The 50,804-nt window shown below is 40.9% G+C and overlaps 3 protein-coding genes and 1 long non-coding RNA gene across 9 annotated transcripts; 3 read left to right on the forward strand and 1 right to left on the reverse strand.

The window, feature by feature from the left end:
• The first annotated feature begins 10,879 nt into the window (after positions 1-10,879).
• Positions 10,880-18,994, forward strand: LOC113023447 (sialoadhesin-like). The gene is made up of 4 exons (XM_026169441.1): positions 10,880-10,899; positions 11,002-11,334; positions 11,659-11,836; positions 18,823-18,994. Exons 2-4 carry the CDS (start codon positions 11,109-11,111, stop codon positions 18,992-18,994), a joined length of 576 nt encoding a protein of 191 aa, XP_026025226.1. The 5' UTR covers positions 10,880-10,899; positions 11,002-11,108.
• LOC113023336 (uncharacterized) lies at positions 11,843-12,498 on the forward strand. The gene is made up of 3 exons (XR_003272548.1): positions 11,843-11,977; positions 12,072-12,129; positions 12,291-12,498. It is a non-coding gene; the product is annotated as an uncharacterized LOC113023336 (long non-coding RNA).
• Positions 18,995-30,158: 11,164 nt separating the features above from the next.
• LOC113024578 (leucine-rich repeat-containing protein 31-like) lies at positions 30,159-34,474 on the reverse strand. Of its 5 annotated transcripts, none has more exons than XR_003272674.1 (7): positions 34,339-34,474; positions 34,154-34,220; positions 33,922-34,006; positions 32,797-32,980; positions 31,566-31,668; positions 31,076-31,235; positions 30,818-30,947 (listed from the first exon to the last, which is right to left on the reverse strand). XR_003272674.1 is itself a non-coding variant. In XM_026171763.1 (4 exons), exons 1-4 carry the CDS (start codon positions 32,447-32,449, stop codon positions 30,161-30,163), a joined length of 588 nt encoding a protein of 195 aa, XP_026027548.1. In that variant the 5' UTR covers positions 32,450-32,457; the 3' UTR covers positions 30,159-30,160. The 5 variants fall into 5 exon arrangements, 2 of the variants coding, with proteins under 2 accessions (XP_026027548.1, XP_026027549.1); XR_003272673.1 differs by having other exon boundaries at positions 31,076-31,240; XM_026171763.1 differs by lacking the exons at positions 30,818-30,947; positions 32,797-32,980; positions 33,922-34,006; positions 34,154-34,220; positions 34,339-34,474 and adding exons at positions 30,159-30,518; positions 32,432-32,457 and having other exon boundaries at positions 31,076-31,184.
• Positions 34,475-43,215: 8,741 nt separating this feature from the next.
• On the forward strand, positions 43,216-48,669 carry LOC113024580 (interferon alpha-inducible protein 27-like protein 2). 2 transcript variants are annotated; one of them, XM_026171769.1, is made up of 4 exons: positions 43,216-43,417; positions 48,054-48,077; positions 48,152-48,319; positions 48,428-48,669. In XM_026171769.1, the coding sequence occupies exons 1-4, from the start codon at positions 43,402-43,404 to the stop codon at positions 48,535-48,537; spliced, it is 318 nt and encodes a 105-aa protein (XP_026027554.1). In that variant the 5' UTR covers positions 43,216-43,401; the 3' UTR covers positions 48,538-48,669. The 2 variants fall into 2 exon arrangements, with proteins under 2 accessions (XP_026027554.1, XP_026027553.1); XM_026171768.1 differs by lacking the exon at positions 43,216-43,417 and adding an exon at positions 47,893-47,939.
• Positions 48,670-50,804: the final 2,135 nt, after the last annotated feature.

Consider the following 50,804-nt stretch of genomic DNA (forward strand, 5'->3'; position numbering starts at 1 on the left):
CCCGTTTGGATCTTTAGCCATCAGAATTGTTGTCTTAAGGCCAAGAAAGATGCCAAGCGGATTTATTTTACCAAGTGGATCATCATGGCCTTGCCATATTGGTCCATTTGATTGACCTTTATTATAATTATGAATTTATTTTATTTTCAGTTGCTACAAACGGGACAGACATGACTGGGGGATAGGACAGGGAGAAAGAATGAAAGAAAGAGAGGGAGAGAAACAAAACCAGAGGGGAGAAGAGACGGTGAGAAGGGGGGGAAGAGAGAAAAAAAACAAAAAAAACAAAAAAAAAACCCAAACAAAACACCTGGATCACCTGTATGGAGAAAAAAAACAGAAGAGAAAGCAAACAACAAAGAGCAACATAATAAAAAAACAGCACCATCACAATAAACTAGCTAGCTAACAGTAGATACTAAATAATAAACGATATTGTGCAGCACGCAAGATAGACAGCGCACAATGTGCTTTGAGGCAGCAGCCAAGAAAGGTGTAGTCCGCGTCTGTGAACACCCGTGTGTACACCTGTGTGCATACCTGTGTGGATCAGCATGCTTGTATTCCAAAGGTTTCTCCATGTAACGATCTGCTAGGGAGTGTGGGGAGCCACAGCCCCGTCCACCAGGGTATAAAGCAGGTATAGAGGAGATCCAGGCCCCAGATATCCAGAGGCCCCAGAGTACAAGGACCCGAGGAGGACCACCAAAGGGGGGGGGAACCGTGCCACCCTCCTGGGAAGAGCTGAGTAGAGCCCCAAAGGAGACGGCCAGCACCTCCTCCCAGCCCCCCAGCCCTGACGGCTAACAGAACCGGGGTGAGTGAAGACCTCAAACCTCCCTACGCCCGCTCATATGTAGTGTTGCTGTGTGCTGATCTAAAGTGCATTTAAAACACAGGAGAGCATGGTACTAGCTTCCTCTCAGAGAGCAGCACGGCTCTTCCCGAAAACCCTTAGTGTCTAAATGCATTTAAAATTGAGGGTAGGGCACCAGCGCCAGAGGTGGGTTGGAGTACACCGACCATCCTCTGGATGCTGTAAAACGTGCCCACCCCCAAGGCCCTATATGTATGTGTTATGTGAGAGTGTGAGTAATGTGGATGTCTAGGTTGCAGAATAAAACTGAGGCACAGGCGGCCAGAAGGGGACAGAGGGGGAGTGCCTCCCCTGCACCCTGGTGAGATACCTGCACCCCAAGCCCTGCGTGTGTGGGTGGGTGTGGTAGAGCGGGAATAGGGAGGCAGCTGAGGATGGGGAGGGAAGAAAGGGAGGGGCAAGTGGCCCCTCCCTGGGGCCAGCTCCTCCGCTGACCCCAGTAGGCACCCCCACACTCCGGAACCCACCAGGGCAAGGGGGCCCAGGCCCATCCGGACCAGGGCCCGCAGCTGCAGCACCGCCCAGCCCCACAGAGTCCGGGGCAGCCCACCCGACTCCTCACCAGAGAAAACTGCACCCACCCCATCATCCAATTAACTCCCAAACTACACAAGACAATAGACACCCAGGTTGAGTTCATTCTCCACCTCTCCCCAGCTGCAGAGTGAACTCCTGTAGTGAGGAGACCACCTGCAAAGATATAACGTCTGAATAATTTCTAAACTAATCAGTCAAACTGTAAAACCTACAGTTAAGAGTCATGAATTCATGCGCTCAAAGCCGTCCAGTGGTCCGGATTGGAGTCTTTGGCAAGTCTATGCTGGACCCTGGGCCTTATGTTTGACACCCCTGCTTTAAAGCTTGTGAGTTGTGTGTGTTTGTGGCTTTTTACTCCGGCTCAGTGGAGAGGACGCTGTTTTTTAATTAAGAGATAAATCAATTAGAGAACAATAAATACAATGAAAAAATGTAAAATAGCATAACCACAGAATGAGAAGTTTTCACACATGCACATCATCTTTGTATGGCTCAGTTCTCATATACTGAACATGCCACACACACACACACACACACACACACACACACACACACACAGAGTATGGCCTTGTCTCACTTGGAGACATTTCCTGTTTCTTCACAGTGTTATGGCTGTAAATTATGCTAGACAACGCTGTAACTATAATCAGCTTTAAACACACACACACACACTCACATACATATACATAAACATGAGCGACAAACAGATTCTGATGTAAACATGAGGATTTTCTCCCATTTCATGCACTGTGAGCAGATGAATTAACATCCAAAAGAGACAACTTTGCTCCTAAATCATATCAACATATGTGAAATTACAGCATGAATTCAGAGAACAGGAGACAGTATTATTAATACCTGCATGAGCCCTCAGAACAGGTGATTCAAACCCTCTGTAGAGTGGACTGTTGCATAAATTGCAGAAGCTGTTGTTGATACGAGTTATGATAATGGCGCCATCTGGTGGCCATGTGCCTAAATGCCAGCGAGACACATTCGGTGAAAAGAGCGATTTCGGTGATGGTTGGTGTTGGTGCTAGAGCATCTTTTTAAAGACTGTTTCACCTGTACATATAATATATAAGTGGGACATTTAGCTTGTTTTTAGTTTTTATCCTTTTTTAATGCCCTGTGCTTGTTTTATTGTAAATAAATTATGTTTACTGCTACACTTGAGTTTTGTACTCCTTGTCTACCACCCCCTTATATTTTTTTTAGCTGAAACAACGACTGTACAAAAGAAATAATAAAGTGTGTAATATTAAGATGAAATAGAATTTTAAAATATTACAGTTACCTTTGATACCAACAGGTATTGTCTTGGAGAAAAATGAACTACATTAGAAAATATGTGGGGTCATTTTTAAGTTTTCAAGGCTTGCTAAGATTATAGGCGCATCCTCAAAGAGTCATAAGGGACACATCAGTAAGAGCTCATACATATGCACAAAGCCAGGCCATAAACATACTCACGTCCTCTTTTATTTTGGTGACTGCTCTTCTGTGTCTTGTGTGTAGTTTAACTTCCTCCAAAGTCATCATGTTCGGTGCTTTTGGGTTTAATTCTTGTCCTCTGAGTCCAGTGTTTTGGGTCCCTCTCTTGTATGCCAAACAGCCAAAACAGGGAATAAGCTATGAAGCAGAGGTGGGACCAAGTCATTGTTTTGCAAGTCTCAAGTAAGTCTCAAGTCTTTATCCTCAAGTCTCAAGTCAAGTCTCAAGTAATGTCAGGCAAGTCAGAGTCGAGTCTCAAGTCACTGGTGTAAAAGTCCGAGTCAAGTCACAAGTCTGAAACTTTGAATTTCAAGTCCTTTCGAGTCTTTAAAAAAAAAAAAGAAAAAATAATGTTGCAGTTATGCTAAATGTAAATATTAGACCATGTAATTTTAAAATCTGTGTTTTTCTCAACACATGACAAAATAGTGAACTTAGAAAATATACACAAATTGTGAAATTGCACCTCTTTAAAATGCAGCTCAATTAAACCTAGCTCCAAGAATAATTTTCACCGACAGTTCTGAGATAAGCTGCATGTTATTCTTGGATGCGGTTGTAGGACCAGCTTTAAAATCGCATGACAAAAATATCATACACATTAAAAAAAACTGTATCACCAACGTAGCCTGGACAACATTTGCTAGTTAGATGAAGTCAGCTATCTCATCTTAGCATATTTATATGCATGTTTATAAGCATACGGTTCTTGGAGTGAGTGCATACACTCATGAAGTTTAGTAACTTCAGGTCACTGCAACAAGCCCAGGTACAGTTTACCGACGGATGGGTACAGGACCTTGAAATGCACCGTGTAGAACGAAAGACCATCGTACGTATCATAAGTTTACCAGTCTCACAAACTGTCGTCATAAATACACATTCATTAACCATTTATTAATAGGACCTTTGAGCTCAACGGTAATTAATTAGCAGTGGAAATAATTTCTGGTAGCGTTACAGAAATGTAGCAGTGACAATAATATTGTATGCTGTAATCGTACTGGGAAATTAGTGATACAAAACAACTGTTTTATCCTGTGAATAAAAGTATATGTTTTTGTCAATGTACCATAATAACAGAAGCGAAACGCAATATTGTGTCAGGACAATTCACTATTTATGCACAATAAACAAAGGAGCATAGCGCGACAATTTCTGTTCAGCGCCAGACTTGCTTGTAACCTATATCACTAATTATGTTATGAAAATGACGTATTAACTACTAAAAAACACTGACCTTCGTGTAAATGCTTGGAGCAGACTAACCTGTGAGCTGGAGTGTTCTGGGACGTTATATTTGATCTTTGAATGGCTGCGATCCAGACCATCCGTCGCGTTTTTGTTACTTCGGAAACATGGCTTGAACAATTTCTCTTCAACGACGTAATCCGATAACAACCGATCTCTTTACCCGTCGGCTTCCCGTGGCTGTCATGCGACCGGCTATTGCAGTTAATAATACAACAGCTTCTTGACATTTTTGTGTTTCTTTTTATCGCTGTATAACTGATTTCAATTGAAAGCCTGCGTGCGCCAGTACCGCTTGCCACGAGTTCCCAGAATCCTTTGCGGTTCTACCCGTGAATGACGTCACATTTTCAATCTCTATATAATATGCATGTTAAATTTTATATTTGGGGTAAAATATCAAGTCTTTTCAAGTAAACCGGTTCAAGTCCAATTCAAGTCCCAAGTCATTGGTGTAAAAGTCCAAGTCAAGTCACAAGTCTTAGAACATTTTTTCAAGTCAAGTCTAAAGTCATAAAATTAATGACTCGAGTCCAAGTCATGTGACTCGAGTCCACACCTCTGCTATGAAGTAAGATATTCATCCATCAACCAAGCATATCACAAAACTTCACATATGTCAATCAAACTGAAATGTCTTTTTCTGGGGTGTTTGACTGATTCGGTCTCACTGACACTTCATCACAGCTGCATCTTTCTTTGTGACCTTTCCTGTGATTGTGCAGCTTTTGAAAGGTTAAAAGGCAAGGTCAACTCAGATTACTTCATCATATTTATAGTTTTCACAGTGTCTTTGTTTGTGCCACATCTGCCAAAGACTCAAGAAGAAAAACAAGAAGTTCCTCAAATATTTTATTTGGACCCTATAGCTACCGCCCTATCTCCAAATTACTTCTACTTTCAAAAATTATTGAGGAAGTGCTTAATGAACACTGACTTTAGCAAAAACCCCAGTGATGCTTTGCCTGTGCTTATGAACAACATTTTTATTGAGAGTGCTGTAATCCATAATAAGTACATATAAGTAATAAATACACAGGTGTCTCCTATTATCGTCTTACAACTTATCTTAACCCTTTACAGCCGATCGGAGCGGGCACGCTCTGTTTTGCGTAACTATTTTTAAATCCCGGTAGCTCTGCAACCACTTAAGCTAGCACAATAATTTCTTTTGCATATGAAACTGGAGGAGTTGTACTTACATCTTATGCCATCAGCTTGTCCTAGGTCACAGTTTCCTTCCACATATAGCTTTGCAAAAACTGCATAAAAATCACTTGCAGCAACAAAAACATGATATTCCAGAAACACGCTTCGCCGATCCATCAGCTGTTTGTAACACTTCCTACGTCCATCAGCGCGAACTATCACATGACCATGACCTGCCCGAAACCGGAAGTAACGTCATTTTGCGGAAATGTAGTTTTTTACGATCGGGCCCTTATGAGCTTGTGTTTTACTTGTTATGTGTTTTAAAAAGTTATGTTTGAGTTTATGACTTTCTGTGTCGTTTCTGGGATGCTTAGGACTCATATTGCACTGCTGGAAATAGTTTATTTTGATGCATATGCTGTTATTTTGCAAATTTGCACTATAATATTTATTTTCGTTTTTCCTGCAGTATATAAAAATTGGTGTATTTCAAAAATAAAACTATGAAGACACTCAAAATAAATTTCCTGTGGTGGGAAACTAGTTTGTGTAACTTTTTTGTATTTACAGTTTTGAGGGATAAGCCTCTTAAATTTCTCTAACTAGAAATATATGTTAAAAAAACAAAAACGATTTTCAATTTTTTTGTAGTTTATTGCACTTTTTTGCAATTTATGTAATTACTATGCACCTAATGCAGACATATTATTAAAGTTTGGGCTATAATGGTTGTATTGATGTATAGCAACTTGAAATACTCCCAAAAATGGCTCCACAGCATGTAAAAATATAATATAAGCTCTGGCGAACTTGGTTCTATGGTAGGTCTTAAAGGGTTAAAGCCTCCCCAACACACACACTCCCTACTTTGAACAAATAATAACAGACACAAAACAGCTAGAAACCTGGTTTATGATCAACATCTTAGTTTTTTCACCTGAATATCTAAAGTCTGTCCAGTTTTATAAGATTGGAGGCTAAGCTGTTGTACTCAGATCAAGCTGTTTTCACTTTTGTTACTGATGAAACATTTGGTATTCCAGCCTTATTAATGAATTCATATTTTCATATGTTTCACATTTTCACCCTTCATTTTGCTGTCTGCATTCATAAAGCCTGCATGAAACAGAAACAGCAAGAATGCATGGAGAGAAGCATCTCTGTAAGAGTCCATCGTCTGTTTTTGTATTTCCTGCCATGCTATTCTTTGCTCTACTGTAACTGTTAATGTGTATAAATAGAAATGCCTCTCTCTGTCAGTTTTTCTCTTCTTCGCTTTTTCATCGTGTATTTCTGCTTTTACAGTTACAGTCTTTTCTGCTTGTTTCATCTGCCAGTGCTTTTTGTGTTTTGGGTGCACATTTTTTTTTACACAGCAGTCATTTCACACATGTCTGGTGTTGATGCATAATATGACACCTTTCTGATCTTTGCATGTCATACTTCTTTCATTGTTCAGCATTCACACATGTATCATGCCCTTACTTCTCTTGCAGAGACTTCATGTTTCTTTAAAAAGAGAAATAAACAAAAAATTGAATTATTACAGGGTTGAGTAATGCTATCCACGAGTTGTTCATTTACACTGCATTTGATTCCCCCCCCCCCCCCCCCCCCCCCCATTTGATACATTGAGAGAAACAGGATACTTTGTATCTGTAATCACACCAGCAGAGACAACATATTGTCAAGGAGTAAAACAGAAACAGAGGAAGGATCAGTATGTTTGATTTGGCACAGAAACATAGCTATAATTCAGTACGGAAGGATCATAAGAAAGAAATGACCATGATTTATTAATGTACAGAATTTAGATAGAGGTATTTGGCAGTTAGACTCCGATGGCCCGTTGATCCCAGCAGTGATAGGGATTAGAGCAGGACTCCCTGTGAGGGTGGGGATGAATATGGAGGCTTGAATACAGCCTGAGTGATGAGAGGCGGTGATGTGGAGAAGGTGGGTTGCACAAAGGCGTCTGCAAAGGAGAGTGACAGACGCGCAGTGAGATTTAAAGTATGTGGCATGAGTGCTACTTTGTCTGATGAAGGCTGGGAGAAAAATGATTGGACAACATCAGTGATGTCACCAAACAGCTTCTCACCTGGGAAAGTAGAAGTGACGTGAAGCTTAGAATTAGCCGGCAACACCTGGGAGCAGACAGATGTGAGACCTGAGATCTTCCTTATTAAACTTATGCATAAGATTCCTTATAACGGGATGGAAAGATGAGCTAAAGATGAGCTAACTCGGGGTGACCATTGGTAGAACAGACTGCACTTCAGTCTCCACTCCACTGAGAATCTCTACTCCAAATCTGAGCCTGATAAAGAAAAGCAAATAAACAGACATTAAAAGGCAGTATTCCTCACTAGGTTTTAGTATAACATCAGTAGCTGGTGTATCTGTAAGTAGTTTTTAATCTCTGAATAAAACACATTATAAAAATGAGCCAAAAAGAGGAAATGCTTGATAGTGAAATATGTGATCTCAAAATATTGTGGTAAAAGCAAGAAGAAAAATATAATACTGCTTCTCAAAGGAAGTTTTCATGTGGGTGAGCTTAAGATGCTTTTATCTCAAAATAACAAAAGCAACACACAGATGTTTTGTCGTGCTGTTATATGTCATATATGAATAGCTGCTGCACTAATTTGATAGGAGGAGGAAGTGATCTGAAGGTGTTGCATGCACACATATTTGCCGTAATTTCCATGTCCATTTGGTCATAAGACTTTGTAGTTTTAAGAAGATGACTTCTGCTTTTAAGCAATCATTCTTTAATAAGACAGCAGCTGAGGGTTTTGAAAGCTCATTAGTCAACTTTCTGATTAGACAGTGAAGTCTGCAACAGCCATGTTCTTCACAGAAGCTGAATGTTTGTTCTGGGTTTTTGTTCTCTCTCTCTCAGGTAGGAAAGATTCTGTTTTACCAGATCCCTTAATTCAATGTCCACTTATATGTATGTTAATGTTGCATTAATGCATAGGTAACATTTTACAGTTGTAGATATTTGAGACATGTAAAATGAACATTTGCTGTTGTTTAGTTTATGCTAAAAGAAGGAATTTTGCTGTATTCCGTAAGATCATCTTTTCTGGTCTTCCTGTCCTTTCACAGCCACTTGTTTCTAAAAAGTACACTTTATTATTACATAAGCTGCTAGTTTCTCAGAATTATGTACTAAACGTGGCCTTGCTTCAGTGCCATGAATCACTGGGTTTAACCCATACTAACTCACTCCCGGCTTGGCTCACATAGCTTCGTAAATGATTATTCTCGAACAACTACAGCGCCTAATCAGGATATTTAAGAAAGTAAAAGTGAGATTTTCATATTTGTTGGTAACTATTAGTGTGCAGAATTATTATGCAACTAAATGAAAAATGAATATTTCCCCATTTCCTTTGTTTATTTTCAGCCAATGAAGTGAGAATGACAAAACAAACAACTTTAAAACTTTAAATTTATAAATAAATGTTTTTGACATAAAAAAAAGTCATTGACCAAAACACTGAATTTACTTTCAAGTTGAAGATTGTTGGTTATTTGATTTCTCAATGATCAAATGTTTTCTGCAGCAGCACCCGGAACCTCCCAGACAATGTTCGGAGAGGGTTTTGGTCAGAAGAAGAAGTACTATAATTTTCCAGTTAATATGAAATCAATGGAAAATAACACGTTTGATTCTTCTCAAATCTTTGGTGGTCTGTTTTTAATACATTTCTTGACCCTGTGACTTTTTGCAACAAAACATTTGATGGTTCTCTGATAACGTTGCAATATATTAGCAATTTTCAGAGTGCTGCATGGAAAAATGCATGAAACTTATATTGTCAGAATAACATATGAATGTTATAGAAATTGTGTAAATCTGCACAGATGCTTGTTAATCAAATGTTGTGTTAAAGGTGTTCAGGGACAAACAAACAGCATCTGTGCCTTGAAAGGTTCATCAGTGAATCTGTCCTGCTCACATCAACATCCAACATCAAGCATGAACTGGTACAGTGTACACAGGGGGGGCTTCAAGATTGAGACATCTGCAGATGGAAAGTACAGCATGTCAGCAGATAGTAACTTGACTCTGACAGTCAACAATCTAGCAGAGAATGATGCAAACATTTACTGCTGCAGAGAACCTGCTGACAAATCAGACTGTGGCCAAAGGGGAATTTCTCTCAGTGTTGCAGGTACAGTGGTTTTATCAAATGCGTTAAGAACTCATCTATGAATAATCAATGTATTGATAATTTTTCTATTAACAATCCTCTCAGAGCTGCAGGTAAAGGTGATTCCTGCCACAGAGGGACAGACAGTAACACTGATGTGCAGCAGCAGCTGTCCTCTGACTGAAAAGCCTGCAGCCTACATCTGGTACAAGAACAGAGAGTTTCTCTATGAGGACTGGTCTCCCTGGTACCAAGAGCTGCTCAGCAGTGAGGAAGCAGTCACATACTCCTGTGCTGTCAAAGGCTACGAGCATCTCAGAGCCCCTGAAGTCTCTGTGGGTGAGTCATGATGTTCAGTGTGTTACAAAATAAACTACTCTAAATAAACTAAGTCAAATAATTCTGAGTAAACATACTCAATACTCTAATATTTTTTTCATCCAGATTCCATCACATCAACATGCTTCAATGTGACGTACACTAAAAGCGAAATGTGTCCTTATCAGCAGGGATCAGAACATGAGCCTTGTTCCATCACATTTCCCAGAGGTGAACACAAACACGTCTTCTTACTGATCTCTGAAATGCACTGTTTCTATATTCACTTTTTTAACCCCTCAGCTGTAAAAAGGCTGAAGGGTTAAAAGATGTTATTGGCAGTTGGCATGGACACAGAGATTTGTGAATGCGAGAATGAGTAGGATTTCCAAATTGCTACAAAAGGCACATGTACTAAAAATCTTTGATGATTTTGAATCTCCTTGACACTGACCTCGAGGTCAAGGTCAAAGTTCTAGTTTTCTGAAAATTTTGTGATTGCAATAATTCAGGAATGGATTCAAGTAGGATTTTCACATTAACAGCACAGGTACATCTACTAAGAAGCTGAGGGGTAGCACTGACAGCCATCAGGTCACACGTGAATTACATTACGCTTTGGGTGAAAAAAGTAGAATGCCAAGATTATTATTGAAGTGTGTGGATGCAGTCAATGAAAATGTGTTAAACTGAAAACGTCCCTGATGAGGAAAAGACAGAATGAGTACACAGACTCCTCTCTTATAATGAAAAGAGAAGTGAGTTCAAGTACCGTTCTTTGAACTCACCTCTACAAATCTGCTCCCATACACAAAACCATGTAACTGACATACATACACGTATAAAATATGCATAATAACATAGTGACTGACGAAACTGTATTTATCATCTCTTCAGTGGTACATGTTGTAAAGACACCTGGGAACACACTGACCTGTAGCACCTCATGTCCTCTGATCGACCCTCAAACTGTCTATGTGTGGTATGAAAATGGAAAACTTTATAGGGAAAATATAAGAAGCATTTCAACTCCAAGTTCTTTGAAAAACAACTTTTACTGTGCAATTAAAGGTCATGAGCATCTTCAATCTGATGACGTCTGTGAGTATCAAAGAAAACTGTTAATTCTGTTAATTAATAACAAGCTGTTATCTCAACATGCAGACACCACAGTCAACTTTAAATCGTCCATCTATATTTCAGGTGTTCAGGATAAAAACTGCTGGACAGTGAATTATGTCAGCAGGAGAATCTGTGCTCTGGAAGGATCTTCAGTGAACATTATCAGTAAATACTCACATCCTGATAACATGAAACCAGAGTTTAAATGTTGGAGTAAAAAATGGAAAACAGGTGATAAGGAACTTGAAAAACCGATTGAGCCTTCAGGTCGTGTGGAGTATCAGGACAACATGAAGAACCAACACACCCTGACCATCAAAAACCTGAAGAAGAATGACTCAGGAGAATACACCTTCATCCTGAAAGGAAATGATAAAGAACTAAAACTGCCTGGAGTCTTTTTGATTGTCACAGGTAAAGTCTCCTAACAAGATGACCTAAGATGTTTCATTCATGTAAGAGCCTCAATGTTTTACACTAAAAAGCCTAAAAAGCCTCATGTAAACCTGAGCAAACAATACTGAATGTAAAAGTGTTATCAGCAAAATTTCACTGATCATCACATTTTAGCTGGTCTAAGAAGTGCTTCTTGTAAAACTGTTGACGGTCCTTTGCGTTCCACATTGACCTGTATCACATTACCCATCAAAATGCTATCCTATATTAAAAAAAAGGTAATCGGGAAATTTTTTTATGAGATTTATAGTTTTTAATTATTTAGTAATGTTCCTCTTTCAGAGCTGAGAGTGAAGATGAGTCCTTCTGCAGTGGTGACAGAGGGTCAGAGAGTCACACTGACCTGCAGCACCAGCTGTCCTCTGACTGACAACACAAACTACATTTGGTACTTGAACAGTCGACCTCTGACCCCGAGAGAGAACCAGAACAAACATCTGATCCTAGACCCAGTCAGCAGGGAGAATATAAGAAATTATTCCTGTGGTGTTAAAACTAACAAGGATAACACCACAGCTCAATGGCTACCAGCAGCTGCAGGAGGTTTTGCAGCTCTCCTGTTAATAATAATAATACTTCTCACTGTGTTCTGCTGCCGGAGGTGAGCATCACTGTGTTCTCTTTAAGATCAGTCATGTTCAAACTCTGATTTGAAATCTGTTATTCAGTCATATCCTTTCATGTTTGACACTCAGAAAAAAGAGGGCTTCTAGTCATTCTCCAAAGAGTGAAATATCAGACAACAAACAGCAGGTACACAACACAGTGCATCCACAATCCTGTTTTTCTTTTACTTGATCATTCATCCTTTGTGTGGATAGATTTTTTTGTCTTGTTTATCTCACCAATGTCTTAACCTTCCATATGGTGTAAAATGTGTACCATATGGGAGGTTATGTTTTTGGTCTCCTCAGGTTAGCCATAATCCCATATATGAAAACGTCTCAGCTCACTACAGCAGAATGCCTGTCAATACACACCAACCAGCTCATCTCTATTCCAATGAAGGAGAACTTGACTCCAATCAAGGTGACCTCTACTGCAATGAAGGCAAAGTCTATCCCAATCAAGCTGAACTCTATTCCAATACAGCTGATCTATACTCTAACATCCAATACTGAGTCACTGCCTTTTAAGTAGAAAAAAAACTCAAAAAAGCGCCACAGCTGTTGTGTACAGAGTGTAAAACAACCACACTCTAAAATGGCACGTAGAATACAGTAGAAATGAGTAGAAAAGTAGAAATGCTTGTGGGTTTCAATTTAAAGATGTTTGATCATGAAATGCATGTGTTGTGTACAAAGTATAAGACAATGTAAAAATATTATTGCTAACTTTGTAAAACATGCAAACTTGTGAGCTTTGTGTTGTTGCTTTCTGCGTGGTTTAGAGCTTTCAAACTGAACAGTTAAAACTTAAAGTCATCATTTCTTTTTTCCCTGAACCATACATGAACTGATAACGGCTTAACATAAATCAATAACCTTTATGAGTATTAATAAATATAAAAAAAATGAGCTGTAGTAGTTTAATTCTTTCAGCTATAGTGTGAAGATTTATCTGAATAATCATTTGTCTCTTATTTCTTCAGGTTTTTCTGTAAAGTTTTTGAATGTTTGATGCTTGAATGACCCATTTTCCCTTCTATTATTGTCTCTTAAAGAAACTATTTGTTATCAGAATGTTCAAAAACATCACACAGTTAGGTGACAGTGTTGATACAGCCCGTGACTTAGGATGTAATTATTATGTAAAAATACTTATTGGTAGGTGCGATGGAATAAATGAGTAATAATTCAAGATCTCTTAGGAGAGAAGAAAAGTGTCCTGAAATACTGAGTAATTCCGAAAAAAGTTTAGAGAACAGGATTACACATAAATTGTATATTTAAGTTGATAACTTTGGGTCATTTTTAGGAGAAATGTTTTTCACGACTTTCATTGAAAATACACATTTATTTTTACTGAAAAATGCCAAGGTTATATAAGCAATGATGTTATTTCTAATATTAATTAATTACATGTTATTAACCTAAACATTTGGAATTTTTGTCATATGAACATCCACCATTATAACCAGCACCCCCACAATCAGGGTTGTGGGGGTGCTGGAGCCTATCCCAGCTACCACAGGGTAAGAGGCAGGGTACACCCTGGGCAGGATATGTCCAGTTTGTCACAAGGCGAACACATAGAGACAGACAACCATTCGCACTCAAATGCACAATTTAGAATTACCAACCCCACTAACTGCATGTCTTTGGAACGTGGGAGGAACAAGAACCCATGCAAACATGGAAAGAACATGCAAACTCCACAGAAAGGCTCCGACTTGATAACAGGTAGGCAGACAACAACAGAAAATGTTACCAATACCAGCAGGATAACTCAGCAAACAGTATTAGATCCTTCAGCATTACTGTATCATGAGATATGATAATATTGTCATCTAGTGGACGTGTCTCTAACTGCAAAACAGACAAACAGACGAAAAAAAACAAAAAAAACAGTAGAGGAGCCCCCCAGAATTGTCTGAGACAGCAAAAAACAAGAGTGAATTTCAAACCACATTTTTTTTAAAGAGTAACTTTGCGAACAATTTTTTTCTTTTGTTTTTCACATCTACTTTTAGTTCTTAGCTAAGTTTTAGTTAACTATAATAACTGCATCAGAATCTGCTTCAGCTCCAAGTGTTGCCTTGGAGTTGAGGTTTCCATCATCTACCTGATAAATTGTGTCCAAGCACTGTGAAGGTTATATTTTTCGACTTTCATACCATCAGGCCAACCTTCCTGGCTGATAAACTGATGCATGTGGATGCCTCTCTTGTGTCCTGGATTGTGGATTACCTGACAGGAAGGCCACAATATCTGCGTCTTCAACACTTTGTGTCTTCCACAGAGATCAGCAACACACTCGTATCAGAAAATAAACCGGACTGCGTTAAAAGCATCACTGCATTCTGCAGGAAGGGCCCGAGTCGTATCTATTTTCTGAAGCAGCTGAGATCTTTTAACACGTATCGGACAACGCTCAGGATTTTCTCTGAGTCTGTTGTGGTCAGTGCCATCCTCTTTGCTGTTGCATGCTGGGACAGCAGGATGAGGGTCACAGATGCCAACATATTATTGATAGAAAGGTAAAAAAGATGGATGAGATAATGAAGCTGTTTTCTAATGAAAGTTTCTGTTAAAGGTGTTATTATTTGGAACTTTATCCATGTTTATTACGAGCATTAATGCTATAACTGTCACGATACTGGGTTTTGTACCCAGTGTTTTCTGTTTGGGAAATATCACTACCATTTGTAGTTTTTAGTTTAAATATTACCTTTGCTTTGGTTAGGTTTTCATTCTGATTTTGTATTCATCGTTTTCTTTGTTATTCTCAAGTTTTTCTGGTCCTCCTGTGTTGTCTATGCCTCATCTACGTTTCTGTGTCCATGTTTAGTGAGTTTGTCTTTGTGTTTACTTTGGCCTGTCAAAATCAGGTGTTAGTCTCAGTCTAAGTGTTGGTTTCCTGTTTTATTTTGATAGTCTTTTGCCCTGTGTGTGTTGTGTTCAGTTTTTCTTTGCTCGTTTTCATTAATTGATTCTGTTCACTTGCACCTTGTTTTCCCCAGCAGTGTCTCTTTCCCCCATAGCCTCATGTCTTTTCAAGTCTATTCAAATTTCCCTCTGTTCAAGTTTTCAGTTTAGGTTTTTGTTCCTGAGCTCTGGCAATAAAGCTGTTTGAGTTTAGTTAAGCCTGTCTGCCAAGTCCTGCATTTTGGGTTCTCTCGTTGCTTGGCACACACCCTCACTTGATAGTAACAGTAAAAATATGACAGTAAAACCAAAAGTATTACAATTCTTAGTGATCAGCAATCATTAAAATCAATTGTCCCTGAGTGTAAAATATAAAAAGATTGGTGAAAACTTGGCACATAACATAATTGAGTAATGACATTTACAGTCCTCACTTGTTGAAGGTTAAGCAGAGAACAATAGAAAATGTTACCAACGTGTGCAGAATGGCTCAGAAAAGATGATCAGATCCCTCAGCATCAAGACTGTTGCATTAAACATGGAGTTGCTGACACAATGAGCAGTAATTATGGTCCCTTCTGGTCTCAAATTACTAAACAACAGAACAAGAGAGAAGGTGCTAAAGGAATCTGAAATTGTGCTTGTTTTTCAGCATTCAAACAATAAATCACAGAATCTGAGGCAGGAAACAACAAGAGTGAATGTTGAACACAATTTTCCTATTAAATTTTACAGTGTTTATCTCTGTGGTTGAAGACCTGTTGTCACTTCTGAGTGTTGCTCAAATGTGGTAAAAGCTGTCACTTTTAGGCCACACCCAGCACCCATGTGTAACCAGTATCAAAAAAAAGTCTGCATCTCCACAGCAGTTCATGTTGCACAGTGAGCTTGAATCTGGGGTTTCTTGATCACCACAGTCGTTTGTATTCATCACAAACCATAAACCACCATAATTAGATATGGACAAAAGCTTCAACACACAGCTTTCTTCTGAACAGCTTAAAGCACCTGAGGTGACTATTTATTGCACATTTATTTAAAATACAAGTGCACACAGCAGAGTCGACAAAAGATTGAAAGGAAAAGGAAGGAAGTTTGGTATTAGCCTCAAAGCTGCACAAGATGTGAAACCACTGAATATGAAACAACAGTCAATCTTCCCCCCCTAACCTTTCACTCTGAAAAGGAGAAAAAGCTTAGGTGACTGATGACTTACTTTTTTTTTTTTTTATTCAAGCTTTCACTGTCAATGTTAAACGTTAAAGTCTGGACTACAACAATCATGCCGCTCAGGAATGCTTGTCGTCTCTTTGTGGGTGTCATCATTTACATCACAGGTATCAGTGATTATTTATTTGTCCCTATTTAAGAATGAAAGTAACCATAGCTAATCCTACTACATGATTTATAGATGACAACTTTGAGTTCAGATTAGTTCCTAATGTAAACTACAGAATATCTCTCTCTTTTTGACTGAAAGGTTTTTTTCTAAAGAAAGTTTGTGTTAAAGGTGTTAATGGAGGAGAAACCAGGATCTGTGCTTTCAAAGGTTCATCAGTGGATCTGCACTGCTCACATCAACATCTGACCTCAAGCAGCAAATGGTTCACTATCCAATGGAAGGGAAATTATGTTCAGAGTGAGCTCTCTGTGGATGGACAACGTGTAACGTACAACATGTCTGAAGAGAAAAAGTCAACTTTAACCATCAATGATCTAAGAGAGAGTGATGCAAACACTTACTGCTGTATGAAGACTACAGACAGACCAGGACACTGTTCACTCAGTAATATTACTCTTCAAGTTGTTACAGGTACAGTGACTTTTACTCATGAATTACTTTCTAAATGACATCATCGTATAAGATGTTGTCCATCTTCCTTTCAGAGCTGCAGGTAAAGGTGATTCCTGCCACAGAGGGACAGACAGTAACACTGATGTGCAGCAGCAGCTGTCCTCTGACTGAAAAGCCTGCAGCCTACATCTGGTACAAGAACAGAGAGTTTCTCTATGAGGACTGGTCTCCCTGGTACCAAGAGCTGCTCAGCAGTGAGGAAGCAGTCACATACTCCTGTGCTGTCAAAGGCTACGAGCATCTCAGAGCCCTTGAAGTCTCTGTGGGTGAGTCATGATATTTATTCTGCTATATTATTTGACAATAAATAAATTCAATATGAACAGAAATCTCAATTCTAAATATAAAAATAATCTTCTTACAAATATTTAATTGCATTACTTTTTCTTCAGATTCCCTCACAGCGACCTGCTTCAGTGTGACCTATGCTTATGGAGACATGTGTTCTTATAAACAGACACCAGTGGATGAGCCGTGCTCCATCACATATCCCAGAGGTGAAGTGGTACAAAAATAACACCACCAAAATTCACATGTCAGATTTGTTGAGTCCAACATTTGTATGAATTATATAAACTTTATGAATGTATCTATGCACAGTAACGGGAAGTGTATTTATCTTTTATCAACAGAGCTTCATGTTCAAAGGACTTCTTCCATTTCTGGGTTTGTTACACTGGCTTGTAGTACAAGATGTAACCTGACAGACCCTCAGCCTATCTACCTCTGGTACCACAACAAACAAAGCTATTATGAGAATCAACATTATTCAGTTCAAAACTCTTCAAGAGGCACATTTTCTTGTGCAGTTAAAAGCCACAAACGTCTTCAATCTACAGAAGTTTGTATGTGTTAAAAAAAATTATTGATTCACTGACATCCTGAAATATAGACCAGTCAGTCATTTCATAATCCATCTATATTTCAGGTGTTCAGGATAAAAACTGCTGGAGAGTGAATTATGTCAGCAGGAGAATCTGTGCTCTGGAAGGATCTTCAGTGAACATCACAAGTGAATACTCACATCCTGATAACATGAAGCCAGAGTTTAAATGTTGGAGTAAAAAATGGAGAAAAGATAAAGTGGAAGTTGAAGAGCTGATTGAGGCTGCAGGTGGTGTGGAGTATCAGGACAACATGAAGAACCAACACATCCTGACCATCAACAACCTGAAGAAGAATGACTCAGGAGGATACACATTCAGATTCAAGAGAGATCATGAAGGATGGACACAGTCTGATCTGCCTGGAGTATTTTTGATTGTCACAGGTAAATCTAAACTCTTCACTCAGCAGACTTTACTCATTAACAGGATTGTGAAAATATTCCATTACAGAGCAAGAATCAAAAGCAAACAGACATTTTCCTTTTATAGAAAAATTCACCCTTTCGGTGTATTTTTTTTTTTTTTGTACAGTCAGATCAAGTGAAAAAAACATTATTTTTGACTTTTAAAATATATAAAACTATTTTATAATCCTGATCAAATATTTTCTAATGAGCACTTTGCTATATATCAAATACACAAAAAAATTCATTTTCCTGTTCACAGAAATTAAGAAAATGATAGTTATTCAAGTTTCATGTTGGATTGAGCAAATATCACAAGGTGGAATATTAAGAAAACATCTATATAACCCACACGTAACCTAGAACAGTAACAATAATGGCATGAATAGCTGAAAAGAAATTAATAACCCCAGTTGTCAGACAAATACAATGAAATAAAGCAAACAATCCCTGTAAAATGTCACAGAAATGAAGAACTGAGCTTTTTTCACTTAAAACATGGCATTACTCACTAAACATGATTTAAAAATGACACTGACGGAGTCTGGAGTCTAATAATAATAATTATTATTATTATTGTATGTTCCTCTTCCAGAGCTGAGAGTGAAGATGAGTCCTTTTGCAGTGGTGACAGAGGGTCAGAGAGTCACACTGACCTGCAGTACCAGCTGTCCTCTGACTGACAACACAAACTACATTTGGTACTTGAACAGTCGACCTCTGACCCCGAGAGAGAACCAGAACAAACATCTGATCCTAGACCCAGTCAGCAGGGAGGATGCAGGAAACTACTCCTGTGCTGTGAAAACCAACAAAGATATCAGCTCTGCTCCAAAGACTCTCACTGTCCAAAGTATCACAGGAACATGGACACCAGCAGCTGCAGGAGTTTCTGCAGCTCTGCTGGTTTTAATACTTCTCACTGTCTGCTGGTGCAGGAGGTAAGCTACACTGTCTCATCTGTCATACCTGTCATGGTTAAACGGTAGCTCAGGAGTTAGAGCAGGTCATCTGTTGATCAAAAGGTTGGTGGTTTGATTTTTGGCTCCCTCAGTCTGCATGCCAAATATCCTTGGGCAAGATACTAACCACCACTTGCTCTCCGATGCATCCATCAGAGTATGAATGTGTATGCTAGTGAGAAAGCATAGAGTGAATGTGGCATGTTGTATAGAGCGCTTTGAGTACTCCAGGAGTGCAGAGAAACGCTATCTAAAAATCACTACATTTACCAAATGTTTTAACATTTTATTTATTTCTTTTTGTGCAATAGAAAAAAGAGGACTTCCAGTCAGTCTCCAAGACAAGAAACTTCAGATAATAAACAGGTTAAAAAAACCTCTCATTTTCTCTTCACAGGAATAATAATTTATTCTCCATCACAGAAAAACTTTAAAATCACTCATCATGCTTTTTTTTCTCACTTACATCCTAACCTCTTGTAGCCTTTTTGTCACTGGAGCTCACCACCTACCTCGATCATGTTTCTACTCAACAGTTGTATTTTTTATGTGACTAAAACACATTCACATTATGACACAGTATCATCAGCTGCATCTGCACACATCTAAAGCTCTTTTGGGGAGGAGACCACTGAACTGTTATCCATAAAAAATCCTGACCATCCTCTGCACAAAATGCTAGCCATTAGGGCTGCAGCTATTGGTTATTTTAGTAATTCAGTATTTCATCAATTATTCCATTGATTAATTGAATAATAAGAAATACTTTTAGCTCGATTAATGACAATAATAAATCAAAAAATGTACTCCTTTTTGTTTCAATTTTAAAAATTGCTGTGTTTTACTGCATACAAAGAATGAAAGGAAAAAACTAAACTATTTAAATCTGATAGATGTCATACATCAAAACTTTTTGCAAAATGTACAACATTTGCAAAAAAAGTAATTTCTTTATTTGAATGAGGCAAAAACTGAATCCTTAGTGTTAAATAACCCAGTGCTCATATCATTTGTCTTCTTTCTGTAGATGCACCCTGGTCCCATTTATGAAAACATCTCAGCTCATTACAGCAGAATGCAGGTTAATACTCAACATCAACAAGATTTCTACTCCAAAGAAGCTGATCTTCATGCCAGCGAAGCTGAGCTCTATGCCAAGGAAGCAGAAGTCGACGAAATTGAAACTAATATCTACTGCAGCATCGAATCGTTGTGATTTAACTAAAAAAATCATTTAAAGGGAGCATTCACTGATTGGGATAATAATGAACTATCACAGAAGGGACACCACAACTGATAAGTAGAGAGTAAAAATCATACATCATAGTGGAAAATAAAATACAAGAGTAAGAAAAGTAGGAGTGTTTAGAAAAATAGAAATGCTGCAGCTGATGAAATGTGTTGTACATGTCCTGCAAAATACAACACAACTTCAAATTATATGCACATGCAAGCTGAACTACTGTACTGGATAGTTTAGAGCTTTGGCAAAATGTCTGTAAAACTGAACCGATGAAACATTAAAGTCATCGTGCTGGCATTTTTCTCTCTTCTTCTGGACCACAAAATAGCTCCATCACTTTACGTACCTCCACCGTTATACTGCCCGCCATGAAAAGTTTTTATTAAAAATATATCTGTCTCCTCCGCTTGCTCACAACTTCTATGGGGAGAGAAAAAAAAATGCACAAATACATGACAGGTGTGCCATTCTTCCCAGTGTTGCTGCTCCAACACTGCCCTTCCTCTCCCTCTGACAGCCAGCCACAAACCGCACCCGGCTGCCATACCTTCATGCCGCCAACAGAGGAAGTCAGCCATAGCCATCTGTGCCCCCAGCATCTGTACTACCTAAAATGTTTTTTAAAATGTGGTTGAACCTTTACAACATCGCATGGTCTGAACAGACGATGAATGGGCACCCCAGCACGTAATAACGCGAAGAGCTGACCAAACACTCTTTTTCCACAGAGTTATAGTGACGTTCATGCTCTGACAATTTCCAGAGTGCTTGCTTCAGCCTCTCATATGTGACTTGCCATCAGTCTGTCCACTGAACCAGATCTAAGCCAATTTTCCAGTCAGGGGACTGGTTAGAGCCACAGAGTTCAGGATAAACCTCTGGTTGTACCCACCCAGCATTAGGGACTGCCTCGCCTATTTTTTCGCCCTTGGCCACAGGCAAGCCATGTTGGCATCTGCTTTGTCTATTTGTCGATCTGGGCTACCCCTTCAGAAGAGGCATCAAGTGCACAGTCCATTCCTCCATTGACCACTTGAATGGTGTTGCTGTCTCCTCAAACATCTCCATAAAGAAAAATACACCATTTGCTCCTTTTGTTTTGAATAGTGTGGATTTGGCAAATGGCATCACTCACCCAGCTGACCATTTCCCAGACAGCAACCTCTGCAACACCTAGATCTATGCACCTATGCCCGACTACCTGCAGTGGGTCCAAGTGCTGTCTGGTCACTGCTGCCTTCTCTGTGTGGATGGCAGCTTCCTCTACCAACGTTTCCTCCAGAGCACTCCCTGTGAAAAAAACCAACACGTTAGTAGATCAGATGCGAAAGGTGAAGCCCAAAGAGGTCCCAGTGGTGTAGTGTTATGAGCTGTTGCCCTCAGAACTGGAAGAGGCTTCAGTAGAACCACAGGTACATCTCCCCCCCCCTCCCCCCCCCTCTCAATCTCTCTCTCTCTCTTCAAGGACAAGTGAACATCAAAACCATTATCCAGGATGAAACAACAACGATCTATGAGTACATCAGGAGATGGCCACAGTCCACAGTTCACATGCTTAGTGAATCCCTAAGGCAGCGGAAACCTGAGAAAGAGCAAGAACAAGAACTATCACAGACGGAAAGGCTCCTGCAAAGCATATATCATCGGCAGATAGAAGAAGTGCTGACACTGAAAAATCCTACCAATGGCTGGATAATACCTGGCTGGAAAAACAGCAGAGAGGCACTAATCATAGGAGCAAAGGAACAAGTTTTAAGCACAAGATTGATAGAGGCTGGGGTCAACCACACCAGGCAAAACCTCAGGTGCACAGTTTGCACCTGAGGTCTTGCCTGCTTGTATCTTGCAGGGTATAAGGTATAACGTGTATGTAGTATTCAATTTGTCTCTTTACTTTCTAGTATAACTAAAGTATGTAAGTCATGTAACTATCTACTATTTCCCAACACACAGAGGACAAGAGAAAACAGACAAAACTGAACTCAACTGGTCTGCATTGTTGAGAAAAGTATACGGTCTTAGACACAATATTTTAACACAGATGTGACAATAATTAACCCTTACCTGTTAGGAAGACACGCAGATAAGCAAATTCATTATGTAACCATTAAAAAGCATATTAGCCTTCCAACTATGTGGTTTTTAACAAGCAGCAGTCAAGGCATACATAAACCTATTTGTGCACGACTGACAAGAACCTATCAAAAATATGGTGTGGCGGAGGTGTGGTCCCGGGCGCGGCTGCAGGGGAGGAGTGGTGCAGTGGGCTCAACGGGGCGGTGCTGGAGATGCCGGTGAGAACAGCTGATGGCGATTTGGACTGATAATGGTTTCCTTCCCTTTTTATAGTGAGACGGAGAGGAGCGGAGGGAGAGGGAAATCGGCTGGGACCGACAGCTGTCAGACTGTGTTCAGTCATAACCGGGGAAAATTGTAAATAAATGTGGAACCTGGTGATAAAGACCTGTGTGTGTGTGTACCTGTGTATAGTGCATTTCACATATGGATAATATTTTACCTGACCCAAACGAAAATTTTTCACAAATATCCAAATATTCTTTTGTAACAAAGGTAGGACTGTGAAATTACTGAACAATTTGTGATGTAGCTTGGCACTCCGAAGTTTAGGCGACAGATTCCTTCACAATTTATTGATCTGATGACTAAAGTGTTAAAACCTTCTGTTAGGACATTCATCAGGGACAGGTGAGTCTGATGGTCCATGTTTCCAATCCAAGGTGGAGAATGTTACATTAAAGAGGCCAGCACTGGGACAATTCCAAGTATTTCTAAAGAGATGAAGCTCGTTAATTTGATGGTCTTCTTTTGTTCTTTTTTTAAATGACACTATAATATATAACAACAAAAAACAATGTGTTTATGCCATTGTGATAGCCGGTGTCTAGTATGTAATGTTATTTGAACATGATCCTTTTTATGAAAAAACTTCCCAAATCCCACATTTCTGAGAAAAATAATGAAAGAAGTGATTTTTGAAGTATTTCAACAGTTTATATATCTTTTTTCAATTATTGTTAATATTGTTTTTTGTTACTTTTTTTTTGCACCTGTGAGTGGGTGTTGTGATGTCTGCCATTTGCTGCAGGGGGTTCTGCAACACTGCCAGCAACCCCAAGACCAAGAGTCCTGATGATGACTTAAAAATATAGGAATAAACTCACCTGTCTTCACTGTAAAATAAAAAATAAATATAATAAAAGAAAAGAGTCAGTTCTTAATCGAACCCTGAATTCAGTTGTAAGTACTAGTATGTACATATGTGAACCTTATTAAATTCATTACAACCATCTGCCGTTGTAACAGTATGGAGAAATGACAGCAAGTGCAAAAAAACTGACCTGATTTACATTAAATACTGATCAGCTGTGATCACTAAATTTCTCTTCTAGTAAAAATCTGCCACATAACCTCAAAAGACAGACAACTAACAACATTTACAGCTCAGTTTTCTTCTGCTGCACAGAGCTGACAATGGGTTAGCAGAGTACATGAAAATGTTCCTCATACCTGCAGAATGGCTCAGCAAAGATGGTCAAATCCCTCAGCAGCATAGACTGCTGTGTTAAACAAGCATTTGGTGACATCATGAGCAGTAACAATCGTCTCCTCTGAGCTAGAGAGAAGGTTATACCTTTTAACAAAGTTTTAAAAATGCCCCCAGAATTGTCTGGGTTCATATTGTGCTTATTTTTCATCAGTGAAACCACATGTCACAGCATTTGAGGCCACAAAAAACAAGAGTGAATTTAAAACACAATTCGTACTCAAAGTATTTAAACCGTGTTTATCCCTGTGGTTGAAGATGTGTTTACACCTCTGAGTGTGATTCAAAAGTGCTAAAGTCTGACACTTTCGAACCAGCACCTGCATATATCCACACCCAGTACAAGACTCCATCCATCCATCCATCCATCTTCATCCGCTTTATCCGAGGCCGGGTCGCGGGGGCAGCAGCCTAAGCAAAGAGGCCCAGACCTCCCTCTCCCCAGCCACCTCCTCCAGCTTGTCCGGGGGAATACCAAGGCGTTCCCAGGCCAGCCGAGAGTTATAACCTCTCCAGCGTGTCCTGGGTCTGCCCCGGGGCCTCCTCCCGGTGGGACATGCCTGGAACACCTCACCCAGGAGGCGCCCAGGGGGCATCCTTGTCAGATGCCCGAACCACCTCAGCTGGCTCCTTTCGATGTGGAGCAGCAGCTGCTCTACTCTGAGCCCCTCCCGGATGGCCGAACTTCTCACCCTATCTCTAAGGGAGAGGCCAGCCACCCTTCGGAGGAAGCTCATTTCTGCCGCTTGTATCCGCGATCTCGTTCTTTCGGACTATGATAGCAAATTAATTAACTATATGATTTTAGATGATTTATAAACTTTGAAATCAGATTAATTGCTAATGTGAACTACAGAATATTGTTGCATGAATAATGTTTAGCATTATTCATGCAAAAATAACAAACCAAACCAAACAAATCAAACACAACCTAGAGATCAAAAACAGAAAACACTGGAGCCCAGAAAATAACCAAACAAAAAGGCCCACAAAAGGCGCAGGCGGCCCGGAAACCACTCCCAAAAACAGTTCAGGGGGCTGGCCCGGAGGTCGACAGCGCAACAGCCCAAACCCGGGCAGCTCGGGGGGCAGCTTGGGGGGCGGCCCAAGACTCCAGAAAATGGCCCAGAGGTCGACGGCCCAAGAGTCCAGAAAACGGCTCAGGAGGTCGACCGTGAAGCCAGCGACCGTGACGGAGCAGATCCGGAGGCCGACCACGACAGCAATGATGTCCAGCCAACGACCTGGAAAGTGGCCGGGCAGGACGAGGACGAGCAGGACGAGGACGGGCAGGCCGGGCAGGACCAGGCAGAGCTGAAGCTGTAGCTGAGGCTGCACCAGACGAGGAGGCAGAAGGCTGGACGGGCCCCTCGGACCCTCCAGCAGAGGCAGGTTGCTGTTGCTGGACAGGCCCCTCGGACCGTCCAGCGGAGGCAAACAAAGGCAGGTGAGGTTCTCCAGAACCACCAGCGGGAACAGATGAAGGCCGGACGTGCCCCTCGGACCCTTCAGCAGGACCAGGTTGCAGAACAGATGACTGGGGAGAGGAGTGGCCGTGGCAAGGGCGCCGTTTCCTTCAGGATGAGAAAACAGGAACCGGTGAAGAAATGGAGACCTCCTCCTGATCCTCCGACCACATAGCTGCCAGGAAAGAGGCTGGTGAATGGACAGGTGAACAAGGTCCCGGCTGGCGTGTGGAAGGAGAGGAAGTCCATGGCAGCGTAGAGGCAGGTGGAGAGTGTGTGTCTTGCTGAATCAGCGATGGGGAAGATTTAGTGAGTGAGAGAGCAAGCTCACCAGCCCTAACTTGCTCTCTCCAGGCAGTAATGGTGCCAGCCAACTTAGTGTCCTTAGCAAACTGAGTAAGCTGAGGGTTATGCCTAATGATAGCATCTACTGTGCTTAGCCCAACTGCCATAGTCCGTAAATCCTGTGACTGGGCAATGCAGTCGAGCAGACTCACCATCCGCATCATCTTGGCGTTGAACTCAGAGGAAAGAGAGTCTGCGGGGTCCATGTTCTGGTCACGATCTTCTGTTAAGGAATGGCTTTGTGCAGGCAGGAAAAGGACCCAAAGTAGTGATGGGTCCAGCAACACTGACGCACCGACGCTTGTATCAAGCTCACAGAGTGAAGCCTGTATCGTTGCGGGCGTCGCTTTAAGAAAAGTCACATGATCGATACAGCTGCTGTATCGCTCATTGCCAACGCGCCAAACTGTGTTTAGAAGGTATCGCGTCCGCATCTGTCAACGGAACGAGTCGCCACCAAAAAAAACAAAAAATTACTCTCGCAAAGATAAAAAAAAATAAATAAATACACATCTCTCCATAACAAAATGGAGCCCGAAAGAAAAGTTTCTGCTGTGTGGGATCATTTTGAGCTTTTAACTGCAAATAGTTTGTCTGTCTTTGTTTCAGTGTAATCTATCAGAACAGGAAAAACAATAATGTGACTTGCAGTGTAAATTACTTATTTCATTTTATGCAGGTTAAATGTCGCATCTGTTCTGCGGAGCTTTTTACATAAACACAAGCACCTCCTCAGTGTTTAGGCATTACAGAGCCAAACATGAAAATGAGGAGACAATCACACCGATAATGAACACAGGTCGGCCTATATTGACACTGAACAGCTTAACCAGTCTGAATACTGTTCTGGGCCAGGCAGTCCTGAATGTTATTATAAAGGACTGCCAACCCCTTAGTATTGTGGAGAGTGTCGGAGAGAAACATTCCAAGATCACAGGATCCTTTAACGTACTGGGGGAATAGGAAGACATCTTATCTGAACCTTTTCCACCTGGCTTTACAGTTTTTGTACCCCAGCTTCATCTGTGCCTGTGAGATTTCCAAAGCTGGGGAAATGGTGTAAAAAAAAACCCAAAAAAACGCAGTAGACTGAATGCAAAAACATTGGATATACTTATTTTTCTGAATAGAAATTTATAAACTCTGAGTCAATTACATTTAAATGGGTAATATTATATTCACAATACTTCCATTTTAATGATGTCTGCAATGTTTGCAATGTAAAACATATAAAATGATTCCATGGAAAGTACAATACCTTACAGTATATACAAGTATGACTAGGTATTTGAATCCGTGTCTGTTGTGAGTCTCAAGTAAGTTGCCTGCAATGATATTTAAGGTCCAGCAGGTGTCAGTATGGAGCAAAACAGCAACAATGTGTCGACACAGTATCGATACAATTTGGGGAATGTGCTGAAACGCTTCACGAGGCCTCATTTACCCATCACTAACCCAAAGTGCAGACTCCGGAGACAGACAGGAACTCAAAAACGGTAACAAAACTCAGACTCCAAAAACAAACTCTGGCAACCAGCCAGCCCACACAGCATCATAAACAGTAGATCACAACACAGACAGAGAAACACAGGGCTTAAATACACAGAGGGAGCAATCAGGGAATGGGTAACAGGAGGGAAACACAGCTGGGGCAAATCAGGCCTAACGAGACAAAGGAAGCAAAACCAGATGCATTTACATGAGACACAGACTTTCAAAGTAAAACAGGAAACATAACACAGAGACGGGAACTTGACAAGGGGATACAGCTGACAGGGGAGACAGAACAACTAGAGAACACAGAGACATAAACCACAAGACAGACCTCTAACAAAGAGATGGAAAGGAAACATAAATTACACTGTAAGTAATTTTACTGTATGTAGTTACTTTGAGGTAGTTTCGGGAAATGTTTGTAATCTTTTATTGTATTTACACATTCTCATGTTGTGCATGGCGATGTATTCACTGATACTGTGTTTTCAGCCAGAAGGCACAAAACACACTTTTCCTGTTTTAAAGGTGAAAGTGAGAAGAAAGCTTTTATGTACAGAAGTGGAAAAGTGGAGACGTTCTCACTTCTGTAATAAGGCATCTTACATTCACCAGCAATTTTTTTTTGATACTTTTTATCCCAAATTTCTTCTTTTACTGGACAACATGGTCCATTCATAGCCATTCCAACAGAGGTGTTCACTGTCATCATGTTTGGTCTCATCTAACAACTATGTGAGATTTGAGGTTGGAAAGGCTGCCTTACATGATAAGACATCACCACCATGCTAGCTTTAGATCAGCCAAGGGATCCCACTACACTGACACCAGATTGTTATGGAAATATGATATAAATTGATCTGCACACTATAAACAAGTTATCTTTGTGAGATTTTAATTTGGTGTTTGAAAAATGAATTAACAACAAGTTGTTAATTCATCATTTATAGGAACAAGTTATCTACCTGCTGTGTTCACAGAACACAAGTATATCTTAATCGAGGGTTATATGAAGACAAAACAAGATATTTTTGAGCCTTCTATTCAGCCATATTAATTTAACACAAGGTCAAAAAGGTCAAAACACTTAAAATTTTCCATCACAGCTCTAATAATGTTTGGTGACCTTCTTGTAGAATTGCCTTCATTCACAGTGCACTGCTACTTTAAAAGGAGCTTCAGACAGTGTGGGAATGATTTTTAGGAATGTTTGTAATAAAACAATTGAATTTCCCCAGTCTTTGTTTCCCCAGTCTACTTATACTTTTCCTTTTTTTTGATCCATGATTTCCTCATTTGGGGTCCTGCAACAGTTTGTGCTGCTAATTAAAATAGATCATTCAGCTGTCCTGTAAACCTCTAACTCTTGCCAGCCAACAAGACAAAGTGGTAGTTTACAAGGACAGAGGACCACAGTTGTTAGATGTTTGTCAATTAATGGCAAGATCAGAGAGCAGGAACCCAACAAACTCAAGAAGTCTCAGGGGCAGAAGGCAAAACTGCAGGAGAGGTGGAAGGTCCCAAATTGGTCCCTATATGTGTCAGGAGCTGTCACTGCAAAACTCATTCCCTGGGGAATACTGTGTAATTGAAATATTATACATTTGGGAAAATGTGGAAAAATATCAATTACTTACTCACTACTTATGTAATGTTGATTTTATGTTTCTCTTGTTATAAAATACACTCAAAGTATTGACTTTTTAAAAATGCAGTGTTTTATTTGATTCATCTAACCTGTGAAAACTTTTTTTTGTGGAGCTGATAAACAGATCAAAGAGTAGAAACAATTTGTAAAATCAAGTTGTAACAGTATACAAACGAGTTAGTAAAAACCTGGCATATCATAATGATTCAAATAACCCCAGTTATCGTGAGTTGTCTTGACAATGGGTAGTCAGAGAAAAATAGAAAAAAAAATAGAAAGATTTTACTTATACCTGAAGGATGGCTCAGTAAAAAAGTGGTGAAATCTCTAAACAACATTGACTTTTGCATTAAATAACCAGCTTCTGAGATCAAGAACTATAATAATGGTGCCCTCTGGTGGACATGTCCCCAACTGCTTCACAAGTTAAAGAAGGACTCTGAAATTGTGTCAGTTCATATCTGACAGGTCACCAAGTGTTTATTTATGTATTTATTTAAATCAGAGAATATGTCACTGTTTTTGATGCAGCTGTGATGGCATCAGCCACACATGGGTAAATCAGGCCATTTGTTCACTTTATTAGTTTGTTTTGCAGTTTTCTTCTTTAATATAATTCATTAATCATTTGGTTAAACCTAACACTGATATTATGAAAATGTTTTCTGTTATATTAATTATGTTTCTCTTTCTTTGAGTTATCTTGTTTTGGTTGGTGGTTGTTTCCTGTCTGGGCAAAAGGCGTGGCTGAGGACTCAAAATGCCTGCTCAGAAGGACCAACCATGTGCTTATCAGGAACAGGAGTGGTTTAGGTTTACTTGTGTTATTTTGTGCTTAGTTGATGTTACTGTGTTTTTGTTTGTGTGTAAATGGTTAGGCCAAACCACTATAAAAGCTATGTCTTTGTAATTAGGTCAGTTTGTGAGTTAAGGTGTGTCCACTTTTAAGTTTCTGGAAATTACTTTTTGTAGAGTTATATGAATATGAATATTCCATGCAAGTGTATACAGCACAAGTGTGTGTGTGATGATACAGAAGGTATTTGTATTTTCCTTTAAATGTTTTTCAGGCCGGACACACCACAATACAAGTACAAAGAAGATTCAAAGGAAGAGGAAGGAAGTTTAGTTTTAGTTCAAAGCTGCTTAAAGTGTGAAACCAGTCAACATGAAACAGCAGTCATTCCGTCCCCCTCACCTTCACTCTGACAAAGAGGACTGTTCAGTTTGACCGATGACTTACTTTGTCTCTTTTATGGTTCAAGCTTTTACTTTTAGCTTTAGGCTTAAGGCCTGGACTACAACAATCATGATGTTGAGGACACTGAGGTCATATTTTATTCCTGATGTACAGTACTTCAGATTTTTCAGAGATAATTAATGAACGCTCAAAAAGAGAGATAATAAAGAAAGATAACAAAGCTGTTTACTAATGAAAGCACTAAGGCTGGAACGATAAGCCACACCCAGCAGGCATATTGAAGGGTCAGGAGTGCATGAGGTTGTAATTTGCTGCAATAAGTTGACGAGTTAAACCACCAGAGGCCAGCAGAGCTCGGAGCAGAGCGGGCAGCCAGGCTGAGCACGGAGCAGAGGTTGAAGGTCGCAAACTGACATCCACGTCTTCCAGAGAGCCCAGACCTCCTGCTGCAAACAGACTGCACCAACCGTTGTCTCCCACCAAGCTGTTGTAGGACAGATCCAGTGCACGGAGTGAGGAGAGACAGCCCCGTCTGCACACGGCAGCTGCACAGAGGAAGAGGACCCATTGATAACTGATCACTTTATGCCTGTTCACTTTACTGTTTTGTTCACAATGTTTCTGATGGAGACAAAAATAACACCGAATAGTTTCATTGTTTTGTTTTATACGACAGCTACAGATGCTGGCAGCATGAAATAAATGAAAGAAATATCAATTTCCTTCAGGCTTTACTTGTCTTAATATACATTTATGCAGCCTAATGATCCACTACAGACCAAAAAAAAAAAAGTATAATGTCATTGTGTGTTAGTTACCCAGATGTTGCATGTCATGAGTGGTGAGCTCGCAGCTGCAAAGACGGAGCTCGCTGACGACTGATGGCTGCAGAGCATCCAGCAGGAGCGCCAAGTGACCGCCAACCACTTTACACCAGGAAATATCCACCGTGCGCAGATAGGACACCGCCAGGGCTGATGCATAAACACAAAGTTTTCACCATTTCAGGCTAGAGGGTGGAAGAGGTATTCAGGGAGAATGACTTGAAGGAAAACTTCTATAAATAAACAAGTGTGTGTGTGTGTGTGTGTGTGTGTGTTACCCAGAGCAGTGAAGGACTCGTTGCTCATGTAGCAGCTGTTGAATGGCAGCCTCCTCATTTGTGTCGCAGGGAGGGCGGAGACCAGCAGGTGGACCACACCTCCCACTTCCTTATTGGATGACACATCAAGCTCGGTCAGTGCAGTGAGAGAGGGCAGCACCTGGACTGAAAAACAACGAGTCACATGACTGCTGCAGCGAGCATGCGAGTAGTGTCCGGCGTGTGAGATTGGTAGCAACTGACTCAGAGCCTCTAGATCATCTCGCGTGAGGCAACACAGGTGGAGGTCGAGTCTCTCCAGGTGTGTGACGTGAGCCAGGTGAAAGGTGAGGCGGCTCAGTCCACCAGCTAGAAGCAGCTTTACAGTATATTAATCAGAACAATGCTGCTCTCTAATGTATCTTGGTAAAGCGCAGAAAAATCTAATGTTTTATATGATACAGTGTGATTTCAGTAACATATCATAATGGAGGCTTCAGCAAGTACTTACGAAGGAAATCTTTCCTCTGCTCTTCAGTTAGTTCATCAAATACCTCCCAAAACATCTGTATGGTGGGGTGGCGGTCATGATATCTCCAACCATAACTTGTGTTCTGAAAACAGTGAAAATGACTGTTATAATCATAGAGTTTGTAAGGTCAGGCATACACTATGTTGCCAAAAGTATTCCCTAACCCATCCAAATCATTCAATTAATGTGTTCCAATCACTTCCATGGACACAGGTGTATTAAATCAAGCACCTAGGCATGCAGACTACTTCTACAAACATGTGTGAAAGGACGAGTCGCTCTCAGGAACTGAATGAATTCCAGCATGGTAATGTGATAGGATGCACCAGTGCAACAAGTCCAGTCATGAAATTTCCTCGCTATTAAATATTCCATAGTCAGCTGTTAGTGATATTATAACAAAGTGGAAGTAATTGGAAATGACAGCGAGTCAGCTGATGCTAAGGCTCATAGTGCACTTAAGTCACCAATATCTGCAGTCTGCTGTTGTTACAGATGTCCAAACTTCATTGGTTTCCATGGCTGAGCAGCTGCATCCCAGCCTTACACTGACAAACACAATGCAAAGCGTCAGATGGAGTGATTCAAGCATCTCAACACTGGACTCTAAAGCAGTGGAGATGTGTTTACTGGAGTGACGAATCACACTTCTCTGACTGGCAATCCGATGGATGTGTCAGGGTTTGGTGGTTGCCAGAAGTACTTGTCTGACTGCACTGTGCCAAGTGTAAAGTGTGGGCATGTGTGCACATGGCTGGGCACCAGTGCACAATACAAGGTCCATAAAGACATGGATGAGTGAGTTTGGTGTAGAAGAACTGGACTAGCCTGCACAGAGTCCTGACCTCAACCTGATAGAACATCTTTGGGATGAATTAGAGCAGCAACTGTGAGCCAGGCCTTCTCCTCCAACATCAGTGTCTGACACCATAAATGCACCTCTGGAAGAATAGTCAAAAAATTCCCATAAACACACCTAAACCTTGTGGAAAGCTTTCCCAGAAGAGTGGAAGCAGTTATAGCTGCGAAGGGTGGGCTGACTATTATATTATACTATCATACAAAAGTCTGGATTAAGACTGAGATGTGACTCAAGGTCATATTTGTGTTAAAGCAGCCGACTGAATGCTTTTGACAGTATGCAGTACACAGTTATTGTGCTACAGGACAGCTGTGAAACTACAGCCTGTGTCTGTTTGGCTGACTCTACCTGTTTGAACTTTTCCCAGTCATGCACGTCCTGGCCGACCAGCACTCCCTGCAGCTCCTCTGGTCGAAACAGCCTCACCAAATCCTGCTCACACACCAGGAAGAAGCCTCGCTTGAACTCCTGGAACAGATTCTCCACTGATGTGTTGAAGGCATGATTCACATAGGCCTCCACAAACTCCTTCCTGTTTAGGAGGGAAAATGTTAAATTAGCAAACATTTCACAGAGACAAAGGTGCTGCAGATGAACCTCACAAACACTTCATGTTTTATATTTACCTCATATTAAGACCTACTAAGGACCTGATTGTTTTTAATTATGTCCTGATACATAAAACCTGAGAGCTCACATAACTGCATATGCTCAGAATAGACAGCACACATGGATACAAATTACTGCCTTGCAGCAGCAATCTTCAGACCATCACTATGAGCTCCATACAAGGTTACACTGTTCCTGTTATTAACAGCAGGGGGCACTATCAGCCACAGACTGGGAGCCAGATATGCTCTGCTGGTGCCTCATTGTTACAGAGGAAAGACTCTATAGTGAGAAACAGCTGAGGGGGAAACACTGATCTGGAAACGTCTGAGTGTTACAGAGGATATACATAGCACTGTGGTTCAGTGTCACACAATCACAAACAAATACAGCAAAGTACTAAAAAGGGTGTTGCCTCCAAAGATTGCTTTTACTGGTTTGGAGCTTAGGAGGCTTAATAACAACAGGCATGAATGAAGACAGATCAGAACAGCTGTTTGATCACAGCATCCAGTACCAACACAATCATCCACACTCAAGAGCCTGTTGGCTTCAGAGTCAGCAGCTGAATGTCTAAAATATCAAATGTCATTTTTGGTCCATCAGCTACAGCATGAACTGCTTAAAGTGAGAAGCAGCCTGAAGCCCGACAGATTCATCTTTCCAGACTGAAAATATCTCAGAGTGAACCGAGTGGTGCGTTTTCAGGGTGATCTCACAAAGTCAAATCCCTTTAATGATGTTCTGTCCTGTCTTCCTCTATCAAAAGCACACAAACACTATAAAACATTGTTTCGGTGCTTTGGGGTTTTGTTTTCTACACAGAGGTATAGCACGACTAGACCCTAAAGGCAGGCTGCTCACCTACAACCAGCTCACGAACATCTTTCCAATGGAGCTCGCTGCCTTTCTCGTGGATGAGGGTCACTGTGATCCTCCGCTGGATCCCCTGCAGCAAACATAACAGGAGCTCAGGATCACAGTGAGCACAGCTAGAGCAACATTACGCTTTAAAAGAAGATATTCAACTGTGTACAAAGGAAGCAGTTACCACTGTGTGAGTAATAAGGAAACAACATGTGCACCAATCCTGTACCTGGTGCAGCAGGTAGGTACCATGACAGGGCAGGCCTCCACTGTGATCCACGATGGCTGGGATGTACCTGTGCATGGAGGGAGGAGGTGACACAACATCCCAACTTATAATATTCTTCCTGGAGATCATTTTTATGGTTCCTTTAAAGCTTGTGCGTGAATATAACACTCCAGATGGATACTCACTCTCCAGTGGGCTCCAGCTCGCTGATCTCAAACCAGACCAGCAGGTCGTACTTGCTGACACACTGACCCAGGTTGGATTTGGTGATGGTGTTCAACTTGGAGGCTGCAACTGGCACACACACACACACACACGCACACACACACACACACACACACACACACACACACACACACACACACACACACACACAAGTATAAATAAAGACCGGGGCAGTTTCTTAGTGCGAGTCTCAGTCTGGAGGCTGCCCTTGCTAGCAAGAAGTTCTGTGTGTTTACTGTCTTTACTGAAGAAGTGTTTTAGAATATTTTCCCTAACATTAGGCAAATGAGTATTTTGTCCACATCATCCTCTTCATGCATGTTGTCTTACTCCAAGCTGTATAGGCTCGAAAGCCTACTACCAATTAAGCATATTAGGTGATGTGCATCCCTGTAATGAGAAGGGGTGTGGTCTAATGACATCAACACCCTATATCAGGTGTGCATAATTATTAGGCAACGTCCTTTCCTTTGGCAAAATGGGTCAAAAGAAGGACTTGACAGGCTCAGAAAAGTCAAAAATAGTGAGATATCTTGCAGAGGGATGCAGCAGTCTCAAAATTGCAAAGCTTCTGAAGCGTGATCATCGAACAATCAAGCGTTTCATTCAAAATAGTCAACAGGGTCGCAAGAAGCGTGTGGAAAAACCAAGGTGCAAAATAACTGCCCATGAACTGAGAAAAGTCAAGCGTGCAGCTGCCAAGATGCCACTTGCCACCAGTTTGGCCATATTTCAGAGCTGCAACATCACTGGAGTGCCCAAAAGCACAAGGTGTGCAATACTCAGAGGCATGGCCAAGGTAAGAAAGGCTGAAAGACGACCACCACTGAACAAGACACACAAGCTGAAACGTCAAGACTGGGCCAAGAAATATCTCAAGACTGGTTTTTCTAAGGTTTTATGGACTGATGAAATGAGAGTGAGTCTTGATGGGCCAGATGGATGGGCCTGGATTGGTAAAGGGCAGAGAGCTCCAGTCCGACTCAGACGCCAGCAAGGTGGAGGTGGAGTACTGGTTTGGGCTGGTATCATCAAAGATGAGCTTGTGGGGCCTTTTCGGGTTGAGGATGGAGTCAAGCTCAACTCCCAGTCCTACTGCCAGTTTCTGGAAGACACCTTCTTGAAGCAGTGGTACAGGAAGAAGTCTGCATCATGCAGGACAATGCTCCATCACACACGTCCAAGTACTCCACAGCATGGCTGGCAAGAAAGGGTATAAAAGAAGAAAAACTAATGACATGGCCTCATTGTTCACCTGATCTGAACCCCATTGAGAACCTGTGGTCCATCATCAAATGTGAGATTTACAAGGAGGGAAAACAGTACACCTCTCTGAACAGTGTCTGGGAGGCTGTGGTTGCTGCTGCACGCAATGTTGACGGTGAACAGATCAAAACACTGACAGAATCCATGGATGGCAGGCTTTTGAGTGTCCTTGCAAAGAAAGGTGGCTATATTGGTCGCTGATTTGTTTTTGTTTTGTTTTTGAATGTCAGAAATGTATATTTGTGAATGTGGAGATGTTATATTGGTTTCACTGGTAAAAAAAATATTTGAAATGGGTATATATTTGTTTTTTGTTAAGTTGCCTAATAATTATGCACAGAGTCACCTGCACACACAGATATGCCCCTAAAATAGCTAAAACTAAAAACAAACTAAAAACTACTTCCAAAAACATTCAGCTTTGATATTAATGAGTTTTTTGGGTTCATTGAGAACATGGTTGTTGTTCAATAATAAAATTATTGCTCAAAAATACGACTTGCCTAATAATTCTGCACTCCCTGTATTGTCTTATGTAGTCTGGAAGATGAGTGGATGATGGGGTGGGTGCAGTTTTCTCTGTGGTGGGGTTGGGTGGACTGTCCCGGGCTCTGTGGGGCCGGGCGGCGCTGGTGCACTGGGCCCCGGCCCGGATGGACCTGGGCCCCCTTTCCCTGGCGGGTCGCGGAGTATGGGGGTGCCTACTGGGGTCAGCGGGGGAGCTGGCCCCAGGGAGGGGTCACTTGCCCCTCCCTTCCTTCCCTCCCCATCTCCAGCTACCTCCCTCTTCCCGCTCCACCACAACCACCCACACATGCAGGGCTTTGGAGTAGGGGTATGTCACCAGGGTACAGAGGAGGCTACCCCCCCCCCCCCCCCCCCGTCCCCTTCTGGCTGCCTCTGCCTCAATTTTATCCCACAACTTAGACATTCACATTACTCACACTCTCATTACACATACATATAGGATCTTGGGGGTGGGCACGCTACACGGAATCCAAATTACCATCAGGGTGTACACCTCACCCCTGGCGTCGTTGCCCACCTCTCAATTTTAAATACACGTAGACATTGAGGGCTAGCAGGAGGGACTATGCGCTTACCTGCTGCTCTCTGGCAGGTAGCTCCATGCCCTCCTGGGTTTTAAATGCACCTTAGAACACACATGCATCAACACTACAATGAGCGGGTGGAGGGAGGTTTGGAGTCTTCACACACACCCGTTCTCTGTGACCTGCTGGAGCAGGGGGGGCTAGGAGGAGGAGTTGGGGTCTGGAGTGTGGGGCCTCCCTGCTGCTGCGGAGTCGGGGCGGTCTGCTTCTCCCCACCGCAGGGAAAAGGGTAACACCACCTGGGTCTGGGTGCAGTTCCCCCCTCCAGGGGCCTAGACCCGGTTCGTGAAGTACGCTTGGGGAGTGTGATCGTGTGTACAGCGTCTCTTTATGTCTGTCTCCACGTTGGTTGAGTGTGGAGTAAGTGCATATGAGAGCATGAGGGTGGGAATGGATGTTTGTATATGTGTGTGCCTGTATGTCTGTGTCTATATGTCAGGTTGGGTATCAGACGCCACCTCTCTGGGGACATCTCAGGCCCTCCAAGGTTTGGAGGCCTATCTCCCCCTACCACCACTTCCCCTGCCAGTGGCGGACTCCCTCAGGTGTCGGTGCGTTGGTGGTTCTTTGTGTCCGGGGATGGGCGTCCAGGTACACACCGGCTCACTCCTTGGCGGCCGCTTATCGGGGCCTGGAGCCTGGGGCTCGCTCGGGCCACTTCGGAGGTGGGGTGCCCCCGGCCCCTCGGCCTGGGGCTCGGTCACTCAGGCGCAGCTGGCTGCCGGCGGAGCTCACGGGCGCGTCACTGCAACTCCCCCTGGCTTCTGCTCCACGGCTGCTGAGTGAGCCCTCATCTGGGACTCTCCTCAGCTCTTTCTGGGACAGTGGCGCAGCTGCCCCTCCGTTAGTCTTCCTTGGTCTCTTGTGTTCTGAGGGCCTCTGGATGTCTGGAGTCTTGATCTCCTCCATACCTGCTTCATGCCCTGGAGGACGGGGCTGTGGCCCCCCCACACTCCCTAGCAGATCGTTACATGGAGAAACCTTTGGAATGCAAGCATGCTGATTCACACAGGTATGCACACAGGTGTACACACGGGTATTCACAGACGCGGACTACAGCTTTCTTGGCTGCTGCCTCAAAGCACATTGTGCGCTGTCTAGCTTGCGTGCTGCACAATATCGTTTATTACTTAGTATCTACTGATATCTACTGCTAGCTAGCAGATCATTACATGAAGGAACCTTTTAAATACAAGCGCGTCTTTTAAAAAAAAACTAGCGCGTCCATGCTCACAGGTGTACAAACGGGTGTTCACACCCACAAACTACACCCTTTTTGGCTCCTACCTCAAAGCACACTGTGTTCTGTTGATCTTATGTGCTGCACAATAATGTTTAATATTTAGTATTTATTGTCATATTCCCATATATCATTGTTATGTTGTTTATTCTATTACTCTTGTTTTCTTCTGCTTGTTTTCTTTTTTCTTTCTCAACAGGTGATCCAGGTGATCGATATATGCATTTTTTTTCTCTGCTTAATCTGTTGGTTTTTGTCTTTTGCCCTTCTCCCCCGTCCCTCTTCTCAGCTGTTTCTCTTTCCCTCTTTCTTTCTCCCCTTCTTTCCCCCAGTCAAGTCTGTCCCGTATTCAGTAAATGAAAATAAAATAAACAATAAAAGGTGAATCAAATGGACCATTACGGCAAGGCTGGGATGGTCAATTTGGTAAAGTAAATCCATTGGGCATCTTTCTTTGCCTTTAGACAATAATTCTGATGGCAAAAGGCCAAACGGGACAGGCAAAAAAAAAAGAAAAAAAAAAGAGAAACACAAATGAACTCAGAGACACAGACTGATGCGACAAAACAAGTTAGTAGGTGTACAGCGTAAACTGTAGTCTATAGCACACAGGAGTATTAGCGGGGCGATCGTGGCTCAAACAGTTGGCAGTTCGTCAGTCTTGGTCGTTGTGTCCTTGGGCAAGACACTTCACCTATTGCCAATGGCACAATATGGCAGCCTCGCCTCTGTCAGTCTGCCCCAGGGCAGCTTTGCCTACAACTGTAGCTGCCTCCACCAGTGTGTGAATGTGAGAGTGAATGAATAGTGGAATTGTACAGCGCTTTGAGGGCCCGAAAAGCGCTATATAAATGCAATCCATTATTATGTACACGTTGATAAATTGTCTTATGGCAACTGACAAATTGAAACAAATGAGTGTGCTGTGTGTGTAACAGACATTACCTGTCCTTTTATTAACTGTGCAAGTAGTGCTGGTCATAACTGCTAGCTAACTGTGTAAGGCTGTAATGGGTCTGTAGCTCTGTCACCGTTTTAGTGAACATATTTAGTTTTAAAGTAAATTACGGGACTTTTCCTGCCTTTCTGGAGGGCTTATATTTCACTATGTCCACATAATTATGGATTATTATAATTATGATATTTAAACACACACTGTATTTTAATTAACATACCTTAAGAAACAGATTATATTAGATTTATATTTTAAATAAGACAAAATGCTTATTATACAGCAGCAATATTATTGTATTTCTACAGTTTAAACACTTAATAACCTTTCTGCCTGCACGGAGTGGATAGTCAAACATACAATATATTTTTTTTTTATTATTTTCTTTTTACTTAATTATTATAGCACTAGGAATAAATAATAAGGGAGGGATTCTGGATGAGCACCACGAGGGAAACTTGTGCCCATAGTATATACAGTATTGTGAAGAAGGTCAAAAATGTCACTGTGTGTGCGCTTGTGTGTTTTATGTATATAGATTTTTTTAAAATTATTACTCATGATATAACACAGTCCAGACATGCCTGGTAAGGATGTTTCTATAACATTTTCTATCATTACTTTATTATGGATTAGGTGCGAGAGTTATTAAGTGTGGACAATTAAATAATAGATTAATGCAATAGCAAATTGTGTCTTGTTCTCAGATAAGATAAGATAAGATAAGATAAGATAACCTTTATTAGTCCCACACGTGGGAAATTTGTTTTGTCACAGCAGGAAGTGGACAGTGCAAAAGTTATGAGGCAAAAATTAGAATACAATAAGAATAAATACAGTACACAACTGTACAGAATAGAATAAAATAAAATACTATATACAGTAGAATAAAATAAAATAAATATACAATAAGATAAAAATAGAATACAAATACAAATACTATATACAACTGAGTAAAAATACAACGATGACAGAAAGGATTATTGCACAGATGGACAGCATGTGGAGAGTTATACCGCAAATGAGGAGATGGAAGGAGGAAGAGAGGCAGAGTAAGTTTCTGGAGGATTTATATTTCACTAAAAACTTTCTAATATTCATGTCAAATTTCCCCTTGTGGGACAATTAAAGGGTTCTATTCTATTCTATTCTATTCTATTCTATTCTATTCTATGTCCACATAATTATGGATTATTAAAATTATGATATTTACACACACTGTATTTTAAACAACATACAGTAATAAACAGATTATATTAGATTAATATTTCAAATATGACAAAATGATGATTTTACAGCAGTACAATTATTGCATCTCTACAGTTTAAAAATTTAATAAGCTTTCTCCCTGCACAGTACTTTCTTTTTACTTAATTATTATAGCACTAGGAATAAATAATAAGGGAGGGATTCTGGATCAGCACCACGAGGGAAACTTGTGGCCATAGTATATACAGTATTGTGAAGAAGGTCTAAAATGTCACTGTATGTATGTGCGTGTGTGTGTTTATAGATTTTTCAAATTATTACTCATGATATAACATTGTCCAGACATGGCTGGTAAGGACATGAGGAGGAAACAGTAGGAGCTGTGTGAGGCTAAAGGCAGTGGGTCCCTCAGCAGCTGGATTACAAAGAGCACAGGTAACAATATCACATGTACCAGTTGTTGGAGATGTATTCCAGTATATAAATAATACTAAGCACAACTGGAATGTTTTGCTTCTATAACATTTTTCTGTCATCATTTTATTATAGATTAAGTGCAAAAGTTGTTGTGGATAACTAAATAATAGTTTATTGCAATAGCAAACTGTGCCTTGTTCTCAGATGGACAGCAAGAGGAGAGTGATGGATGAGATGAGGAGATGAAGGAGGAAGAGAGGCAAAGAGTGATTCACAGGCAGAGCCGAGTTTATTTCTCACAGTTTTTTGTTGCCTTATGGTTTCAAGCACCGTCAACAATCTTTGCATTTTGTTATTATCTCATAACACTTGTTTAATCAGCTACCATCTCGCCTATGGAGTTTTTAATGTCTACAGTCTCAGATCAACACAGCCCTGGCCTTCAGCAATATCAGCAGCAGGAGCAGCAGAAACCCCTCAACAGCAACATTGTACCCTATCAGGTAAAACATAGGCTACGTTTGCTTTGCCTTGTCGCCACCTCACAACAGTGATATAGTATGAGGCGATCCCTTATTAGATTCTTGATGAATGTGTGTTGTTGTTATTCAGCCTGGTTCAATGTGCCCCTCTTGAATTTCGAACCTTTAAACATCTTTGCACGGCCCTGCTGTGTGATACAGACTGTGGTGCTCTAACCTCCTTATCTGCAGACTTAAACATGGTATTATTTTAATAAAAAACACGATTAAAAAGCCGACTAAAGGGCACTTTACTGTGCTTTTCATAATGATTTCAAGTGTACTCAGAGCAGAGGTCTTTTACCCGAACTTGACTGCTGTGCCACAGTTCAGCTAAGATAAAAAAAAAAAACCACTTTACTGATGTTTACTGAGGATTATTGAGCATTTCATTTATTCCTTGCGAAGGCTGCCAGTCACTACAACAGAGATACGTGGCTGCATCTGTGCGTAGCAGATAGTTAAGGGAAAAACTTTGCCGTTTTTTCCGCTGCTTGGAAATGAAAGACGAGATCTGAGAGTTAAGTAAAAAGTCAAATTAAGCACAAACAAACAAACAAACATCTCCTCACACCCATATATGGCTTAACTTTAATGGTTCACTATATATAGCATAGGCGAGCCCCTAAATGGCTGGGAGTGAACATCCTTTACCAGATAAGGAAACCAGAATCTCACATGGAATGTACTTGCAGTTAAAGCTATTGCATACCCTACCTAGATGGTGGGAGGAACCGAAGAATATCTAAGCATGCAGTTCAAGGCAAGGTTTACAAATTTAAGTACAATAATGGCAACATTTAACAATTCACTCCAACACTGCCAATCAGCAAATATCAACTGTCAGAAATTGACTTACTGTTTCTCATCTTCTGAGAGAGTATCATGGGTGTTGGATGCACTGTGAAAATTTATCAGTGTTTCTGAAACTGTTCCATGAGCCAGCTGGAAAGAAATGCCAACCACAAATCAGCAAAAAAGTTGAAACATTTAACATTCCTGAGATGTTCATCTGTCACTGTTATCTTGGTCTTCTGGGTTGCTGTAACCATGATGATGATAATCTGTGAGGTGAAATTAAAAAGGCCAGTCTTCCTTTTAACTATAAACTAAAAGAGAGAAAAACTAAAGAGATGCCAGTTATGTTCAGTTCTGTCTGCAACCCTAAACATGTATTATCAGTCTTCCATCTTTAAAAACCTGTACAAAAAAATTGTCCGGTCCTTATATTGATGGTTAAGTTAGTATTATTAGAGTTGCAAAGTACAAAGTCAAAGCAAGTGGAAAAAAACATGTGTTTTTCTTGGCTACGGTCAGTGGGCTAGCCAGTAAATGTGGACAAACCACATTTACTCAGGGCTTTCTTGATGTAATAGTCTTCTCCATCCTGCCAACCACTGTGTCTGTGCGGATCGTGTTCGCTCTGTGTTGTAGCGTCCTGATGACACCCAGTTTATGCTCCAGTGGATGATGAGACTCAAACCTTAAATACTAATCCATATGGGTAGGTTTACATAAATCTCACAGTCTAAGAAGGCTTGGTGGTGTTCCAGGGTAGGATAACAAAGCCCTCTTTTCCACTTCTTTCATGTACAAGTTGGCCACGATGGGTGAAACTGGGGAGCCCAAGGCTCTGCCTGTAGAACTGACCCTTGAATGTGAAATAGGTGGAATGAAGACACAGTTCCTGTCACAATCTGGTAGTAGGAACTCAGAGCGGTAGGCGTCTCCAAAAAACATTTTATTTACAGCACCAGTGCACGATATATACAGTGAAGGGGTCACAGGTACGGGGAGGAAAGTCTGTCGCAGAAGAGAGGGAAGTCACACACAAATCACGAATCACAGGTTCACAAGAGCTGGGAGAAACACTAACGTCTGTAGTACAATCATCCAGCGACGAGAGGATCTGTGTTCCAGCCTCAAATAGTGCTCCTGGGTGATGACCGCTGATTGTTGACAGGTGTGTGGGCCAAGGGCGGGAGCCCACAGTGAGCTCCGCCCAGGCAGAGAAAGAGAGAGAGAGAAAACCAAACAACACATGTAGCCTTGTGGGGCCGGCCGGGCAGGCACGGAGACCATGACAGTTCGAAAAGCAAACACACTTGGTCGATGCTGAGAGTGGTCCTGTTGCTGAGGTTGGGGTCATCCTGTAATCTCTTACAAACTACCTCCAACGCTTCTGTGACCACTGAACGCTTCTGCTCAGGTGGTTCCTGTAATCCGCCATCTTGCGTGCTGTTTGCTCATACTGACGTACAAGCTTTAGGCAGTCCTTGCCAAAGTGGTTTAAAACCTCTTGATGCATGCTCAATCATCCAGGTAAGTAAATCCCCAAAAGTCGATTCTGTTCATTTACATACATTACATTTGCATGATGACTGAAACTAGCACCACTGAAGGGACAATGGGCTGGGAGGTCAGTTCCTTCATCATGATTATGCAAATTCTCATGACCATTGATCAGCAACCATTGATCAAAGCCCACTGATCATTGGCCATGAATACCATTGACAGAGAGTTGGGGAATGGCTGTAATCACAGTATTGTAAGATGGTGAAAGATGTACTCTTAGGCCCTCGTAGGAATTTGCCTTTAGGGCCTTTTCTTTCTTACTTCAAAACAAGTTCTGTACTTTTAATTTGTCAAGGCAGGTTAGTTTGAGTGACCTGTTTTTTCTTTTGTTGTATGTTCTGTTTGCTTAAGAGGAAATTCCTTCTTGCATTCTGTCAGTCTGCCCCAGCACAGCTGTGGCTACAACTGTAGCTTGCCTCCACCAGTGTGTGAATGTGAGAGTGAATGAATAGTGGAATTGTAAAGCGCTTTGAGGGCCCCAAAAAGCGCTATATAAATGCAATCCATTATTATTATTATTATTATTATTATTAAGAGCAGTGGGTTGGGTGATCTCAACTATGTGTAACGTGACTGTGAAATATGAAGATTAAACCAGGTTGAATAAACATACACTGGCCTACAAATGTTTCCTCCTGTGACAAATCTCAATGCACTGTATGAAAATATATACTATATAAATATATGGAAATGTCGCATGATTTGAGAATGAAGTTACAAAAATGTTTGATAACCTTTGTTGCTGATTTTTACTCATGATTTTGAAATAAAATATAATTGTAGAGGACAAAGATGTTTTATCTGGTCCAATGACTGATATGATGCTCCTGTTGTCTTTACAAATTTAATGTGACAAATAAAAACACATGCAAAGTCCAGACCTTAACTTGACTGTGGTGGAACCTTAAAAGATGTGTGAGTCATCGGGACCACGAGACAAAAACAGTATCCTGTAACTCAGCCAGGGTTGCTCTCATGGTCAGTAAGACAACACGTTATTTGGTAAAGGTTAGAAAATAGGGGAAAAAAACCTTTAGTGCTTAGTGGCTGGGACTAGTTTGGGGCACCAACAAAGGGATAGTTTAGTGCAAACTATAATTTCTCCCCATCAGTTTTAACCAATCAGATAAACACAAATTCTCATATAAAACTTTGGGCCAACCAAGAACTGTACAGGGAGTGCAGAATCATTAGACAAATGAGTATTTTGTCCACATCATCCTCTTCATGCATGTTGTCTTACTCCAAGCTGTATAGGCTCGAAAGCCTACTACCAATTAAGCATATTAGGTGATGTGCATCTCTGTAATGAGAAGGGGTGTGGTCTAATGACATCAACACCCTATATCAGGTGTGCATAATTATTAGGCAACGTCCTTTCCTTTGGCAAAATGGGTCAAAAGAAGGACTTGACAGGCTCAGAAAAGTCAAAAATAGTGAGATATCTTGCAGAGGGATGCAGCAGTCTCAAAATTGCAAAGCTTCTGAAGCGTGATCATCGAACAATCAAGCGTTTCATTCAAAATAGTCAACAGGGTCGCAAGAAGCGTGTGGAAAAACCAAGGCGCAAAATAACTGCCCATGAACTGAGAAAAGTCAAGCGTGCAGCTGCCAAGATGCCACTTGCCACCAGTTTGGCCATATTTCAGAGCTGCAACATCACTGGAGTGCCCAAAAGCACAAGGTGTGCAATACTCAGAGACATGGCCAAGGTAAGAAAGGCTGAAAGACGACCACCACTGAACAAGACACACAAGCTGAAACGTCAAGACTGGGCCAAGAAATATCTCAAGACTGATTTTTCTAAGGTTTTATGGACTGATGAAATGAGAGTGAGTCTTGATGGGCCAGATGGATGGGCCCGTGGCTGGATTGGTAAAGGGCAGAGAGCTCCAGTCCGACTCAGACGCCAGCAAGGTGGAGGTGGAGTACTGGTTTGGGCTGGTATCATCAAAGATGAGCTTGTGGGGCCTTTCCGGGTTGAGGATGGAGTCAAGCTCAACTCCCAGTCCTACTGCCAGTTTCTGGAAGACACCTTCTTCAAGCAGTGGTACAGGAAGAAGTCTGCATCCTTCAAGAAAAACATGATTTTCATGCAGGACAATGCTCCATCACACGCGTCCAAGTACTCCACAGCGTGGCTGGCAAGAAAGGGTATAAAAGAAGAAAAACTAATGACATGGCCTCCTTGTTCACCTGATCTGAACCCCATTGAGAACCTGTGGTCCATCATCAAATGTGAGATTTACAAGGAGGGAAAACAGTACACCTCTCTGAACAGTGTCTGGGAGGCTGTGGTTGCTGCTGCACGCAATGTTGACGGTGAACAGGGCCCTGTGCTTCGTACGTCGCTTACTACATCCAAGATCAAATGAAACATCCAAGACCAAATCATCGCGCTAACTCTGAGCTCGCTATTCCGGTTCCCCGAGCACACCTGTTGTTGACGATTAGTATAGCTGGATGAAGTAATGTGAGATCACTGGGTGGCCCAACAGGGGCTACGCATCGATAGTAGAAACATTGATCGGCAACCCTTTGATTGGTCGGCGAAAATGTCGAAGGAGCGCGCTCGGTATTTTTCGGCAGCAGAGCAAGAACTCTTGAGTGAGGGATTTCAGGAGTTTCAGAGTTTAATTAAAACGCAAGGGAACACTGCAAAGGCTGCAAAAGCAAGGAGAGAGGGCTGGCAGGAAGTTGCTGACAAATCAAACTCGTAAGTAATTCAATAATAACAATAATAATGGATTGGATTTATATAGCGCTTTTCAAGGCACCCAAAGCGCTTTACAATGCCACTATTCATTCACTCTCACATTCACACACTGGTGGAGGCAGCTACGGTTGTAGCCACAGCTGCCCTGGGGCAGACTGACAGAAGCCAGGCTGCCATATGGCGCCATCGGCCCCTCTGGCCAACACCAGTAGGCGGTAGGGTAGATTTATCATATCACACCATATTATCCAATATTATATTACATTATATTATATTATAATATGTTATATTATATCCCCTTTCACATTAGAGCCACAAACAGGACCCACTAGAACATGGGAACAAGTAAAAGTGAAATATAAGAATATTCTACAGAATGGTAATATTTATCACTTATATTGCTTGTCGTCTCTTGGAAAGAGACCCTGAAATAATCTGTTTGTTTGTTCATAACAGCAACCAAGAAAAGGGCAGAGCAAAAAAAAAGACAGGTGGTGGTCCTGCACCCCCTCGTCAACAAGTTGGTTAAGTAAATAATACCCTCACGGGAAAATCGATATCTCTCAATGAGCACACTGTCGCGCTGAGCTAAAGGATCCTGTCTGTCCCGCAATATACGCTGAATTCTGAAAACTCTCCTTATCAATCTTGCACCTTCCGCAATGGGTGGCTCGCGTAAACGGACAGGACATGGCTGCGACAGACTTCCCAAATCCACCTTCGCTTTTATAGCCGTGGTCTCTCATCTTGATTACACGAAGTAATTTACAATTACTACTCTGAAATATGAATTACATCTGTAATAATCACATACATGTAATAGAATGTTAATAGTACATTTCCCTTTTTTAGGGAATGACCTGTATGTATCTGTGTGACGTCAATAAAAGGATCAAGTGCTGCATTATCTTTAGTTACATTGATAATATTTATTTATGGTGAAACAGTGGTGGAATATCGCTGTTGCTTTCGTATGAATGACGCGGACATACCTGAGTGGCCGCGATCTAATCCTGTTTACATAAAGTAAACCTGCTCCCCAGCAGGTTTACGCTTACGGCTCTGTTGCTATGACAGCAAGTCCCGGATGGGCTTCGGGGAACCGAACGATCCAGGATCACGCGAAATCGTCAACAATCTCATCCAGCTAACTCACTTAGCGAGGTACGAAGAACAGGCCCCAGATCAAAACACTGACAGAATCCATGGATGGCAGGCTTTTGAGTGTCCTTGCAAAGAAAGGTGGCTATATTGGTCGCTGATTTGTTTTTGTTTTGTTTTTGAATGTCAGAAATGTATATTTGTGAATGTGGAGATGTTATATTGGTTTCACTGGTAAAAATAAATAATTGAAATGGGTATATATTTGTTTTTTGTTAAGTTGCCTAATAATTATGCACAGTAATAGTCACCTGCACACACATATCCCCCTAAAATAGCTAAAACTAAAAACAAACTACAAACTACTTCCAAAAACATTCAGCTTTGATATTAATGAGTTTTTTGGGTTCATTGAGAACATGGTTGTTGTTCAATAATAAAATTATTCCTCAGAAATACAACTTGCCTAATAATTCTGCACTCCCTGTACATGCCTGTGTTATTTTTTTAAGGTACATCCCTGTGCTCCTCCTCCTCTGTTCATATTTGATAAATGGGAGAGGTAGTTCTTGGAAATAAAGTAAATAACATACATCAGGTTTGTTCAGTTGAGCTCTTGGTGTCATTTGAATGTTATCTTTGAAAGCACAGACATGGAATGGGAAGAAATATGTGAGTCTATTTTTTTTTATAACAGTGTTATCCCATTATACAGTGGATATGAATTATTATTATTATTATTATTGTAAATAATTTATTTGACATCTTTTCGTATTTCGTTAACAGGCAAGACGGTCCTTGTGTCTGCAGGTACGCCATGACATTAACCACAGCATAATTTTGAAATGAAAATCTTTAATATATGTTTTTTGGGGTTTTTTTAGGAGCTGGTGGAACTGTGATTCTGACTCCTGCCATTCTGGCTTCACTGGGGTTCACTTCAGCTGGAATAGCAGCAGGCTCCATCGCTGCCAAACTGATGTCATATTTAGCAATCGCTAGTGGAGGTGGAGTTGTAGCAGGAGGTCTCGTAGCAACCTTGCAGTCCTGGAGTAAACTGAATAATTTACTATATATTATCTCTCTCTCTCTCTCTAAAAGCTTTGCTCATGTTGAATAAGCTAATAGAGCTAATAGTGTCTAACATGATTTCACTGTAGGTGCAGCAGGTATGTCATGGGCTGCCACTGCATTATTTGGCGGTGTTGGTGGAGCAGCGGCTTGGGTGCTCTCAACTGTGTGTAACGTGACTGTGGTTTATGAAGATTAACACGTAAAAAAACACAAACTGACCTACAAATGTTTTCTCCTGTGACAAATTTTAATCGCCTGGATGAAACGTTATTCTTATGTGTGAATGTCGAACACTGAGATTAAAGCATATTTTGAGAATTAAGTTACAAAAATGGTTCATAAAAATTTCATTCAGATTTTATCCATCATTAAAAACAAAAACAAAAAACAACTGATATGGTGCCTTTATTCTCTTCATTAATTCAATGTGAAAATTAAAAGTCATGCAAAAATAAGTGTTTCCTTGCTTTTATTGTAAACAACTTAATGTAAAGCACAGTAACAATACCATATGTTTCTATAGTCCATAAATCTATCACTCTTACAGAGCCACAACTCTGACGGGAGACTATGTAGGACAGGGGTGTCAAACTCCAGTCCTTGAGGGCCGGTGTCCTGAAACTTTTCCATGTGTCCCTGATGCAACACACCTGAATATAACTGACTGTATGCTCAAGTAAATTTGACTAAAATTGACTTACTGTTTCCCCAACCTCTGAGAGTATCATAGGTGTTGGCTGGACGTAGTGAAAATCTATCAGCATTTTGGAAACTGTTACACAAGACAGCTGAAAGAAAATGCCACAAACAAATCAACAAAACAGATGTTCAGTAATCTTTCATTGTTATCTTGGTCTCCTGGTGATGATGATAATCTGTGAGGTGACATTAAAATGGCCAGTCTTCATTTTAACTGTAAACTGAAAGAGAGAGAAAAACTAAAGAGATGCCAGTTATGTTCAGTTCTCACTGCACCCTTAAACCTGCCTTATCAGTATTCCATCTTTAAAGCTGTTTCGTCCTTGTATTGATGGCTAATAGTACAATTAGTTGCAATAATGCTTTAATACAATATTATAACTGAGATCACCTAAAGTTTAAAACTTTGTATTGTTGTAATAATTAGTTTAAAGTAAGACAATGAGGTAATAAACATTGCAAATGTTTAAATGATTTTTATTGAAGCTAATATAATTTTTCTAAAGTGTTTGCAAAAACTGGTGGGAAAAAACTTTAGCAGAATAACAAGACTTCCAGTTGTGCCTAATAAATAGATATCACTTCAGTCCTGCTGATATCATAGTGTACTGTATTATTATCATCATAAGAACGCATAGCATACATTTTCACTGCTATACAGATGACACCCAACTTTATCTATCCATGAAGCCAGATAACACACATAAACATAAAGGCCTGGATGGCCTCTAATTTTCTGCTTTTAAATTTAGCTTTAGGCAGTCCTTGCCAAAGTGGGTTAAAACCTCTTGATGCATGCTCAATCATTCAGGTAAGTAAATCCCCAAAAGTTGGTTGTGTTCATCTGGACGTAGCGTTTTGTGGGAGAAACGTTTCATCACTCATCCAAGTAACTTCTTCAGTCTCAGCTGACTGCAGGTTTCCCCAATCTTATAAACAGTACATTTGCATGATGACTGAAACTAGCACCACTGAAGGAACAATGGGCTGAGAGGTCAGTTCCTTCATCATGATTATGCAAATTCTCATGGCCATTGATCAACAACCATTGATCAAAGCCCACTGATCATTGGCCATGAGTACCATTGACAGAGAGTTGAGGAATGGCTGCAATCACAGTATTGTAAGATGTTGAAAGATGTACTCTTAGGCCCTCGTGAGAATTTGCCTTGAGGGCATCTTCTTTCTTACTTCAAAACAAGTTCTCTACTTTTAATTTGTCAAGGCGGGTTAGTTTGAGTGACCTGTTTTTTCTTTTGTTGTATGTTCTGTTTGCTTAAGAGGAAATTCCTTCTTGCATTAGAGCAGTGGGTTGGGTGATCTCAACTATGTGTAACGTGACTGTGAAATATGAAGATTTACACGTTGAACAAACATACACTGGCCAACAAATGTTTCCTCCAGTGACAAATCTCAATATGCTGTATGAAAATATTAGTGATGGGATTTCCGGCTCTTATTAGAGAACCGGCTCTTTTGGCTCCCAACCGGCTCTTCAGGTTGTTTTGTTGCTTTAATTAATTTATTATTAACAATAATATAAAATTATGCACAAAAGGAATTACTAATGTAAAAAAAAGTTGGTTTTATTTATATATGTTTATATATAAGTATATGCGGTGGTCCTTAGAGACAAAACACGTAGAACCTCCAAAACACATTTCTAGCGTTAACTGAACTTCCAAACAGAGCTACCTAGATCACTTAAAAAATGTATTGGAAATCATCTTAGTCAGCATTGATCTTAAACAAGGTAAAATGCAT

This window comes from Astatotilapia calliptera, chromosome 6 (assembly GCF_900246225.1).
Source record: "Astatotilapia calliptera chromosome 6, fAstCal1.2, whole genome shotgun sequence".
In the NCBI taxonomy this organism is placed as follows: domain Eukaryota; kingdom Metazoa; phylum Chordata; class Actinopteri; order Cichliformes; family Cichlidae; genus Astatotilapia; species Astatotilapia calliptera.

Excerpts from the sequence above, each read along its gene's own strand:
- LOC113023447 (XM_026169441.1), top strand. The coding sequence starts at position 11,109 with ATGAAACCAGAGTTTAAATGTTGGAGTAAAAAATGGAAAACAGGTGAT. Across the intron at positions 11,335-11,658 it reads AGTCTTTTTGATTGTCACAG|AGCTGAGAGTGAAGATGAGT; the intron begins GTAAAGTCTCCT and ends TTCCTCTTTCAG. Across the intron at positions 11,837-18,822 it reads ATCCTAGACCCAGTCAGCAG|GGAGGATGCAGGAAACTACT; the intron begins GGAGAATATAAG and ends CCCAGTCAGCAG.
- LOC113024578 (XM_026171763.1), bottom strand. Across the intron at positions 31,185-31,565 it reads GCAGAGGAAAGATTTCCTTC|GAAGTGGGAGGTGTGGTCCA; the intron begins GTAAGTACTTGC and ends TCATCCAATAAG. Across the intron at positions 30,519-31,075 it reads CGAGTCCTTCACTGCTCTGG|CTGCCGTGTGCAGACGGGGC; the intron begins GTAACACACACA and ends TCCTCTGTGCAG.
- LOC113024580 (XM_026171768.1), top strand. Across the intron at positions 48,078-48,151 it reads GACGGTCCTTGTGTCTGCAG|GAGCTGGTGGAACTGTGATT; the intron begins GTACGCCATGAC and ends GGGTTTTTTTAG. Across the intron at positions 48,320-48,427 it reads AGCAACCTTGCAGTCCTGGA|GTGCAGCAGGTATGTCATGG; the intron begins GTAAACTGAATA and ends ATTTCACTGTAG.